Here is a 72,089-nt window from a genome sequence, read left to right as displayed (position 1 = left end):
CCCTGCCGTTGGTTTTCTGTAGAGAGCAGTCTGTAGCTTCCCGTCACCGACAAATACCCTCAGATCCAAGTAATGTACTTGCTCCCTATCGATATCTGCTGTGAACTTTAGATGTAAATTGTTCTTATTAAGGTCCACAATGAAATCATTGGCTTCAGCGCAGGAGCCTCTCCACACCAGGAACAAGTCGTCAATATAACGACGCCACACCACAATATGCCCTGCCCATTTTAAGTTGTCCCCGACAAGGGCCACCTGCTCCTCCCACCAGCCCACGAAAAGATTCGCGTAGCTGGGGGCGAAGCAGGTTCCCATCGCCGTCCCTGAGGTCTGTTTATATAGTGTGTCCTGAAACAAAAAGATATTATTCTGTAAACAGAACTCTAACATTTCAGTCAACATTATACCATGCTCAAAATATTTGGCCGATCTCTTATCTAAGAAATATTTCACAGCCTCCACCCCCTTATCGTGCTGTATGCATGTATAAAGACTGGTGATGTCTAGGGTGATGAGCAGAAAGGAAGGATCCCATGTGGTGTGTTCGATCTGTTCAATGATATGCTTGGTGTCCCTCACGTACGACTTAAGCTCAACCACAAATTTCGCTAAGAATGAGTCAATATAAATTGATAAATTCTCTGTCAATCCCCCCTTAGACGAGACAATAGGTCTCCCTGGAGGATTGACCAGGTCCTTGTGAACTTTCGGGAGTTGATAGAAAGTTGGTATGGTCGGTTCAGGATTACGCAAGAACAGGAACTCGTTCATATCCAGCATTGACTTGTTTCTCCATTTAGTTAAAAGATCATGATACATTTGTCTGCTGTGTTCATATTCTTCTTTATCAGTGACGGTATAATTGCATGGATCTTCCAATTGTCGAAGAGATTCCTGGCAATATTGGTCTCTAATTAGCAGAACAATGTTCCCCCCTTTATCAGAAGGTTCCACAATGATCTTGTCGTTCTTCTGTATATTCGAAAGAGCCACTGCTTGTTCTTTAGTCAAGTTCTTATTGCTCTTCCAGTTCTTATTTTTATGTTTGTCAGTGTTGGCTCTAAATTTGATCAAGTCCTTTGTGACAGCATCTGAGAAAGTGTCTATCGCGTCATAGGACATATGGGGGTTGAATTGCGAAGGCGCTCGGAAATTCGTTAAGGGTGATTGTTGTTCGATGACATCAGAATTCCCCTGTGTTTGTGTTTGTTCAGCCCTCAGTTCTTTCAATGTCTGAACAGCATTTAAGTCCTTCACTGTCAACACATCAGTGAGTTGCGCAGACACTTTTTTCTTTGTTTTTCGAGAGTCCATAATGCTAGGTTTTGTTTTATGAAATTTGTGTAACTTCATTTTTCTCGTAAGTTTGAAAAGATCAATCCTCGTTTGTGTAAATTCCAACTTGTCCCTAGGGCAAAAGGTGAGGCCCAGTTGCAAGGTCTTCTCTTCGACTTCTGTTAGATTCTGGTCAGTTAGATTGATAATAGTCAGATTTTCACCCGAATCTACCACCTGTTGCCCTTTTTCCGGGTATTGTAACTCAACCCCTTGCCTCTTCCTCTTCCTCTGCCAGCCCCCTCTTCGGGTTTTCCGTCGTCTTCCGGGGGTTTGGTTTTTCCTCCCCTGAGCCAGGTTGTTCGAATAAGGTCGAACTCCGAGTAAAAAGGACTCTTCCGTGTTTCATTCTTGCTCGAGGATCCTTCATCCCTGGATGGTTCCTCATCCGTAACACTGGATTCAGATGTTGCCGGTTCGACCACTGGCCCTGCCACTTGTTTCTTTTTGAGGGCTGCTCTAGGACCATCGAACTTCTTAGAGAATGTCAATATTCTACCCAGAGCATAGTCACGCTCATCGCGTTCGAATTTCTCCTGTTTCCTGGACCTGATTTTTAACTCATATTTTGTCAGTCTCTTCATCATTTCTTCTCTCAACTGTTGCACTTTAGTTAAATCTGTCTCCTTCAGGAGCTCCTTTTCCAGGGAGGCGATCTCTTCTAGGGCTTTCGCCCGGTCACTCCAAGCAAACTTCACCAAAAGGTCCAGCATTGCTTTACATGATGCTGCTGTTAGCTCCGCCCATTGCTCCAGTAGCATAGGATCCGGACTTTCATATGCTGGGACGGTGTATATTCTTAGCCCCCTTGGGACTCTATCCACGTCCATGTAGTTTTGCAGCGACGTGGCCTCCCACCATTTTCGAATCTCCCTTTCACTGCACCTCTCCAACTTGTTAAATAATATCACGAGGGTAATGTTGGTTTTTCCTCCTCCACTACCTGAGTCTGGTGTAACTCGTGCAGTAGATGTTCTTTTTTTAAATATGTCCAAAGCCGCCTCTTGGCGGTCGCTTTCATCGCACATTCTGTCCGTTTTAGTTCGTGCCAATGCGGGAAATTTCACCGCAGTTTACTAACATAACCCCCTCGCCCTGCTTCACTCTCAGCCAGTTTATACATTTCGACGATATGTGAACGAAGTGAAAGAGACTTACGAACCGCCGGTCATCCTGTCTCTTTAATCACACTCCTCTGGCTGCGCGTCGCGGTGCCCCGGTACACGAAAAACTGCAGCTCCTGGGTGTACCAAAATCCCGAGGCACTCCCGGGCGGGTGTCGTTGCGCGCTGGTACTGCGCGTGACAAATGGCAGCTCCAATTGTTTTCTATTTTCCACAAACGATAACGCACTCACGGGGGTTTATGCAGCAAAATTTTAATTAGCCACGGACAGACAAAAACAGACGCGTTTCAGACCTAAAGTCCTTTGTCAGTGTTTACACTCCCGTGTCTATCTGACACATTATATGCACATCACTTCCTGTCAGTGAAATGAAAGATGGACACTTTAAACGATTAATGTGGCGGCCATTTCATAATGTTATATGCGATAAAAGACACAATTGAAACATTGTTAAATTGTGCCATTGTCGGTATAAGTGAGTTCAATCTAGCTGTGTATCAGCATATTACCGACAATTACTTGCCGCAGATTTACAATTTTACAATTTTACAATCGAATAAAAGATTTGATTGTTTCAACACCACACAGCTGCCAAAAAGTGCAGTCCTCAGTCAATCACACGGGGTTCCCCACAGATTTAAACACAAATGTGATTACGACCCATTAAATAGGAATTGGTCCCCTGTCGGTGAATAAAGATGATTATATATATATTACCTACTGGCGTTCGCCAGTAGGTAGTTATAGTTAGGACCTGGTTTCCATAGGAAATCTGCAACATTCTATTGGAAATAACTTTGCCGTTGATGGACGGAATTGGCTGAATTTCTCCAAGAAATTGGCCAGCTCCACTCGGCTCCTTCCCTGAAAGTTTGGGGGGGATTCGTGAAGCGGGGGCCGAGATAAAAGGGGGTCCCAAAACGTGTTTTCCCCATATTAATTTCCATAGGGTGGTTGGACTCACTTTTAGCCCGAACGGCTGAATGGATTTCCACCGAACTTGGCAAAATTGTAGGGACTGGTAGCCCGATGTGCCTTTGCTATATCTCAAGATATGTGCTCCAGTGGATTTTGAGTAATTTAGGTTAAAAAAAATATATATATCTATAAGCGCGCCCGGTACGCGCACCGGGGCACGTACCAGCACGCTACGCGAGTTCGCGAGCGGAAAGCTGATTGGCTCTCGGGTGTCTGTCAACATTCCAAACAGTCCGGAGCGGCCACCATCTTGTGTCTCGGCAGGATCGAGACACAAGAGGTGGCAAAAACAAAGGGGGAAATGACCAAAAGGGGGCAGGGTAGACCCCCCTGACCCCCTAGGATTGATGTGGGGACCATAAAAGGGCCCCGCAGGGCAAAAACATTTTTACAAAAATTTCAATTTTCGCGGGGGGTGCGCCCGGTACCGGGGAGCGTACCATGGGAAAAAAAGAATGAAAGAGTTTTTTTAAAATTTAGCATTTTTTTATAAATTGGAGGTAGTTCTAAAAAGAACAGTTTTTTTTATTCTTTTTGTTGTTTTATATTTTTTTTATTGTTTTTTTTAACCTTTTTTACTTTTTTTGGCTTTTATGAACAATTTTATATATTTTTGTATTTTTTATGGGGACAAACAAAAAACAGGGAATTGTAAACGGCTCAACTGGAGCAAAAAAAGCAGGAAAAAATTAAGGTTTCTTTTTGCACTTGTGGTTGTCTCCAGCACGGTTGATCAATTTGGTGCTTTGTTCTCCATAGGAAATTGTAGTCCCGCAAAATATGCAAACTATTTTAAAATCTCCAAACTGGGTTTGGATGTTTGGGACCATCTCCCTTGCCTCTGGACCCGATGGACAGGCGCGGTGCGTCCATTGGGGTGTGGGGGCGTAGCCCCCCCGCCCGCAGCTCCCTCGGCGTCTTCGAACTTAAGTAAACTGATTCAGTTTACTTAAGTTCAAAGAGGCCGAGGGAGAACTGACAATCATGTCAGTCAGCATGACGTCGGACCGCCCACCCCTTCAGAGACTGAAGGGGGTGGGCGGTCTGGCATCATGTTGACTGACATGATTGTCAGACAGTGGGGGGCAACAGGCAGCAGCACACCACAAGTGCGCATGAGTGGGGACGGAGGACGAATTTTCGCACCGTGCCCACGCATGCGCACTTGTGTTTTGACTTAATTGCGCATGCCCATTAGGAGCCCCTTGGGCTCCTAATGGGCGTGCTGCGGGCGAAGAAAAGCTGTGCCCTGAGAAAATCCTGGCACTAGCAGCGCCAGGATTGGGTGAGAGGGGCTGTAGGCGCCAACGGACTCGGGGCAGCGCGGACCTGCTCAGGACGTCCTAAGGTAGGATTTTGAAATGTATGTTAATAACCCCCGTGTGACCCTCCCCCCCCTCCCCTCCCGAGCTGCGACTGTTCTAAGAGCCCCAATCCGAGTTTGGCTGCTGAGCGCACCTGGGGCCTGGAGGTGCTACCATTACTGGAGGTGTTCCTGCCTCGAACTGCAGCGCTCTTGTCAGTTCTAAGCACTGGCAATAATCAGTGTTACTGTTACTGGATGTAAAGATAATTGAGCGAGTAGCGACCTGAGAAGGATGGTCTGCCCATGACATCTAATGCCAGCAGCGAGTGTTCAACTCTCTAAGCCACCTAGTACTGTGATTGCGTTTGTGGGCCAGTTCTGCGGTTCTGAGTGCAAGCGTTCACTAACAAAGTCATTAAAATTTCAGGTCTTGTTTGTAACACAAAGGTAATTTGAAGTGGAACCGTATGTTTCATATAGTGGCAGGGATATTCACAGGCAGGGCCATCTGAAGTTCTGTGATGGGTTTGCAAAAGAGACATTCTGTCTCCATTTCATTTCATAAAATGGCCTATGTTTATTGACACTGTTTAAAAAAAAATGGGCAGGGGGCCGGCACACATCTGCAGCTAAAGTGATTAATTTTGTATTAACATTCCTCGTTTCTTGGGAAAAAAAGTCTTGGCAGAACAGAAGTTGGCAGTGATAGGGGTGATGGACAGGTTAGGTTGCGTAGTTTGAAAACAATGCTCCGGGGTCACCAAAGTTTGATTTTGTGCAGTGGCAGAGGGATGCCACAAGAAGGCAGTGCAGATGCGGCAATATTGTTGGTTTGTCAATGGCTCATATAGGGCACTGCGATATTTACCGCTCATCTATTATCAGACATATGGCAGACCGTGAAGTTGTTTCATTATTTATTACATACTCGAATTGGCCTGAGTTATCGACAACGTTACTGTTATTACCACAGGCCTCCGAGGTTCTGTACCAATGATCGTTATATTTATGCTTTAAAAAGAAACAGGCCCCTAGAATAGTGAGTGTTTATCAAACGTGCGTGTAGAGAGAGCGATATTGCTAATTTATTACACATTTAAGCTCAGGAAACATTGTCCGTTTATTACATATGTGGACAACCCTGCAATGTTGTATGTTTGTTTTTTATACAATATACTGCTTTTTTATCACACGAACACACACAGTTATGTCTCTAAAGTACACATGCAGAAATACCCAGAAATATAGTTAATGTAATGCAATCACATGCGTGCGATCCTGGGACAATGCTCGTTTCAGTTCATCTATTAAACACACAAACATGCAGGATTGCGTAATAGTGTTCATTTATTGCACACACAGACACAAACATGAGCACACCAGCGTGGCACACACAGGCAAGACCCTGGAATATTGAGTAATTGAAGGAATTCTCTGTATATTATTGTTAAAATGGATTCATTCATTTTTTTTAAATAGTATCACAAATACCTAGACAGACTGTAATAAATTAAACCTATTGAGTGCAGTGCAGCGAAGGGTGAGTGATGTGCCTGTGTGAGTCCAGGGTGAGCGATGTGCCTGTGTGAGTCCAGGGTGAGTGATGTCTGTGTGAGGGCAGGCTGAGCAGTGGGCCTGTGTGAGTCCAGGGTGAGAGATGTGCCTGTGTGAGTCCAGGGTGAGTGATGTCTGTGTGAGTGCAGGTTGAGCAGTGTGCCTGTGCGAGTCCAGGGTGAGTGATGTGCCTGTGTGAGTCCAGGGTGAGTGATGTGCCTGTGTGAGTCCAAGGTGAGCGATGTGCCTGTGTGAGTCCAGGGTGAGTGATGTGCCTGGGTGAACGCTGGCTTAGTGATCTGTCGGAGAAGGGTGAGTAATGAGTCTATGAGTGCAGGGTGACTGTGCCTATGTCAATGCAGGGAGAGTGAAGTATCTGTGCAAGTGCAAAGAGACTTGTCTGGCTACTCCCAGAGATGTGTTCGCCAAGCCACCTATTTTATTTCTCAAATTTGTAGAGAATGCAACATTTGCCCACTCTTTTTTTCAAAATGTTCTCGGTGGAGACCCCCATAAGTGGTTCGGGCTCGTTCTCTCGCCACAGTGCAGTATTTACGCCCTACCACTTTCAAATGTCACCAGCAGCCCCTGCCGATGGAGTGGGTTGTTTGCTTCTGGAGGTGCTGGGAGAAGATTGGGGAGGGTGTCCGGTCAGTTCTCTGACCTCTGCCGCAGAATAGTTGTTGGGATGCCTGCGTTGCATGTGGCGAATCATGGTATAATTGCCAAAAGAATACTTTTTGTTAGGGTTCCCCCTGGAAAGTATAGAGCCACAGATCAGACATGTCACTTTTGGCGCATTGACTTTCTTTAAGCCCCTTGGGATTTTAAAAAACTCCCACACAATGTGCTCTCTCGGTTTATAGGGTGGATTATCTTCAGGCAGGAACTGCCTCTCCTCCTCCTCCTCCTCCTCCTCCTCCTCTTCTTCTTCACTACCAATATGGTGTTGTGGTGGTCCTTATGGTGGTGGTGGTGGTGGTGGTGCAGATGCTCCTGCTGCTGCTGCTACTGTAGCCATTTCTCAATGAATAGAAACAGATGTTCCTCACTCAAAGAACAAAGTGAGAATGAGGAAAAAAGGTGGGGGCTTTTATAATTTGGAAAACAAAACTGTTCTGAACCAATGAAAAGTGTTATTTTCAGGTCACATGACCCGGGCTTTCATCATTTGGAAAACAAAACCGTTTCTGAACCAATGAAAAGTGTTATTTTCAGGTCACATGACCCGACGCGCTTACGCTACGCGCCCGGGGACGCGCCCCGGGGCGCGCCCGGGGGTGCTTACGTTACGCGATCATATGCGCTCGGGCGTTTCCGGGTGCGCTTACGCCGTGCGTCATAAGACGCATCACGCGGCTACGCGATACGTCGCGATGATGTTTTCGTTCGCGGCAATAGCGCTAACGGGAGGTTCAACGGTACGTGCACCGTGGTGCGCCGCAACTGCGCTTACCGGTGCGCTCACCGGTACGCGCACCGGGAGCGCTCCAGGGCAAAAAAGAAAAAATACATAAACATGAACAATATACATAAAAAAATAGTATTACATACATATACAATATAGGATTCATTATAAAAAATATTATATTTCATAGCTATAGAAATTAGCTATTAAAAAACCTATGAAATTCACTGAAAAAACCATAGGTTTCACACCAGTTATAGTTAGGAATTAGCATTTAAAAAACCTATCAAATTCACTGAAAAAATCATAGGTTTGACACCAGTTATAGTTAGCTGGAAATTTCACTGACATAAAACCATTGAAATTCCCACGTTATAGTTAGTTGGACTCACTATAACTCGCGCGCCCGCAATGCACTGCTGATGATGTCACATATTACATCATTCATGAATTCATATATATATATATATATCCAAGCAAAACTCCTCCAGGGAAGAGAAGAGGCCACAGCAGGGGAAACTTTGGGGGACACCTTTATTCGCCCGACAAACAGCAATGGCGAATGCATTTCGGCATATTGAGCCTTCCTCAGCGCCAGCAGTCTTTGTGTGGTAAGCACGTCATCCTCACATTTAAATGTCCCGCCTCAAACTGATGCAATGTAATCAGCTCCGCCCCTATGCTCACCTGTAGCAGATCACTGTATGCCTGTAAACTGCAAGTCCCAGAATACTGTTGGTAAACCAGGTAGGTAATGCAAGGGAAGTCAAAGGACTATGCGATATGCAGGGCATTCCGATGTAAGTGTCACTATACTTCCTGCATGTGTGAATGTCAAATTAGGCACCCCCCCAGGTCCCCAACTGCATCAACCCCCAGTGCAGGATTCCAATTAGCGGGGGCAGAAACGGAAATCCATGTCGCCCAGCGAAGAGTCAATCACTCCTACACCGCCTCCATTCCTCCTGCCTCCGGGGGTGGGCACTGGCAATCCACAACCATGGAACAAAAATAATTAATAGAAATATCCAAGCAAAACTCCTCCAGGGAAGAGAAGATATATATATTCACAGAAAAAATATTACATCATTGATGACATGGTCAGTGACATCACTGATGACATCACTGAGGACATCTCAAATGACATCACTGATGGCATCACTGATGACATCATCCAGTGACTATGTGTTTGTTTAAAGTTTAAATATGTTTTATATATATGCCAAGGTGTATTGAAGTATGAGTGGGTATATAAGTGTCTGGATGGAGGATTTAATACGTGCGTCACTGACTGTTTAAGTGAGTGATTAAATGTGTCTTACTGAATGCATGGGTTACTAACTAAACTGTGTGAATGTCTGTATCGGTCTGCCTGTTGTTGTATAAGCTGCTGCATCGGTTGGTCAGTAGCTACATGAGTGTCTATATGGGTTACCGATTGGTTGCCTGAGTATTTGTATGGGGGCTTGAGTGTGTGTGTGTGGATGGGTGGGAGGTGTGTGACTGTGCATAGATGTTTGAGTGGTTGATTCACTGTGTGTATGGGTTCAAGAGTGCATGTGAAAGCAGCTGTATGGGTGTGTATATGGGTGTGTTGGTGAGTGAATGGATGTCTCAGTGGTACATGTCCAAGTAATTACATATCTGAAAGGCAGTGCATGTGAGAGTTGGAGCACATAAATGACTATACGTGAGAGTCAGTGATTGTGAGAGTGGCTGTATGGATGAGTGTGTACTTGTATCAGTGATTGTATAAGAGAGTACGTTTGTGTTTGTTTCTGTATGAATAATTGATGTGGTGTGTGTATAACTGTATACATGGGTAAATGGGAGTGTGATTGTTTCTTTGCATGACTGACTAGATGTGTGAGTAACTCTGGATGAGTGGTGGTGTGTGAGTGTCTATATAGGTGTATGAGTGCATATGATAGTGTTGTATTGATGAGTGACTGCATGTATGAGTGACTGTATGGGTGAATGAGTGGATGTGTATGTAGACCTAGGAATCAGTGAGTGTGTCGATGGTTTCGAAAATGGTAGTCTGTATTTTACACTGGCTGTATCAAAGGTTATATTAGGGTGTGAGGAGGGAAATCAGATTTTCACATGGATGATGTCATCAGTGATGTCATTTGAAATATCATCAGTGATGTAATCAGTGAGGTCACTGACCATGTCATGAATGATGTAATATGTGACGTTATCAGCAGTGCATTGCGGGGGCGCGAGTTATAGTTAGCTGAACTAACTATTATGGCGGAATTTCTCTGATTTTGTATAAGTGAATTATCCAACTAATTATAACGTCCCTGAAACCTATGTTTTTTTTCAGCAAATTTCAAAGGTTTTTTAAATGCTAACTTCTAATTATAATGTCCCTGAAACCTATGGATTTTTCAGTGAATTTCAAAGTTTTTTAAATGTTAATTTCTAGCTATAGCATAGCAGTCTCGTTTTCAGAGTGGTGGAGAAAGGTGAGTGTGGCCTCCAAGCACCTTTTAGCAATCCCACTATGTGGGATTTACTAGAGGTAACAGGAGGTGTAGTTATCCCACAACATCAACCTTGGGGGCCAACTACCCCTTTTATCACCTCCAGTAATTCCCACACAGCAAGATTGCTAACTTGTTATATCAGGCCCCGCCCCCTCCCTGCACCACTGTGCAAACACGCCCCCTGGCACATTGTAAGTTAAGGGGTTAAGTCCCCTTGAATCCTGAGGGTTCCAGGGGGCCAACTAGCCCACCAAGTACCTCCAGTAAGTGCCAGAGAGGTGGAATGCAGAGACGCCCCTTTTTACACCACGCTGCAAATGCAGGTTCTGGCGCACTGCTGCTCGGTGGATGAACTCCACTTGTGTCCTGAGGTCCTCAGGACAGAAGAGGACCTCATCTCCCCACCCTCAGGATTCAAGGGGACTTAATCCTCCACCTTAAACGCACCATAGGGCGCGTTTGCACACTTGTCACATCAGGCCCCGCACCCTCCCTTTACCACTGTGCAAACGCGCCCGTGGCACGTTTTAAGTTGTGGGATTAAGTCCCCTTGAAACCTGAGGGTCCCTGGGGTCCAACTAGCCACCAGGTACCTCCAGTACGCACCACAGAGCTGCATTGCAGAGAGGTGTAAAAAGGGTGTGACTTCTGGCCTCCTCTCTGCAATCCAGCTGTGTGGCACTTACTGGAGGAACTTGGTGGGCTAGTTGGCCCCCAGGGACCCTCAAAATTGAATGGGAATTAATTCCCCAACTTAAAATGTGCCACGGGCGCGTTTGCACAGTGGTGCAGGGAGGGGGCGGGGTCTCCGGCGAGGTGCCGGTTTCTTTTTTTAGATTTTTTTTTGGATGGGGGCTTCATGGCCCCCCTTTCCTGGGCCACTCTTGGCCCCGGTGACCCCATCTCCTGGGGCCGGGCAGCCTTGGTTTTTTTATTATGCAGAGGGGGACCGCGTAGCCCCCCTCCAAAGGCCAATTATGGCCCCGGGTACCCTATCTCCTGGGGTCTGGCCAGTCTTTTCATTTTTTGGGAGGGGGGCCGCGTGGCCCCCCTCCTCAGGCCAATTATGGCGCTGCGGACCCCATCACCTAGGGTCAGCCTGCCATTTTTTTTATTTTTTAATAAAGGGGAGTAGGGGGTTGCGTGGCCCTCTCCCAGGCAACTTCTAACCCCAGGACCCCATCCCACAGGACCTGGCCGCTCCATCGGGGACCGTGGGGTGAGCCCCAATGCCCCCACGGTCCCGCCGGCTCCCTGCCTCCTGCGGGAGCCGGCATTGCTTTTGAGCAGGGGGAGCTGCTGGCGTGAGCTCCCCTTGCACAAAAGCAATTCTGCTTTGCTTCATTGAAGCAAGAGCAGGTTTCCTGCTCTCGCTTTAATGAAGCAAAGCAGAGTTTGCTATGACAGGGCGGGAGCCGCACAGCTCCTGCCTTGCCATAGCAAACAGCAGTGTCCCACGGGTGGGCACCCTGGGACACTGCAGGACCCGTCCCTAGGGGGTGGCGGTCCCCAGGGCCATCAAGGGCTCCAGGAGGAGGGCAGCGCTGCCCCCTTCCAATGTTTTAAGCCCAGGGGAGGTGGTGGTCCCCGGGGCCCGGGGGTTCGTAACGGACTCCCTCATTTCATACAAAGTGCCCGGGGAGGTATTGGTCCCCGGGGCAGTGTGGGGGGGCTGAAGACCTCCCCCACTAAATATTGATTTCAGCCGCTGGGGTGGTGGCGGTCCCTGGGGCTTGGGGGTCCCGCAAGGCCTCCCGCTCTTATTTAATTTAGCCCCAGGGAGGTGGCGGTCCCTGGGGCAGCATGGGGGGTTGGGACACCCATGCCTTTATTTTCAAAGCCCCGGGAAGGTGGTGGTTCCCGGGGATGCGGGCAGCCGCGACCGGCAGTGGGAGTACCTGCAGGGCGGTGACGTGGGGAAGGGGAGGGGCAGGGTGGGGGGTAGTAATGTATGGATTACTGAGCTTCCCAGGTAAGTAAACATTTAAATAAATAAAATGAATTTCGTTGAGTGCACTGCATCCCCAAATGCGATACTGTGCGCGCATGAAGGCAGGGAGGCAAGATGGCCGCTGTTGGGGTGTAGTGGACAGTCACACTTAACTGCCTCTCCTAAACCATGATGCTAATGGACGATTAAGCTCGGCATGCTGTGGATCTATGGGTGAATGCAGGATCAGAGAACGCCGGTCATAAGCTCAGAGGTGTGGATACACTGGGCGATAACAGCAACGTTAAAGGCTATTAAAAATCGGCTGAGGAAACTATATAACGGCGTGAGCACCTACAAGGTTTCTTGGAATATGTCTCAACGCACGAGGCAAGAGAAGGAGAAGCCGCCGCTGGCTTCATCCAGCACGACAAAGGTGCTTGGACATAAGGATGGCTCAAACTCCGGGGGCAATACGAAACTGCCTCCCCTAAGTAAGCGATCAGCCTCTTTTGCCAGCACGGCAGCAAAGACACAACAGAAGAAGGCTGATAAGGAAAAGAAGCTGGAATCGAGACCTAAGCCCCCTGAGCCAAACATGGGTGAAGAAACGAGCGCTGCCACCGAACTAAGAGCGCAGCAAAGTACTAATTTAATCACCAAAAATGGAACGCTAAGGCAGCCTACCTTATCAGAGGTCTTCAGCGCAAAGCCCCCCGGGCCCTCCGGAATAACAGCAGCAGCGGTGGCAGGTACGACACCGGTAAAACATCCAGCTCTAGAGGACGCCGAGCAGGGGAAAGCCGTCCTCGAGGACGCAAGCGACGCGGTTACTAGGCAACTTTAAGGAGTAAAGCTGATCTCTGAACGCGTGGCACCCGCGGAAACCATGCAGACCTTGGATGGAACAAAGAGTGTGCAGCAGGAGAGCGAGGGCGGCCCGGTAGAGGAGGAGGCTGCGGTGGGGGGCACAGGCAGGCCAATTAATGATCAAATTATGGACGCACTGTTGCAGGTCGAGGCAGGGCTGGGCAACAATCAGATCCCTAAAACAAAGTGGGGCAGTTTGGTAAGCTTGGACTCGCAAAAAGAACCTGGAGAGACTAGTGCCCAGGATAAAGGGGCCAAAGGAGGGGGCTCCCCCGAGGGGGATAAATTCTACTCAGTCAATGAAGAAACAGATTCTATCTCGTCAAGTGAAGGGGAAAGCTTCCCGGGGGACAGCTCAGACTCTGAATTAAGCCCCACTGACTCAGAGGGTAAAAACACACAAAAGAATGAAGGAAACCAAGCGCCAGACGATTAGGTGGTGGCACTCCCGCTAGCGTGAATATAAAACTACTATGGGATTACTCTGATACCTCCAGAATATATCAAGAATGCAACCCTACGCCAGTGGCAGTGGCAGGAAATAAGAGTGAACCCCCCCGCAGCATGCCATGGTGGATCTACTGTTTAACACGCTAAAACAAAAGCAGGGGGAAGCCAGAACGGAAAGCCGGAGAGCTAGACAGGCAACTAAGAAGATCCAAGCATCACTCAGGAAAATGAATAGGAAGTATGAAGAAGTGGAGGACAGGGTGACCCAGGTGGAGGAAAGAACTGGCAGACTTGAAGATGATTTGGGGGAATGGCAGTCTTTTAAGGCGGATCAAGAAAAAGTGGTGGAAGATCTTCAATGGAAGATTGAGGACTTTGAAAATCGCCAGAGACGTAATACGTTAGACTTCTTGGTTTGGCAGAGGGGGTGGAAGGGCAGGATACAAGGGGGTACGTTATCAAGCTATTGAAGGGAGCTTTCCCTGAGTCACAGTGGCAGTGGGAGACAGAGATTCAAGGGGCGCACAGGTTCCCACTTACACTTAAAAAGAGAAGGGATGGCAACCAGGATAGCCTGTTGGTTTTTGTTGGGAATTTTTTGGCAAGACAAGAAATTATGGATAGAGCCAGACCAGACTCAAAAAAAACATACAACGGGGTCAAATTTTTTGCAAGGCCTGATTTTTGCCATGTGACAGTGGAGAGAAGGTGGAAACTCAGGCAGCTAATTGCACCCTTCCAAGGGCAAGGCTCAGAAGCATATCTACTGTTTCCAGCTAGGCTAAAGGTCATTACTAGAGGGCATGCTAGGATGTTCTACTCAGAAATAAAGGCAAGGCAGTTTTAGAGGAATTAGGGGAACAGGGAAGGGGACAAACGAACAGAGGAAAAGGTCCACCTGGAAGCAAGGGGGGCTCATAGGGAGAGCCCAGCAACTACTGGACTGGTAAGGGAAGGAGAGGGAAGCGACACTACAACCTACGGCAGTCACACATAGGTCATGCCTGACCTATTTGCCTGTAGAAGGGGGGAGGGGAGTCAGTGGGAGGGGGGGCTCAGGGGGGGCAGGGAGGGAGGAGGGGGGATGGCGGAGGCAGTATGGTAGGCACAGCACAAATCAATAGGACACAGCGACACACTTTTTTGTTATCAATTGCACTAGGGAAGAGGAGAGGGAAGACCGGTGCTAGAAAGGAAACACCTAGCAAATATAGATGGCGTTAAGGGTTGCTTCTATGAATATTTGCGGCTTCAATGATGGAGGTAAAAGACAGAAGGTGGCTGCTATGTTAAGAATGTTAAAATTAGATGTAATATGTCTCCAGGAGACTCACATTGAGGGGGACAATAAATACATCTTAGAGCAATTAGGCTTTGAGGTACTTGCCCATACAAGACAGGGTACTAAAACAAGAGGGGTAGCCATATTAGCCAAGAAGGGAGGGGTTAAGGTTAAAAGGAAAAAAGAAGATCAGTGGGGGAGGGGGGTAATGGTGGAGGAGGAAACGGGGGCTGGAATTTGCACAATTTTTTCTATCTATGGCTCCACAGATGATGAACAAGAGGTCTTTGAATTTCTAGATACGGAGCTACCTCTTTGGCCAGAACCAGTAATATGCTGCGGGGGTTTTAATATTAATGGGCTGGTTGGGCTAGGCACAATGGGGGGGAAGATCTTATGATGGACGAAAAAAGAGGACATGTCAGGCTATTTGCAACTTAGCACGGCACAATGCATTAGTGGATATGTGGGCCCAGAATAACCCGCCTGGGGCGGGGAGCACATATTATTCTGCCCCACATAGGATTGTGGTTCGGTTAGATTACCTTTTTATTTCCAGCTCTTTGGTAGGTAGCAGTCAGTTGGAAAGGCTGCCAAGGCTCCTATCAGACCACAATCCCCTTGTTTTAACACTATCACTCTGCAATAGAAGGAAGAAGGAGCACACATGGACTTTTGAGAGAGGGCTCCTAAGGGAAGAAGAATATATTAAGTACATGCATGAGTGGATCGCATTCTTCTGGGAGACTAATAGGAGGACAGCCCCCCCGGGCATTGCTTGGGATGCATTTAAGGCTGGAATTAGGGGGGAAACCCTGAGCTATACTCTGCATAGGAATAGACAGGAGAGGATTAAGATGGAGAGAAGGCTTAAAGATCTGGCAGATCTAGAAGATCTTCTTATAGGGGCCATAGCCAAACAAGATCCAATAGATGACATATTATTATAAATTGAAACAACTGAAAGTATAGCAAGGAAAGCGGCAAGCAACTATCTCTCCAAAAAAGAAAAATGTTATGAGTATAGTGAGCGGGTAGGTCACCTGTTAGCAATTCGTACGAGACAAAATCTGGCAGCAGGGGAAATATAAGAAATCAATGACGGGATAGGAGGGGTGGTAAATAAGATAGAAGACATGAGGGAGGTCTTTAGGAAATTTTATTCAACCTTGTATGATCAGAGCCTTCTTAACACAGGTCCGGAAATTATGGAATACTTGGCAGAAATACCACACTTGGCACTAGAAGAAGAGGAGAGAGAAGCGCTAGACTCTTCGCTTACCCTACTGGAAATACAATCGGCCATGAACAACCTCCCCTCTGGGAAAACCACAGGCCCGGATCAAATTCCGGCAGAATTCTATAAAACTTTTTGGGATACGCTGGGTAAAGATCTGCACAAGATTTTTAGACACGCATAATTAGGGCTCTCAGTTCCGCAGTCATGGGCAGGCACAGACATTATAGTTATACTAAAAAAAGATAAATCTCCACTAGAACCAGGGTCCTATAGGCCAATTACGCTGATGAACGCGGATGCTAAAATCTTTTCCAAAACATTGGCACAAAGATTAGGCAAGGTTATTGAGAGCCTGGTTAGCAGTACACAGCACAGGTTTATCCCAGGTAAAGGGACCACTCAACATACGAGGCAAATGATAACCCTCCTGGATGCAGCAGAGGTTGCAGGAGATCCTGTCACGGCAATATTCCTAGATGCGGAGAAGGCCTTTGACAGGGTCTCCTGGAACTATCTTTGGAAGGTTATGCAATGGTTCGGCATTGGTAGGGTTTATATTAAAGCAATACAGGCCCTATATATGGAACGAACTGCAAGGGTTAGGGTTAACAAAGGCTATACAAAGGCAGTACAGCTAAAGTGTGAGACAAGACAAAGGTGTCCGGCCTCACCTTTATTGTTTGCATTGTATTTAGATCCTATATTACGAAGGTTAGCTGGTAACAATAATATCCGCCCAGTTAAGCTGCATGGTAAGGAATACAAAGTATTCGCCTACGCGGATGACGTGGCTATTATTACACCGGATCCAGGGAGAGCCATTGTGGAAATGGAGCAGGAGGCAACGGAGTTTGGCGCACTCTCAGGCTATTCGATTAATAAGGGGAAGACGCAGATTGTACAAAATAGTCTCTCACCATATCAGGATGCTAGGGTGGTTCCTGTGGCAGTCTACCTAGGGATAATAGTGACAGCTGATTTAGATAGACTGGTAGAGATAAACATCGAGCCTTTGTTAGCAAAAGTTAAAAAGAACACAGAAAGAATACACAATTTACACCTAACTCTGATGGGCCGCACAAACGTTATTAAAATGATTACATTTCCAAAATTCCTATATATTTTCAGAGCTATTCCGCTATTTTTTGACCATTCATGGTTTAATAAACTAGAACTGATACTTAATAGGCTTATCTGGGTGCAGGGGAAAACTAGGAGAGCATATCGCCACATTACTCTCCCTAGGGAAAAAGGTTGCTGGGGGGCCCCAGACTTTAGGCTTTATTATTGGGCAGCGGCCATGCAATACTTTCAGGGATTGATAGGGGGGTGGAGGAATTGAGCAACTGGGCAGCAGACCTGCCGTCACGAATGTATATAATGCACTGCTGGGTGGGGAAGCTGAAAATGGGTTTTTAACTACAATTGACTTTAGTTATTTTAAGCACACAAGGTTTAAGGCTTTAAAAGCAGCATACAATATCTGGAAAGTAGTCTCAAAAAAGCTAGGGCTAGGAAGATACAATAGATTCACGCGATTGTTCACAAACCTCTCACTGCCAGAGGATATCTTTAGGGATTCAGCTATGAGGGAGTGGGAGAATAAAGGCATTAAGAAAGTAGGGGATTTGTGTGACCAGGAGGGTATCCTTCAGTTTAAACAATTGCAAACAAATTTAATTTATGTGGCAGGAGGTTTTGAAGTATTTGCAGGTGAGAAGTTTCTTTGCAAATAAACAGGGAGGGCCACTGGGATTTGGACAATGTCGGATAATGGATTACGTAGAGAGAAGTGGACACTGCACAATTCGACGGCTATATGCAGAATTATATGTACTCAAGATTGATGACAGGGAAAAATATGCCAAAAAGTGGGTAGAGAAAGTAGGCTCCCATTCACAAGGGATTTCAGGTTTCTTTAGATTTGGGATGTACCGTTTTATGTTCAGCAGCGTTACAAGCGCAGCATTATAAGACACTGTACTCTCTATACCATACTACTGCTAGAATAGCACAATGGGACGGCACTTCGGGAACAACTTGCCCGCTCTGTGACTCAAATAATACGGATATTATTCACATGTTTGCGGAATGCCCACTATTATACTCCCTTATAGTAGCAATTAAGAAATTTATTGAGGTATCATTGGGAGTGAGGGTGGCAATCTCATCTGAATTGATAATGTTGGGGGTGCGGGGAGGGGCAGTGGGCCATCCTGCAGAGTTCCTGTTTATGGCTATGGCAGTTTACCAAATCTGCATAGCAAAGGCATGGCTGGATAGAGCTCCGCAAACATTTCAAACTTGGATTGCTAGGTTACCCTCTACCTATAATCTAGAGAAAGCAATATATGATAGGAAAGGTCATAGAGCCAGAGCATCAGGGGGGGAAGATCTGGGGACCTATAGAACAATGGAAAAAAGGAATGGACGCTGGTTTTGCGGCTAGAGCTGTATCCATACATGGTTAATGGAGGGATAGCAATATTTGGGCTTTACGAAGTAGAAAGTGCATATGTAAAATTATTAGTATGTGATGGAAAGTGTGAACATTTGATATGTAATGGTTTGATTAAGTGTGCTGTAACACTGGTTGGATTATCTGTAAAATATAAAAACTTTTAATTAAATAACATTTTGCCGTGGCTAGATGTGGGTGCCTCCATGGACCCCCGCAAATTTAAGCCACATTGCCCCCGGGACCTGGCCCACCCGGTGGCCTCATTAAAATAAAGCGCACTTCATTTTTTTTTTCTTCGCCGGGATTAACAACCCCAACGTAAATTCCAATGAAATAATTAAAATAAAATGCTTTTTTTGGCCCTGGTGGTCCTTGTGGGACCCCTTGAACAGGCCTAGGGGGTCAGGGTGTTTCTCCCCTGCCCCCTTTTCTTGTTTTTTATCTTTGTTTTACTGTTTTTTTGTGACTTGGTTCTACCGAGTCAAAAAGATGGCTGCCAACACTTCCTGGTTTGGAGTGTTGGCAGCCAATCAGAGTGAAGCTCGTGCCCGGAAGGGTTCGCGAACCCACCGCGCCATCAGATATCAAAACGTTTTCTTTTTCTAATTTCTCAGGAACTACTGAACGGATTTACACCATTTAAAAAAAAGGTCACTTTTTGAACCCAGGGCTACCTTTTGGCCAAAGTTGGTGCAATTCCGTTCAGCAGTTCGGGTTGTCTAAAGTTTCCTATGGAAATTTACATGGGGAAAACATGGGACCCCCTTTTTTCTCGGCCCCCTCTTGACGGATCACCTCAAAACTTTAAAGACAGGAGCTGACCGGAGCCCCCCACTAGTTTTGAAAACTTTGCGAAGATTCGTCAACCAACACCAAAGTTATTGGGAAAAGAAAAAACACTTTTTGAATAGAAACAATAACTACCTACTGATGACCGCCAGTAGGTAATATATATATATATATATATATATATATATATATATATATATATATATATATATATATATATATATATATCAGTAGAAACACTCCATTCGAACGAAAAGAGCAGGAACCTGTAGCGTTCTAGTTTATGCACGTCACGCAGACGTGACGTGCGGCGGCCATGTTGGCGGCGATGCGCGCGCATCGCATTGCGCGCCGGGGAATTGTGATGAGAGAAGCGCCGGCTGGCGCTCCTCGGACAAGTTGATATTTACATCCGAAATAAACATAGTTGTACCTTACCCACTGGTTGCCTGTGGTCATTGACCTACATTACAGTGGCGACGAGGTCGGGAGGCACTTCCAGACGACCACAACAGAAGAGAGGAAAAAAACGGACCCTCCACGTGGGCAACCTCAAGGACAAAATACATATCCAGACCTGGGCAAGGAACCCTGCACTGCCCTGCTGACAAGATCGATTACCAGGCCACGGCAGGACACGCACGAGGTACGGCTAATCCGAGGAGCGTGGCAGTGCCACAGCTAACCATAGAGGCGGCGAATAGGCCAGAGCAGTGGCGCGAACACCCCACAGCTGCAAGGACACGCACGACACCCCTGAGTAACCACGCTAGGGAGGAATAGCACTGGCTACCAAAGGAGAGGAGGTGGGGACCGACACCAAGAGTCCCCAGAGAGAAACGAGCACAGGGTCCAAGGACAGCACCCCGGGTAGCCCCTCCGGCAAAGACGCCAACACAAAAGTCGCCAGGGAGGTGAAGATGAGCGCACCGGCGGGGTATGCAATAGCACCGGTGCAATTTCTACCGAAACCCGGTGAACCACTGATGAAGTGGGAAGATTGGAAAGAATATATTGATAATTTCATAGGGGTCCTGGAGGACGAAAATGAAGAAAAATTCACCCCCCAAAGAAAGAAACGTATCCTGTTGCTGAACCTGGGACCGGAAGGACTCAGGATTTACAAGAGTCTGGTGCCCAAAAAAGAGAGAAGACACCGATGACGACGTGTATGCCCATGCAGTGGAAGACCTAGATGAACGTTATCGTCCCACTATCTATGTGTCAGTGGACAGATTTAATTTCCAGCAGAGAAAACAACGGGCTGGAGAGACCATAGAAGAATACGTAGCGGCCTTGAGGAAGCTGGCGGCCACGTGTAAATACGCACTGTGGGAAGACGAATTCATCAAGGATCAGATCGTGATGCACACTACGAGCACAAATGTTCAAGACAAGTTATGGGCATGCGGCGACACCACACTCAAAGACGTATTGGTCATCGTAAAGAGGGCGGAACTCGCACGGAGGTGCGCTGACGCAACCAAGAGAGACATAGCCACCCCAACCATGGTGAACAGGATACAAGAGGGAGACCACCGCAAAGACCAGAGAGGCAAGGACCCAGTGCCCAAAGGTACCAACCGATGGCAAGGGAAGCAGACAAGCAATGATGGCAAGAAAACGTGCTACAGATGCGGAAGTTGGTCCCACGACGCACGTGATAGAAGATGTCCAGCGTTCCGAGCCAAGTGCCTGCACTGTGGCATCTTAGGCCACTATGAGAAAGTGTGTAGGAAGAAACAACCCAAGGGCATGGTGAAATGTGTCGACCAAGATGAAGAAGATCAGGAGGAGGTTGCAGAGGAAGAGGTGGTCACCGTCTTATGCATATATGACCAGGTATTGAGTGTGGAAGGGAAGAGGTCAACAAAACCCGTCCTGGACATGTCAATGGGCGGGATAACCATCACGGTGTTGGCAGACACCGGATCTCCATTTACCATTGTACAACGGGCAGTGTGGGAAGAAGTGTTCAGACCCAAGTTGGGCCCAGAGTTGGAGAAACTAGACATTCGACCGGTCACCTACAATGGCGACCGCATTCCAATGGTGGGGTTCCGACGCCTGTTGTTCGAATTTAGGGGCCGATCAGCATGGTGCAAGCTGTACATTGCAGAGAGAGGACCCTCTGTCCTAGGATGGCTAGACCAGGGCGACCTAGGAATAAAGCTGGATCCAGGAGGAAAGGAGCAAATACTACTCACAGAGCAAGAGGAATGGCCTGACCTGAACAAATGGAAGGAGAACTACCCAAAAGTGTTTGGAGGCACGGTGGGAAGGATGGAGAAATTTCAACACAAGATTGTGCTCAAGGAAGGAGCCATCCCGGTAGCTCACAAAGTGAGGAACGTACCAATTGCGGTAAGAGAGGCAGTCCAGATGGAACTCCAAGAATTGGAAAAGAAGGGTATAATAGAACCGATCACCTGCGCAGAATGGCTGGCGCCCTTAGTGGTTGTAATGAAGCCCAATGGTAAGGTCCGGCTCTGTGTGGACCTGAGAGAACTGAATAAAAATATTGTGGTGGAGAAATTTCCCCTCCCCAGAATCGAGGAGATGTTGGCCAAGACCAGAGGAGTAAGGTGGTACTCCACTATCGACTTGACCTCGGCCTACCACCAAATAGCACTTCATCCGGACAGCAAATGCCTTACATCCTTCATCACTCCGTTTGGGTGCTACCAGTTCTGTCGCATGCCGTTTGGGCCGGCCTCGGCGGCTGCAGTCTTTCAGAAAATGATGCACCAACTATTCAGAGACTGTAAGGGCGTCCAGTATTTCCAGGACGACATCCTGGTGATGGGGTGTGACAGGCTGGATCACGATCAGAAGCTGGGAAAAGTACTACAAACGTTGGAGAACAAAGGCCTTACAGCGGAGTGGACAAAGTGCCGATTGGGCCTGCAATCGGTAACGTACCTGGGCCACGAAATCGGACAACAGGGCGTCACACCCAAGGCGGAAAACGTAAAAGCCATCGCTGAAGCACCGCCCCCCAAGAACAAGGAAGAGGTCAGGTCGTTCTTGGGGATGGCGGAGTACTACAGCAAGTTCGTGGTACACTTTGCCTCAAAGACCCACAACATGAGGCTGCTGACCAGGGAGAGCACTGCGTTCCAGTGGACACCGGAAGCTCAAGCAGAGTTCGAAACCATCAAAAGGGACGTCACAGGAGCCTTACCTCTCAAAGGTTACGATCCACAAGGCACCACTGTGCTTACGACTGACGCCAGCGACAAGGGCCTGGGCGCTGTGCTCCTGCAAGACCGAGGAAGAGGGGAAATGGAGACAATCAGCTTTGCATCCAGAGCATTGACGGATACAGAGAGCAAATACAGCGTGATTGAGAAGGAGATGCTGGCGGTGGTATGGGCCATGACGAGATTCCGGCAATTCCTTTGGGGTACCCGATTTCTACTCAAAACAGATCACAAGCCGTTGGTAAAGGTACTAACATCGAGCGGACACGCCAGTGCCACACCCATGATATCCAAAATGTCTCTAAAGTTACTCGAGTTCAGGTATGATGTGGAGTACATTCCTGGGAACCGGAACCGAGTAGCGGATTACCTAAGTAGAGCAGCCGCCATGGAACCTGGAGAGGAAGACCCTGCAGGCCGTGGGGAGTTGGTAGCTCTCATAGAAGACCAGGAGAAGTTAATCAGTCTACAAGAATGGGCAGAGGCATACGAGGAGGACACCGACATGAAGGAAGTAAAGATGCACATCGTACAAGGATGGCCAGACAAACGAAATGCGAGGGTGAGCCTCAGGCCATACTACGAAGTGCGGGAAGAACTGTCGGTAGGAGACAAGGGGATATTCATTTACAGAGGAGACAAGGTGATCCCCCCAAGGAACCTCACCACCAAACTCTTGGACCTGCTACACGAGGGCCACCTGGGCATAGGGAAACTCAAGGCAAGAGCTAAACAAAACTACTGGTGGCCAGGCATGGACATAAGGGCCGAAAGGCATGTCAGGGAATGTCCACAATGTCAAGGAGCAGACAAGACCCTAAAACCCTTGAGGCCAGCGCTAGGGAAGTTTGACCCCCCCTTAAATCCGTGGGAAGAACTATCTATAGACATTTTGGGACCTGTCCTAGATGACCAGGGCACACAGAAATACGTGTGTGTACTCATGGATCGATATTCCAAGTGGCAGGAGTTGAAAGTGGACGAGTCCATGGACACTGAGAACATCCTAAAGTTTCTGTCAGAGACCTTCACAAGGGAAGGAATCCCCAAATCTATCCTGAGCGACAATGGCCCCCAGTTCACGTCGGAAAGGTGGAGCAAGTTTATGCAAAGAAATGGCATCACTATTAAACATACAGCAATCTACCACCCAGCTGGAAATGGCCTAGTGGAGCGATTTAATAGGGTAGTGATGGGAGCCATACAAGCCGCCATATCCAGCGAACAAAACTGGGAGAAGGCGCTAGAGAACATGGTGTGGGCCTACAGAATAACCCCCACTGGCACGGGGTACAGCCCATTTCAAATATTGAGGGGGCGAGAACCATTCACGCATGACAACAGGATCTGGAAGGAAAAGGTCGTCACTAGCGAATGGTCCCCTGCAGTGGTACGGGCCAATCTGGAAAGAGCACAGACAATCTACACCAACCACTACAACAAACGAAGGAATGTGAAAGGGACAGGTCTGGAAAAAGGAGAGTGGGTGAGAGTAAAGCTAGCCACTCTACAGAAGAAAGGAGACAGCAAGTATAGCAAGCCTATGTAAGTCAAGGAAGTGTATGATCGAGCGGCCCTGCTGAGCGATGGAAACGTGTGGTCCCAGGACCGCATGGCCCGGTGCAACAAGGTATTGAGATGGGAACAACCTGAAATGGAATGTGAAGATGTGGACGAATTGAATATGGAAAGGGGACAAGAAGGAAGTGAGCAATGCGATGGAGCAAGTACAGAGAAGGTGAGAGAAAGTGAAGAAACGAGCGAGAGTCAAGGAGTTGAGACGGACCGGCCAGGGAGAAGTGTGAACGATGATGGAGTGGTGAGTGAAGAAATGGAAGGAACAGGTATGCAGTACCAAGGGACTCTGGGGAACCCTGTCAGGGTTACCAGGAGCGGAAGGCAGGTGGTGAGGCCTTCCAGATTTCGAGACTTTGAATTGGACAATGATGTTAAGTGACTGCTTAAAGTTCAGTAAAAGGGGGAGATATGTAGCGTTCTAGTTTATGCACGTCACGCAGACGTGACGTGCGGCGGCCATGTTGGCGGCGATGCGCGCGCATCGCATTGCGCGCCGGGGAATTGTGATGAGAGAAGCGCCGGCCTGCGCTCCTCGGACAAGTTGATATTTACATCCGAAATAAACATAGTTGTACCTTACCCACTGGTTGCCTGTGGTCATTGACCTACATTACAGAACCCAGGGGAAAGGTTGAAGAGATTTATTTCTTGTGCATATGTTCCGGTGGCGGCGAATGCATTTCGGTCAATCCCTTCCTCAGCGCCAAGCACCGGACCCATGCAGCAACGTCTGTTCCCACTGCCTTAAAGATATAAGTCACGTGGTTACCGCCCCTCCTCCGCTGATGAAAACAGTGTTCACCTGTTGTAGTCCGTCATCATTCTTGGACCACAATACCCACAATGCTATGTGGTAGACATGCAGGTTGGTGAAATTTGTGGGGGTTATTTGAAAGTTCACTGATGCGGTGGCACTGGAATTAGGCAGGGACGGTGCTGCACTTCGCCTGATGTCCAAAAAAATGCCTCTCCTCGAGTCCCCTGTATGCCACAGCCATCAGTGTTAGGAATCCCATTGGCAGGGGCAAACCGCAGATCGCAATTTCGCCCAGGAGAGGTAAGTACCTCAAACTGCTCCGTTTTTCCTTCCACCAGGGCGGGTCCAGGCTGAATTCATACCTGAATCAAACACAAACAGCCGAAGGCTTGCCAGAAAAGTCCGGACCCAGAAACGTGGCAGGGTTCCTGAAATGCGCTGCTGGCCAACGCAGTAATATCAGTAGAAACACTCCATTCGAACGAAAAGAGCAGGAACCCAGGGGAAAGGTTGAAGAGATGTATTTCTTGTGCATATGTTCCGGTGGCGGCAAATGCATTTCGGTCAATCCCTTCCTCAGCGCCCAAGCACCGGACCCATGCAGCAACGTCTGTTCCCACTGCCTTAAAGATATAAGTCACGTGGTTACCGCCCCTCCTCCGCTGATGAAAACAGTGTTCACCTGTTGTAGTCCGTCATCATTCTTGGACCACAATACCCACAATGCTATGTGGTAGACATGCAGGTTGGTGAAAGTTATTGGGAAAAGAAAAAACACTTTTTGAATAGAAACAATAACTACCTACTGATGACCGCCAGTAGGTAATACATATATATATATATATATATATATATATATATATATATATATATATATATATATATATATATATATATATATATATATATATATATATATATATATATACAAAGTCCTCCTTCCTCCAGAGAGACCGGGACACTTTTTGCGGCGGTGCCACTCGGGTTGGAGGTCCCCGACGACAATGCTGCTCCACGTACTTCCGACGTACCACGCACTCTGCACCGGGAAATAAAGATCACTACTTCGTCTGTGTAGTCATCATCAGGGTTTATTTCTAAAACCAGAAAGCCTTCACAAAACCCTACGCGTTTCGGCGGACAACCGCCTTGCTCACGGGTAGAAAGTTTCTAATAGGCCATTACTTTTAACTTGTGCACGTGACACAAAACATCAACACAAGCAAAGGGCTATATTACATAGTCACAGAGTCGGCCATCTTATAGAGGGTAATGATATGCCTTAGCCAAGGCTACATGATGCCTCAAGTAAACAATAGGGCTGCGGATAATAATAACAAACAATCCTGTGTATAGTATATTGTTTTTACTAAAACCCCACCGTTATTTCTCTTAGGTTGGTGCGCATGACTATACTGGTCCATTCAAACCAGCGTATGGAGTTTAATTAACAGTCCATTTCGCGGACATGACGCTGGAAAGTGTTGCGCAAATTACGCTATAAAGTGTTGCGCCCAGTGGCCACCCCGCCTTGCACCATATAAGTTTAATTTTAATTTTAAACGGCCGGGATATGAAACGATGCTGAATAGACAAGCATCGAGATTCCCAAGTGGGTAACTCCCTGCTGCATCCTCATAGGTCAAGCCTACGCAAAAACCCAGCCCATCATTCAAGTTTGGCAGGACCTATCCTCATTGTAACAGCGCGCCAAGTGGCGATACATTTCAGTTAAGTGGAAACAAAAATAATACACATTGCAACATAACATATGTATCTCAGCATACATGAACCCAAAATCATAACACAGATCCATATAAATTCGGAAACTTGCAAAGCCTACTGGCCTATATGTCGGACACATCTTGAAATCAATACCCAAGTGGGTCTAATTAATCCTTCACACATCCTATGGTCCGAGAATTCCCATGAGATCCAATAGGGTCATATACATTACAGTTCATGTACTTCATCTATCCAACACTTCTTAATCATATAAACGTGATCTTCTTTCCAAATCCAATTGTGTGATAATGTCCAAATCTAAACAAAAGAAAGTACCCAAAGCTAATTATTCTGCATTCGATGATTGTACCTCAAACCATGTAAGTTGGCACGACTCAGTTACTCATTACATTAAAAATAGTGCACTGAAGTGAACGTTAAAAACATTGTGGAAGACATTTCTAAGAAAGACTCAGTCTAATTCATAGTAATCTCTAAAACAGAAAAATGCGACAAAACCATGGATCACAGTTGCCTACCCACAGATATCATGACAAAGTGAGACTGCCACACAACTCCTAAGGTCTAAACTGAGACTGGTGCCCAGAGTGATGGCTAATTACTCTCCTAGGAACCATGCCATTTCTTCTTCGGAGTTCAACCCTTTAGGGATATTGGAGTCTAAGTTGAGTATATACTGTGATTCCAATTGTCGTAGCCTCCGAATTCTATCGCCTCCTCTGTTACATGGTAGTACCCTATCAATAACAAAGAACCGCAGTACATCGTGATTACTTTGGTGACATTTTTCAAAATGGCGTGCGAGAGGTACCTGTTTGTCTCTGATTTGGATAGCTCTCATGTGTTCTAACACCCGTTTCTTGGCAGCAAACATTGTGCTGCCCACGTATTTTTTAGAACACGGGCATGTTAGTACATAGACGCAGTAGTCTGAGAGGCAAGTCAAATGTTTATCAATCAGTTTCTCTATGTTCTCCACAGGGTAGAACACTTTCTTAGTATTGCAGCTAAATGTGCATGCCTTACAGGCCATACACGTAAAAAAATCCCTTAACATCCAATGATGACTCTTTCCTACGGACTGTGTCATTGCTGCACAGTTTGTCCTTAAGGGACTGGCCCTTTCTGAATGTAATACTCGGGAAATTTTGTACGGCTTCTTCAAGGGTCTCCTCTGTTCTTAGAGTTTTCCAATGCTTGGCTAAGCATTGTCTGACCCTCCTGGACCCGGAATTGTAGGTGGAGATATACCTGATGTGGCTAGTATCTTGCTTCGTACTAGATGTTTCCAGCAATTCACTCTGGGTGAATTGTCCTGCCTTTTGCCTAGAAAGTGCCACAACATCTTTGCTGTAACCTCTCTCTATAAATCTGCTAGTCATGAGATCGCATTCCCTCTCAAAATCAATCTGTGTCTTACAATTCCTTCGAGCCCGAAGGAACTCACCATAAGGGATACTTCGGATCAGCATAGGAGGATGGCTGCTTTCAGCATGCAGGAGCGTATTGCCTGCAGTTTCTTTTCTGAACAAGGTAGTCACCAGTTTGTTCCCCACTGCTGTAATCTCCAGATCCAAAAACTCTGCATTAGTTCTACTCATAGTACCTTCAAATTTCAAGTTCCAATCATTGTCATTCAAGATTTTTACAAATTGCTCTGCAAGTTCTACACTGCCATCCCAAATTATAAATAAATCATCAATGTATCTCAGCCACAAAATCACGTGGCTGTGATACAGATGATGCCTCATGGGCACTGCCTGCTCCCACCTGCCCATGAATAAGTTGGCAAAACTGGGAGCAAAGCAAGTGCCCATGGCCGTGCCCTGTTTCTGTCTATAAAAATTGCCGTCAAACATGAAAAAGTTATTTTCTAGACCGAAATAAATCATTAGTACGATCATTACATTATGATTTTGAAATGAGATGGATCGAGACTTTAGGTAATGTTCACATGCCTTCACTCCATCTGCATGCTTGATGGAAGTGTAAAGGCTGCATACGTCCAAAGGTTTTGAAATAAACCCTGATGATGACTACACAGACGAAGTGGTGATCTTTATTTCCCTGTGCAGAGTGCGTGGTACGTGGGAAGTACGTGCAGCAGCATATATATATATATATATATATATATTACCTACTGGCGATAGCCAGTAGGTATATATAGTTAGGACCTAGCTACCATTGGAAATCTGCAACATTCTATTGGGAATAACTTTGGCGCCGGTTGAGGAATTTGCGTGTAATTTTCCGAAATTTAGGCCAGCTCCGCTCTGCTTCTTCCCTGGAAGTTTCGGGGGGATTCGTCATGCGGGGGCTGAGAAAAAAGGGGATCCCAAAACTTTTTTTCCCCATGTTAATTTTCATAGGACGAATAGACAAGGCTACAGCCCGAACCGCTGAATGGAATTACACCAAACTTTGCAAAATTGTAGGGACTGGTACGCAGAACTGCCTTTTCTATATTTGGTGCAAATTGCTCTAGTGGTTTTTATGAAAATGATCTCCAAAAACACATATATATCTATATAAGCTTACTCTAAGCTTACTGTAAGCTTACTGTACTCTGTACCTTCCCGAGTACGAGCTGCATTCTGATTGGCTGCCAATGTCTGTCAACACTCCAAAACAGAAATTGTTGGCAGCCATCTTGTACCTCGGTAGACTGAGGCACAGGAAAGCTGAAAAACAAACGTGTAGAACACAAAAAGGGGGCAGGGTAGAAGCACCCTGACCCCTTAGGCCTGCTCAGGGGGTCCACAAGGACCCCCAAGGCAAAAAAAAAATTGTTTTTCAAAATTCAAATTTTTCATCCAAGAAGTGTTGGCAGCCATCTTGGGACCAATATACATGATAGCACCTCATTAAAAAGCATTGCAGTTAATAGAAGGTTTTAGGACTTTAGTTACATTATAAATCATTTGTTGATGGTACCATACTCATTTTAGGAATTGTGGTGTGTTCTAAGGTGATTTTACCATGTGAAAAAGCCTTCTGCTGGGATATCATGAATCATGTTTGAAAGAAAACTATTATCTCATGCTTTTCCCACAGTGGTTTGGAAGGGGATCTATAAGCTAAACTGAAAGCATATTTTCTGTAAATTCTCATTATCTTTCTCAGTCATGTGAGAATGAAGTCTGACATTCTCAGTAAAACATGTACATCCAACAAGGACAGAGACTGTCAGTTGATTCCTTTGTGTTCTACTGCAGCTTCCCAGAGTGTTCTAAAGAACAACTAGAGCGCTAACAGTCCTACTTATTACAAAGGTATGGCACACGTGAAGCCATCTTGATTGGAATAAAGTGGGAACTCTTAAAACATTTAATTTAAAAAGGAACAAAATGAGGGGGTATATTTTGCCTTAGAAAGTATGATTAGTGCTGCAGAAAGAAAAATTAGGGCACATTTTGAGTGACTTCTCAAATCCTCTTCTGTTTCATTAAAAGATTCTGACATGCAGTCTCCCAAGATGGCCACCAGAGACAAAAGAGCCCACATGTAGCCCAAATATCACCCAGATGTAGCCCAAGTATAGCCCAATGACAGAATGTCCCAGAGTGTTCTAAAGAACAACTAGAGCGCTAACAGTCTTACTTATGACAAAAGTATGGCACACCAGAAGCCATCTTGATTGGAATGAAGTGGTAAGTCTGAAAATATTTAATTTAAAAAGGAACAAAATGAGGGGGTTCATGTTGCCATAGAAAGTATGATTAGAGCTTCAGAAAGAAAAATTTGCGCACATTTTGAGTGACTTCTCAAATCCTCTTCTATTTCATTAAAAAATTCTGACATGCAGTCTCCCAAGATGGCCACCAGAGACAAAAGAGCCCAAATGTAGCCCAAATATCACCCAGATGTAGCCCAAGTATAGCCCAATGACAGAATGTCCCAGAGTGTTCTAAAGAACAACTAGAGCGCTAACAGTCTTACTACCCGCCACACTGCCCCGGGGACCACCGCCCCCGGGGCAAAGCAACGCAGCACCTTGGCGCATACAGGAGGCTCCTGGTGGGCTACTTGGCCCCCAGGGACCCCCAGTATGCAAGGGGAATTAGTTCCTATTCTGCAAACACACCAGGGGTTGCGCTGCAGAGAGGTGTAAAAAAGGGTGTGGCCTCATTACACCTCTCTGCAATGCCACCCCCTGGCGCATACTGCAGGTTCCAGGTGGGCTAGTTGGCCCCCAGGGACCCGCAGTATGCAAGGGGAATTAGTTCCCCCTCTGCAAACTCGCCCGGGGGCTGCGTTGCAGAGAGGTGTAAAAAAGGGTGTGGCCTCATTATACCTCTCTGTAATGCAGCTCCCTGGCTTATACTGGAGGCTCCTGGTGGGCTAGTTGCCCCCCCAGGGACCCCACAGTATGCAAGGGTAATTAGTTCCTCCTCTGCAAACGCGCCAGGGGTTGCGCTGCAGAACGTTGTAAAAAGGGGGCGTGCCCTCTGAAACACCTGCCTGCAAAAATGTAGTAAATCAGTATAAAAAAAATAACAATTAATACATTTAAAAATTGTCATTTAAAAAACCTTCGAAATTCAATGAAAAAACCATAGGTTTCAGGCCTTATATAGTTAGGAATTAGCATTTAGAAAACCTTGCAAATTCACTTAAAAAACCATGGGTTTCAGGCCTTATATAGTTAGGAATTAGCATTTAAAAAACCTTGCAAATTCACTGAAAAAACCATAGGTTTCAGGCCTTATATAGTTAGGAATTAGCATTTAAAAAACCTTTGAAATTCACTGAAAAAACCATAGGCTTCAGGACTTATATAGTTAGGAATTAGATTTTAAAAAACCTTTGAAATTCACCCAAAAAACTATAAGTTATAGTTAGCTGGACATTTCACTCATACAAAACCATTGAAATTGCTCCTATATAGTTAGTTGTACTAACTATATTTTGCGCACCTGCAATCCACTGCTGATGATGTCACATATTAGATCATTCATGACATGGTCAGTGACATCACTGATGACATCTCAAATGACATCATTGATGACATCATTGATGACATCATCCACGTGACAATCACATACACCTTTTCATACACTATTAAAAAATGTTATCACTCTTTGTAAGATACAGAGTATAATATTTGAATCCATTGTCACAGCAATACAAGTATCTAAAAATCCACTCAGTGATTCATAGATGTATACACACATCTAATCACTTACCTGTAGATTCACTCATACATGCTGTCAATGAACAATAGAACACTATCAAAAAGACTTATACACCTATATCGACATTAAACAACAGCACACATCCTATTCACATATGAAGTCATCCTACTCACTTATGCAAACAATGGATCATACTTACATATTTACTTAGCAAAACACTTATACAAACACCACTTCATCTATTCATTTAGATAGTAAGTCATACTTAGTGAATTATAAAATCATTATTACAAGTATACAGTTATCCATACAGTCACTCACACAATCATTGAGTCTTATGTATACTTATTTATATACAACAACTGACACATACACTGCCTTTTATTTTTCTAGTTTGTTGGACATGTACCAATGAGAAATACATTTGCTCATCACCACACAGATAAAGAGATTCACTCACCCAAACTGTTAGAACATGTAGTTTTAACTTCATATATCTACTAAATCAACTATTCACACATCTTTGGACAGTCACAAACCCCCCACCGAACCACACACACTTTCACACTCCCATACAAATACTCAGTTAACTAATCAATAACTAATATAGACTTTCACATAGCTAGTAACCAACTGTAGAATCAGTTTACACAACAACTGACAAAGTGATACAGATATTCACACAGTTTAGTCACTATCCACTATATTTAGTGAGACATTATAAATTGGTCAAGTAAACAGTCAATTACACTGCTACTAAATCCTCCATCCAAATATTTATTTATATATATCCACTCATTCTTCAATGCAAATTGCTATATATATAATGCATATTTAAATAACGAAGCAAAACACATTCACTGGATGATGTCATCAGTGATGTCATTTGAGATGTCATCAGTGATGTCACTGACCATGTCATGAATGATCTAATATGTGACATCATCAGCAGTGGATTACGGGTGCGCGAAATATAGTTAGTACAACTAACTATATAGGAGCCATTTCAATGGTTTTGTATGAGTGAAATGTCCAGCTAACTATAACACCCCTAAAACTTATTGGGGCAGATTTATGATAACTGGCGCATCCCCAGGGATGCGGCAGTTATTTTGCGCCGCTGCTCCGCCACCCATGGTGCGCCGCATTTACAATGCGGCGCACCATGGGGCAAAAACGGCACAGATGCGTGACGCATCTGTGCCGTAAAGGTGGCGCATTGCTGGAGTTGCGTCGCAAGCGCGACGCAGCTCCAGCAAGGCTTGGGGGTGCCCCATCTATACAATGCTGCGTCAAGACCTAGTTTTGATGCAGCATTGGCCTGAAAGTGACTGAGTTAAATCTTATAGATTTCACTCAGCCACTTTTGCGAGGCGCACCTGCCCCGGAACGCCCACCCTGCGCCGGAACGCCCACAAATGGCGCAGGGCTTTACAACGTGACGCATCTGCCTAGATGCGTCACGTTGTAAATGGGTCGTAGGGATGCGCCACGTTTACGCCACAGTTGCGTGACGCAAACGTGGCGCATTCCCATCATAAATCTGCCCCATAGTTTTTGAATGAATTTTAAAGGTTTTTTAAATGCTAATTCCTAACTATATAAGACCTGAAACCTATGGTTTTTTCAGTGAATATATATATATATATTTATTGGAAGGGGATCTATAAGCTAAACTGAAAGCATATTTTCTGTAAATTCTCATTATCTTTCTCAGTCATGTGAGAATGAAGTCTGACATTCTCAGTAAAACATGTACATCCAACAAGGACAGAGACTGTCAGTTGATTCCTTTGTGTTCTACTGCAGCTTCCCAGAGTGTTCTAAAGAACAACTAGAGCGCTAACAGTCCTACTTATTACAAAGGTATGGCACACGTGAAGCCATCTTGATTGGAATAAAGTGGGAACTCTTTATTTTTTTAAATTAAATTAAATTAAATAAATTAATTTATTTTATAAATTTATTTATTATTTTATTTTATTAAATTTATTAAAATAAAATAAATTAAATTAAATTAAATCATTGCATCCAGATGGACTGAACATTACTGACAATATATTATATAATATATATAATATATATAATAATAATAATATAAAAAATATAAAGCCATCTTGATTGGAATAAAGTGGGAACTCTTTATTTTTTTTAAATTAAATTAAATTAAATTAAATAAATTAATTATGGACTGAACATTACTGACAACACATCCTGATTACTGCATATCTCAAGAACTCTCAGGACTGCATTGATTCCACATTCCAAATGGAATCTTCACTCATGATGCTTTTTGAAAATTCAGCTGTGTCATCTGTGCAGCCACTGAGCTTACCATCTTGAAACTACCTGAGGAAGGCGGAAGCTGAAACGTTGTAGTGGAAATATATTTTTGTTCTTTGGTGAATATATCTGTTTGAGTCACTTCTTTCTTGGATATTATTTCTTTGTGACTTATTGTATCCTTTGGGATCCAGATTTTTGCCCTGGCTGGCTGTTGTTTTCTTGTGATCCTTCATCTTCAAGTATACTATTTTTGGGATTACAAACCTGTATCCTCCCTGGATCCGACACTCAAGCCAGAAGCAACCACCATGTCAAGAACAAATCTACATCCTAGATATGCGCTGTTCATCCAGGAGAAAATCAGTAAGTGCCAATTTACAATAGCACATTTACAAATCTATAAAAAACTTAACATCTATCCTATGGGGTTGGAGATTAAGTCTAAGTCACCTTTTAAACTAACTAGTTGTGAATGGTCCGCTACATGGAATATTTTACTGCATAACTCATCAATGGCCCTACTATTGGTATCTATTAAAGTAACCATTCAAAAAATGCAGATGCTTAAAGCCAAGCTACAAAAAGAACTGGAACTTTTAAAGAACACAAAAAGTGACTCTGAAGTGGCAAACATATTACAGAGGATTGCAGTAGTAAAAAAGATGACTGCCAGGAATTCTATTAAAATTAAATCTGAAAAACTAAAAAGAGATATGTTAAGATTTCATATACCTCCTCTTCCAACTAACCACTTCGTAAATCATTCTGTTTTTGGAGATTTTCTTGTCAGTGTAAGCCCTGTGAATAAACAGCATAAAAAGAACAGAAGATTTATAAGACAAAAAAGACTGCATAGCATCAGCCAGCTTCAACCCTTCCAGACATCTGACTCAGTTATTGACCTGACTGGAGGGCTCCTATCACCAGGTGAATTGAACCTCTTGAGCAAAGGCCTCTATTTCTGTCCTGTACCAAAGGACCATAATACGGCCTGAGGTACTGGGTTTTTAAGAACCGGTACCGAACCGGTAACCCAGCGGTGCCAGGGGATCAACACACCAGAGACCTCGGGTTCTCCTGAGTCAGACCTACAGAAACTTCAGAGTCTTCCAGGTGAAGTCAAAGATTCGTTTATTGGCTGCAACCAAGGTGACAGGGTCCTAGAAGTACGATACAAGTATATTCAGGAGACTGCACACTTTCACAAGGTTAGGTTTCTCTTCTTATACACAATTTTCACCCTTGGGCAAAACATTCCTTGGATTCGCGGTATTTCATTTATGGTTACTGATTACAAAAGAAAAGCAGAGTCATGATGGCATGTACATATTTCACGTCGTGCTGCTCATAACAAATCATCCGGCAAGGCCCAACATTTCATCAGATATCGCTGGACCCCTAAAAAAAACGGTCACCTCCCCATCATAAAATAAGTGAGGAAAAGGAGTGGAGAAAGATGTGAGCGAGATATGGCAGGTGTGCGTGCTGAAATGGTTTTATGGCTGGTTGGGCTTAGATGCTATCTTGCTCGGCCACTGGGAGGGAACTGACCTAACGAGCTCGGCCTGGGGCAATGGTTCTAACTTGTACTGGGGTCAGGAAGAAGTCGATTAAGGAGTATGTGTCCTCGTGGAATCAAATTCAACTGGATTAAGGCCTATGTAGAGGGCAACATGCAGCTAAGGGTTTAGAAGGTAAATGACGATTTCGAGGTGAAATCGTCACTCGAATATGCCGAAAAATACATGTACTTGATGTACTCGTCATTCTCGGTCTTTTGATACCAAATTCGTCCTATTTCGACGAAGTTTTTATTCTCGAGTCCGGTACTATTACGGATCCATATTTTTCAGAACCACAGACCCTCCTTTTGCCCTTACATAGGCAATTAATCTATCCTCATGTTAATCTGAGTCCAGATCTATATTCCTAAAGTCATTGAGATGTTGCTGCAACATCATTCTAGTGCTGAGTTCATGTCTTGACACAGGCTTCCTTACACATGATGTAGCACAGAGGCCACATATTGCAGGAGCACACTGTATACATAGACAGAACAGGAAAAGAATGGCTAAGACCATCCCAATGACCATCAGAATTTTCCATCCCCAGGCAGATATCAGTCCCCAGAACCATCCCATTAATGACCAATCTCCTTTATCCACATGAATATATTCGGAAATCTTATATAGTTTGGAGATGGCCCCGTACACTGTTGGAGCATTATCTGGAATGAAAATGCAACAACTGGACTGGATCAATTTGCATACCCCACCCCGGTCCGCAAGTATTACATCCAAAGCGACCCGGTTCTGAAGGGTCATCAGTCGATCCGACTGGAGCTCAGCAGTCAGGTTACTAAGGGCACCAGCAGTTTCAATCACGGTGGATTCAACTACCCTTGTCAATTGCCTTATGCTTCTGCTGTTAACCATGGCTCCCCAGAACGGCAGAACACCCATTGCAAAGTCACCAAATTCTTGACCCGCAGTGTCTTCTTTACTCAAAACACCTCGAACTACCCTTGTCCGATGGTAATCCGCCGCTGCTGTGTAGGTGGGAGGTAACAGGAATGAAACAAAACATGAGCCCGAGAAGTCAGGGGGCAACCATGTATAGGCTCTATCATGGCAGATAAAATAAGTACCCTTTGCGGCTAAAAAGGCAGGGGAAGTCTGAGATCCAAAAACGTACGTTTCTGTGCAGACACTCTTCCCTAGCTGAGCTCTGGGATTCCTACCAATACCTTGCAGACACAGGTGACCTTGATGGGGTACGATCCAGATAGGGGACGATCTCTTGGCTTGCTGTTTCTCACTTACTGTAGTGCCATATCCGGTCACATTCCAACCTACATATGCAAGTATCTCATCATCCGGGGTATCTTCGTAAGAAGTTACTACCTTGATCATGTCAACTATACCCTTGACTAGGGCGCTAGTCTTGAGGTTGTCTTTTACCGAACGTAGGGGTTGGATTTCTCGTGCATATATGAACATTGTTCTATATGCCCATACTGACCCATTGCGACTAAATGGCAGGACCAAATAGGGGATACCTCTATCCGTGGTGTGGGGCATGAGACCACACACCCAACAGTTGGTTGTGTTCATTACAAGTTGGTGTTGGTGTAATAGCTGAATGAAGGAGTTATTAATGAACTCTAATCTCCTATTTGATTCGTGGTCAGGCAAAGAGTGGAAAGAATGAGAGGAAACAGTAGGGGGAGGTATGGGTGATGTAGTGGGCGTGAATGTCACATGAAAAGAGAATAGAACATAGCTTATTAAAAAACACCATTACGCTAAATAGCATAAAAATACACATTATTATAAAAATTTTCTTTCTCATTGCTTTCAAAAGTCTCTGCTTAAAGTTCATTTGTTTGGCAGTTCTCTCCACATCAGGAAACTCCATCCTCTCTAAGGTGCTGCCCGCGGCGGTAGGTTGTTTCTGCTAAGGGATGCTTCCGTCAGTCTAGGGTGGCTCCCTTCGACCAACTGGAACCAGCAACCTATTGTTGTCAGCTGCACCCGAAAGTCTTTAATCAACCGCGACCCTAGCAGCGGAACCCGGATGGCGGTTCGAAAAAACAAAAATAAGCAAGTTACCTAGATGGGAGAATCTGTACTTTCAAAAATAGCATTTTGGGAAAAAAACTTATTTTTTTATTAGTCCACAGGTTTTTCTCTCGGATCATAAAATAAATCACTGTTACTTTAGTCTGTTTTTCTCGGTCGTAAATTATAGCGTCTTTTCCCGGTTATTGTCTGGTCCGGAAATAGTAGCTCAGGTTCCACAGAGTTCAATTGTTCTGATGGCGGCGTAGTTTCTTGAAAAATGTTCTCACTGTCACAATCACGTTTAGCTTCCTTTACACGTTCATTAGTTGTGCGCTCTGAGTCAGTGCCTCCTGTCCGGTCCCATTGGTCATGTGGCAGAGGGAAGGGTATCTTCTTACAATGGATCCCGTGGACCCAATTGGCCTTCCCCTCCACTTTAACGGTCGACCTTGTAGACAGGAGGACGAGGTGAGGTCCGGTCCATCTGGGCTGGTCGTTTCTTGTCCTCTGGAAATTCTTGACCAACACCCAGGAGCCAGGGTCAATGGAGTGACCTGGTGTCTCAGAGATCGGAGGCAAGGTGTTGTGGACCTGTTGATATAAAACACGCAATTTAGCCGTCAATTCATACAGATAGTCGAGCAAAATGGGGTGTTGCAGCTCGCTAAACTTCGTGGGCCTAGGCACTCCCCATATGTTGGCTGGCCGACCAAAGATTATTTCATAGGGGCTGAGTTTCATTCGCGAATGCACAGTCATTCTGGTGGATAGGAGTGCTAAGGGTAGAGCGTCAGGCCATTTAAGACCTGTGCTCGCTTGGATTTTGGCCAATTTAAGTTTAAGCGTGCCATTGTAACATTCCACTAATCCAGCTGATTGGGGGTGATTTGCAGCGTGGAACTTCTGACCAATGCCTAGCCCTTCACACACTCGTTTCATCACACAACCCACAAATTCACTTCCGTTGTCCGACCAGACCATTCTAGGCATTCCGAATCTGGGGAAGAACTCTTTCACAAGGGCTTTCGCTGTGGACAAGGCAGTATTGTCCCTTAGGGGATAGGCTTCTACCCACCTTGAGAAGGCGCAAACAACCACGAGCACATATTTTAAGTTGTTGCACCTCTCCATGTGTATGAAATCTAGCTGCAAAACCTCGAACGGATACGTAGGAGGTGCAAAATGACCAGCTGGAGTTGGGGTTCCCCTACCAGGATTGTGCTTCAGGCATACCATGCAATTCTTGACGACATTCTCTGCACACTTGGGAATCCCTGAATTCTTCCACACTGGGGCCAACAACTCGCAAATCCCTTTCGCGCTGATATGGGCCATCCCATGAGCCATTGTAACCACTGCAGGCACATATGCATCGGGTAACAACCATCTCTGTTGCTCTGTCGATTCAATCCAACAACCATTTGCATCCATTCTCCCTGTACTTTCTCTCCACATGCTTAACTCTTTCTCCGTGGCCTCAGCTTGGATGGACTTCACACTTTCTATCGTGTCTTCACATATTCCAACATCACCAGTCCATCTTTCTGGGCTCGCAACATACATTCGGCTCATCATATTCTTTGCCGTTTCCTTAGCAGTTTCATCAGCAAATGCATTTCCACGACCAACATCATCAATCACTTTCTTGTGTGCACTACACTTCACGATCGCTACTTTCAGGGGCAACGTCAGTGATTCAAGAAGCTCATTCACCAACTGACCATGCTGAATCTTAGCTCCATGCGAAGTCAGGAACCCACGTTCTCTCCACAATCGTCCAAAACTGTGAGCCACTCCAAAAGCATACTGACTGTCGGTATAGACAGTCACTCTCATTCCTTTGGATAACACACATGCTCTCGTTAATGCCACGAGTTCAGCGGCTTGAGCTGAACCGTGTGGTATTCGCGCAGTTTCAACGATTGTGTGCAAAGTTGTGACAGCATATGCTGTAGTCACGTTACCATTTGGGAGCTTAAAGCATGAACCATCCACCCATAATGTACCATCACATTCGGCGAGAGGAGTATCGAATAGGTCAACTCTCCCTTTCGTCTCTTCCTCCGTTCTGAGGAAACAATCGTGCTGTTCTGAAGCATCCGATTCCTCAGCAATTGGTAACAAGGTGGCTATGTTCAGGGTACTGCATCTTTTGATGTGCACATGGCTTGCTAGTAGCGTCAATTCATAACTGGACAGTCGAGCACTAGTTAAGTGCTGTGTCTTGGTCCTATTTAACAATGTGTCTACTGCATGCGGGACCATCACGATTAGTGTATTATTCATTACTAGACCTGCAGACTGTCGAATAGAAACAGCTGCTGCTGCTGTGGCCTTTAGACAACTTGGCAATGCTCGTGCTACCGGATCCAAAGTTGACGAAAAATAGGCGCATGGCCGTTGTCTATCTCCGTATAACTGAGTCAGCACGGACAATGCACAACCCTCCTTCTCGTGGACATATAATGTGAAAGGTTTACTGTAGTTGGGGTTACCTAACACAGGGGCCGAACATAATGCTGTGCGTAATTCAAGAAAACTTTTCTGACACTCATCAGACCAAGGAATGGGATTGGGTGTATTTGTACACGTTAGTGCCAATAAGGGTTTGGCTAATAACGAAAAATTTGGAATCCACTGTCTACAGTACGATGTAATGCCCAAGAAAGCGCGTACTTCTCTCTGCGTTCTTGGCACATTTAATTTTGCTATTGCCTGAATTCTTTCTGGGGTCAGTTTCCTTCCCTCCTTCGATAAGAGATGACCTAAGTAGGTCACTTCTTGTCGGCAATATTGGAGCTTGGAAAGTGACACCTTGTGATGTAGATCACATAGATGACGCAGTAGTGCCAACGTGGCCATTTTACATATTTTCTCAGTATCCGCGGCTATGAGCAAATCGTCCACGTACTGTACGAGAGTGGAACCTTTGGGCAAAACCATTGCGTCAAGCTGACTTTTCAGAGCTTGACTGTATATTGAGGGGCTTTCACAGTAGCCTTGAGGAGCGCGTTTAAAGCGGAAACTGCGACCACCTAAGCTAAAGGAAAAAATATCCCTGCTTTCCTCAGCAATCGGGATACTGAAGAAAGCATTCTTCAGGTCAATCACCGAAAACCAGGATGCAGAGGCTGGAATCATAGTCAATAATGTTGTAATGTCGGGGACAACTGGGAATTGTGGCACCACTATCTTATTTACTTCCCTAAGATCAATCACGAATCTATACACAGGTGGCTGGGAAGGGTCAGTTCGTTTTAAAACAGGCAGAACAGGACTATTGCAAACATTGCCTCGTGTTTCTTCAATTACGTCTTTCTCAATTAACTCGTAAACAATCGCTAGCAAAGCTTTTTCGCCCTCATTGGATATTCTGTATTGGGGAACTCGTGGCATTTTGACATTCGACTTTAATGTTACAACATATGGTGGAATTTCTAAAAGACCTACATCATTCGGACCAGTAGCCCAAAGAATATCCGGAAGGAGTGCCAATTCTGCTGGAAGCGTATTTCTCGACAAATACATGGGAGAAACCACTTTCTTGCCTAAAGTCAGTTGTACTCCTGAGGGAGAACAGTACAAAGTCGCATACAATCTTTTTAGCAAATCTAATCCTAGCAAATTTTCACCACAACCTGTTGTCAAAACAAGGGGTGCTTCGAATTCACAAGGACCAACAGAAAGAGATAAAGGGTCAGAAATCGGATTTCTAACCGGGGCGCCAGAAAAACCTACGGAAACGTTCATTTCGCCAGACAAAGGTGCGCCAGGGAGTTTGGAGTGCATAATAGAACTCTTTGTAGCACCAGTATCCAACAGAAAAGGTTCTGACACACCCGATGTAATCACCTCAACGTAAGGTCCACTCTGATCTACTGGAACTGAAACAACTCCCTCTCCTTGTCTTAGGCTGTCCTAGCAATCATTACTCTCCCACTGCTCATTTTCTGTGTAATACTCGTCAACGTAGTATTGAGCTGTCCTGTCAGATACGTTATTTTGCTGGTCAAACCTGTTCATAGAGTTTTGTGGTGGAAGGGGACGTGCGTCCTGAGGGGCGTTTCCACGCCCTCTACCTCTAGGCGCTTGCTGACTACCACGACCTCTTACGCCAGAAATTCCATTCGCACGTTGTGGTAGGGCAGGACAGTCATATTTGTAATGACCCTCTTGTTTGCAGTATAAACACTGGTTGGGACCTACGCAGTTTTGATTGTAATCGAATCTCTGCAAGTTTCTCTGAGGCTGCTGAAAAGTGTTCTGGTAGTTATTCTGACCATTATTATTTTTATTACCACCACCTCGTGGCGGATAGGCTTGCTGTAGCAAAACCTTCGTTTTGAGTTCTCTAGTTTTCTTTTCTACTTTATCTTTCTCATCCTTGTCTCTATTCTCGTAGTACTGTGCGGTAGCTAATATCTGGGCTGAAGATGAGACTGCCCAAGAACTTTCCGAATCTTTCAATTTTCTACACAAGTCTGGAAGTAGATTGTGCATAAATTTATCGACAAACAATCTCTGACCACCTTCTGTGGTCATATCTTGACCGCTGTGGTCAATGAATGTTTCTTCAAATCTGGTGAAGAAATCTGAAACAGTTTCTTCTTTCTTTTGCTTGCATGCAGATAACTTATCCCAATTTACGCGTATTGCAGGCATTATTGTTTTCATGTAATCTACTATTCTACCAGGTAGTTCCGCTATCAGAGGCTCAGGCTTGGCACCACCAACTTGTCGTGCATCTGCAGCAGTAATATTAGCCCACGTGTCACCTAATTCCTGGTCATGATCTACATGACGAACTTTTCCCCATAAAGGCTGTGGAACAACGTTCCCGAATAACATATCGATATCGGCCAAATTCATTATACATGATCCAGCAGTTTGCGACAATTCTTTATAGTACCCTGCAGGATTTTTACGCGGATCTGGTAGTGTTTGTTTGAGTGCTAAAACTTCAGCTCGCTTCCATGGAACATGTACCCATACGCGGTGAAAGTGGGGCAGGACAGGTGGGACAGCTGTCGCGTCACCCTCTCTCCATTGTGGGGGAACTTCTCTCATAGGGTATTGTCGTGCCTTTTTCCTACTAGATGCACTGGATTCCGATGGTGACCCAGAACTACTTCCCTTACTTCGATATGATAATAGCATTTCAACTGCTTTTTCTACATCGGGACCTACAATCATACCCAGACTAAACTTAAACCTTATACGACACATTTCTTGTGGGAGGCAATCCTGATCATTGTCTTCTAAATCCTCGCAAAGAAAAACACACATCTGTTCGAACACATATCTCTGTGTCGCTGTTTCCCATTGAGGAAAAACTTCCATGACAGACTGTAAATCATATTTTGCAGTGTCCATGACCCATTTCCGAGCTAAACTATTCAGGGAATCTCTCTCTTGATAATCGGGCAGTTGACTTCGCAACTGTCTTCTTCCTATGTTAGGGGTCGTAGCAGGCGACCCGAAAAGCGGTAAAAGAAGATTAGTAACAGTGCTGGCCATTTTCTGCCGAAGGGAAGGTGAAACGGAAGAACAAACAGATGAAAGAACGGGGTGAGATGAGGCGGGTGCAGAGATGGCAGAAGAGGTATGAGGAATAATAGATGTGGTACTAGGCAAAATCATAGAAGGGGCATTAGGAGTTGTAGAAAATACAGTAGGCAAAATCGTAGAAGACATAGATGAAGCAGAAGTGGTCGGTGGGCCTGGAGGAGGCTGCACCGAAGAAGTAGGAGCCAGCTGAAGAACAGCTGGTGGGTGCTGTGGAAGAGCCAGAGGCGCAGCTTGTGCAACAAGAGGTTGCGGGGGTGCTGTAGCATTCTGCGCATAGGGGGGTGGAGAAGTTAACAATTGCGACATTAATTGGTCTTTTTCACGCTCTTTTGCTGTCCCTTGCTGAAGAGACGGCAAAACTGGATAGCACTTATCTATTGCCATTTTACGTTGCCTGTGCAATTGCTCATTTATCTGCTCTTCCTCATTATCTTTAAACTGCACGGCAGCTTGCATTACTGAAAGTCCCCCTTCTTTCTTATTTTTCTTAGCTAATTAAATTTCTTTTTGTTTGGCTTCTTTGCGCCATATGCGGAAAGAGTCAAACATCGCCGGCCGGGCTTTCTTTTTGAAGAGCTTAACTTCAAGGTTGTCTAAAATTTCAGAATCAAAGCTACCATATTGGGGCCATTTTAAAACACCATCTTTCCTAGTGTATTTAATCCATACCTCGTTGTAAACGATGGGGCCTACCCCATGTTTAACGTACAGCTCGTAAGTCGGAGTTCCAACTGGAGGAACCGGACACGAGTCCTCCAATCGGGAATCCCTATTATTACTACCAAGACAAAACCAATTCCCGAGTCTAAGACTAGGCATCCTCACTCTCTAGTCTAGTTCCAAAACTTCAAAGGATTTATCGATTACGATATTTCTCGTGAATACACGAGTCCTTCGGTTATGGTGCTTGCAAGAACCAATAAAAAACCTTTATGTATCTCCAAGATACCACAAAGTAAGTCCAACTAAGGACTGGGAGACGCTCCACTTATACTTAACTGAAAATATCGATGGCTTCACCAGAAGACTCGTCTCGGCGTTTCGCTCTACCGAAAATTTCAAGGGTCCAACATCAGGGCGATAGCCAGGGCAGCAGTCCTTGTAGCCGTCGGGAAGCGGGGAACCTCGTAGTAAAGACCTTCGGACCACGTCGACATGCAGGGGTCGATGAGGTGGTGGGCCCTCCTCCGGAATTTTCACACGAAGCTCCTCACGATCTTCAGGCTTGATTGGTACCACTGGAATCGCCCCAAACGCTGGGCGCCAAATGAGGTACTGGGTTTTTAAGAACCGGTACCGAACCGGTAACCCAGCGGTGCCAGGGGATCAACACACCAGAGACCTCGGGTTCTCCTGAGTCAGACCTACAGAAACTTCAGAGTCTTCCAGGTGAAGTCAAAGATTCGTTTATTGGCTGCAACCAAGGTGACAGGGTCCTAGAAGTACGATACAAGTATATTCAGGAGACTGCACACTTTCACAAGGTTAGGTTTCTCTTCTTATACACAATTTTCACCCTTGGGCAAAACATTCCTTGGATTCGCGGTATTTCATTTATGGTTACTGATTACAAAAGAAAAGCAGAGTCATGATGGCATGTACATATTTCACGTCGTGCTGCTCATAACAAATCATCCGGCAAGGCCCAACATTTCATCAGATATCGCTGGACCCCTAAAAAAAACGGTCACCTCCCCATCATAAAATAAGTGAGGAAAAGGAGTGGAGAAAGATGTGAGCGAGATATGGCAGGTGTGCGTGCTGAAATGGTTTTATGGCTGGTTGGGCTTAGATGCTATCTTGCTCGGCCACTGGGAGGGAACTGACCTAACGAGCTCGGCCTGGGGCAATGGTTCTAACTTGTACTGGGGTCAGGAAGAAGTCGATTAAGGAGTATGTGTCCTCGTGGAATCAAATTCAACTGGATTAAGGCCTATGTAGAGGGCAACATGCAGCTAAGGGTTTAGAAGGTAAATGACGATTTCGAGGTGAAATCGTCACTCGAATATGCCGAAAAATACATGTACTTGATGTACTCGTCATTCTCGGTCTTTTGATACCAAATTCGTCCTATTTCAACAAAGTTTTTATTCTCGAGTCCGGTACTATTACGGATCCATATTTTTCAGAACCACAGGCCAACATGATGAGAGACCTAAAAACCTTCGAGAGAAGATGCAGACTGGCAGAATATTTTTACAATAATTCTAATGTTGGTCTGCCAAGCTACCTTCCAGATCCATTTAAGAAGTTCCGCCATCCCAAATCATGGACTCCTCGATGTGGTAGAAATCCTGTTCTTGATACATACATTTTATCCATCAACAAACACATCAAGGAATCAACACCTAAAAGGATTTTTGATAACATCAGCAAAGAAGAAAGAAAAGCTCTCCACCTCCTACAACAGAGAATGGATGTCATTATAAAACCAGCAGACAAAGGTGGTGCAGTGGTTGCCATGAAAGTAAGTGATTATATTGAGGAAGGAATGAGACAACTAATGGATACCAACACTTACAAACCTTTAGAAACTGATCCCACTGAAGATTTGAACAAAGAAATTAAAAACATGGTTGTAAGGTACAGATGCTTAAACCTCATTGATGAAACAACAGCAGATATACTTGTTCATCCCCAACCAAGACCTGGGAGATTTTATATGCTTCCCAAAATTCACAAAATGAACAATCCTGGCCGTCCAATCATCTCTGGCAATGACACCGCCACTGAGAGACTATCTTTATTTGTTGACCTGCACCTCCAGCCCATTGTACAGGAACTTCCATCATTTGTTAAAGATACCAGTCACTTCCTTCAAATTATTGAAAAATTAATAAGAAAATTGACCAGCCTATAGCCAATCATTTTAACCTTGTGGATCATTCACTATCAGATTTGAAGATTTTCCCTGTGGAACATGTCTCAAAGGAAGAACTACTGGACTCCATGGAAAACTTCTGGATGTACCGTTTAAAATCATTGCATCCAGATGGACTGAACATTACTGACAACACATCCTGATTACTGCATATCTCAAGAACTCTCAGGACTGCATTGATTCCACATTCCAAATGGAATCTTCACTCATGATGCTTTTTGAAAATTCAGCTGTGTCATCTGTGCAGCCACTGAGCTTACCATCTTGAAACTACCTGAGGAAGGCGGAAGCTGAAACGTTGTAGTGGAAATATATTTTTGTTCTTTGGTGAATATATCTGTTTGAGTCACTTCTTTCTTGGATATTTTATTTCTTTGTGACTCATTGTATCCTTTGGGATCCAGATTTTTGCCCTGGCTGGCTGTTGTTTTCTTGTGATCCTTCATCTTCAAGTATATATATATATATATATATATATATATATATATATATATATATATATATATATATATATATATATATATATATATATATATATATATATATATATATATATATATATAGTGCGGGGTCCCAAAGTCTTAGTTAGCTCAACTCTCTCCTCTTTACCTCCCTTCTTGCAACAAGTCTCCCCTTTTTCCGCAGTCTCTGGTTACCGCCTAAATGTTGACAAATGCGAAGTCCTTGCTTTGAACTCTCTCTGTCAACAACATCATTTCGCTCAATCTGGTTTCTCATGGCAATCATCCAAAATTAAGTATCTAGGTGTCCTATTCGCGCCAACTCTTTCCGACACTCTTAAGTTCAATTTTACTTACCTCACTAAAAAATTAGAAACAAATATCCCCCGTTAGCATCCACTCTTTTTGTCCTGGTGGGGCCGACTTAACTCTATCAAGATGATGCTCTCCCCCCTCCTTCTGTTAGTTTTTTACCGTGCCGCGCCTGCCTAGCTGTTAAAAACTACATCTTCCATGAGCCTTTGCTGCAGGAAGTATAAGGCGGAAGGAGAATGGGGGAAGGTGCGCGTAATTCTGAGTCCTTCGTCAGTTGTGTTGGAGAGGTTCCGTCAGCTGTTAGCATTGAGCTGCTGACCGCTGTTAGAACATGCTGTTGCAGGAATTACTGTTCTACTGAAGATACTGCTTATGTTAGAGCCGCTGGGAGCCGTAGCTCGCGTGAACCCTTGTTTGTTTGTTTGCCTGTACGAACCGGAGGAAGTGCATCGGCTGATACGTGCCGGTTCTGGGAAGGCTGTATTGTAAAATGTTTCACGGAACGCTGTGGCAAGACGCTGCGCGTTGCCGTGTATAATTTCGTAAGAGGAGAAAGAGACTTTTGTCTACTATTAACAGTGGAGCGTAGTGGGTTTCTACACGTTGCCGTGTGCTCACAATACTGTGGATCTGGAGCAGAGTGGTGGTCGCAACTACCCGCTGCCGTATTGATTGATTCCATAATTCTTCGGAGAGAAGCGGAGCATAGTGGTGGTCGCAACCACATGTTACCGTTTCATTTAAGTATAACAAATCACACGAAAAAGATTTTAGAGGTGGACATAAATTAAAGTTGCCTTTCTATGTTGTGGAGTTGACTACTTTCCCACCAGGGAGTATAGTGGAAAATACCTGTTTGGAGTGCTTCCAGAGACTGATCTCTCTAACTCTATTAAGGTTGAAAATCTATTACTGGGGAAGTAACCTTTAAGGGTCTGAGTAAAGAAACGAATAGCTTACAAAAAGGGTCATTATGAAATCCATCTCCACATTATATGGTGTGTAAAACTTATGAGTCTTGATCTATGACTGTGTTATATTAACTTCTGGATATTGAGATAACCAGTGTGTTTATATTACAGGAGGCTGGACTAGATTTTTCTTATTATGGTTGGAGGAATGAGTACAGCATAATAAGGTATTATAGTTCTAGTGAGAATTTTCGAGAGTAGTGTTGGATGTAGCTCAGTACTTATATCTATTCTGTGCTTTGTCATTTCAGATCCCTTGTCCCTGCTGAGCCTTTCCCTTCCCTTCCCCGGTCCTTCTTCTTTATTTATCCCTAGCCTGATGGTTCGAACCCCCTGTGTTTATATTCAGGGGGTTGGTAACATCGGGAGGTGGACCCCTTTGTTCATCAGCCGGATCCTGCGAGGCGGGCCCTGACACCTTCTCTACACCCTCCCCATGCTCCCAATACGTATTCCTGTTTCATATTTCAGGAAAATCGATTCTATACTTTTAAAATTCCTTTGGCGCGGCAAGCGCTCCAGGATTGCCATTGCTACTCTTAGGAAAGATAAAGCGCATTCTGGTGTACACTTTCCTGACTTTATGCAATATCATCGCCCTTTTTCTATGAAACAAACAACTCGGTGGCTTTCGAAAGATCCTCCCGTCTACCCTCCCGTATGGTTGACTATGGAATCTTCCTTTATCTCTCCCTTCACTTTTCGTGAAGTTATGTCCTTTACGTCCTGCCCTGCTCGACTTCGAACCCCTATTATCTCACATTGTCGTGCTCTTCTTCTTCCCTTTTTATCTTCATCCTACCCTTCTCTACGGTCTTCTCATGATCAACCTATCTGATTTAACTCTCGGCTTCAAATTCGTAATCGCACTATTTACTGGAAGGTCTGGCATTCCCATGGATTATGCTAGATTTCTCAATTGCTTTCTGTCGACGTCCCTATGTCTTTCTTGGAATTACAGTCCTCTTTTCATTTACCCTCCAGTGCTCGTTCTCAATATAACCCTCTTTTACCTGTCCTTACCTCTTATCTCCAATCTTTGCCAATCTCCAGTGATATACCTGCTGACCGTAAAACCACTTCATCCTTGCTAGAGTCTTCCCCCTCCGCCTCTTCTCTTTATAATTCTCTCCAGTACATAGCTGACCGAGCGAAATCTAAACTTGAGGTTGCATGGGAGTCTGATCTTTCTCAGGAGTGGTCCGTTCTTCTTTGGAATAAGATTTGGACCAAACTTCATAAAGCCTCTAGAGCTGCTAATACGACCCAAACTTTAAACTTTATTTATAATAGAGTCTTGTTTACCCCTCTCTCCCTCTCACATTTCTCTCCAGACACACCCTCTACCTGTTGGTCTTGCCCTTTTCCCTCAGCTGACCTCAAACACATGCTTTTTGATTGTCCACACATTTCCAAGTTCTTGAATTCCGTATGGGCCCAAATCCAAAAGATTTTCCATTTTCAGATCCCCTTCTCCCCAGTTCTTGTTTTTCTGGGTTCCATTTCTCCTGACCTTCCTCAATCTCCTAGCCATTACCAACTTCTTGACCTCTTAATAACTGTTGCTTTCCACACTATTACATCTAACTGGAAACAGGCCACCAACGTGTCTTATCGTTCCTGGTGGAATGCAGTTTGTTTCCATCACCAGTTAGACACCAATTTTATATCTCCAGTTTCATTGGCCATTAAACGGGACCTTTTATGGCTTCCTTTGGTAACATATCTTTCCTCCACTGCTCCTGCATGCCCCTCCATGGCCCCTGGTGTTGTTGAGGTCTGCAAACCACCATGAATTTCATTTGCCTTTTGCTTAATTGTTATTCCGCTAGTATCATACAGTGCATTTATGTCTTCTTTACCTTATTTGCTCATGTTTATTTCATGCTCATTTTACCTGCCTTTTATGAATTTTTAATATAATAACTAATGTGATTTTCCCCCCTTTATGGAATTTATGAGATTTTATTCTAATACCGACTGTGATTTCCCTTAAGTTGTAATTACTATCATATCCTTCTTCCTGTTTCTTCTTTCCCTTCCCCATCCCCCTTTATCTCTTATTTTCAATAAAATCAAACTTAAAAATAAAATTTAAAAAAAACAACTAACTATATAGGAGCAATTTCAATGGTTTTGTATGAGTGAAATGTCCAGCTAACTATAACACCCCTAAAACTTATGGTTTTTTGAGTGAATTTCAAAGGTTTTTTAAAAGCTAATTCCTAACTATATAAGGCCTGAAACCTATGTTTTTTTCAGTGAATATATATATATATATATATATATATATATATATATATATATATATATATATATATATATATATATATATATATATATATTTATATATATATATATATATATATTATATATAATTAAATTAAAGTGCATAGATGTCGAGTTACGTATAGAACATATGTAATATATACATACTCACATGTTGATGTGTTGGTCCTCCACAGTCTGGTCACTCACACATTTGTGACCACTCAATAAATTATCCGTGACACATTGGCACAATTATTCTAAACTTAAACGATTATTTCTGCGCGTGAATCACCCTACATTCTTCCATTACATGTGGCAACCTCTACATGTGGCAATTTAAAACATCGTTTGCGAAGTGTTATTGTTGCTAAATAAATAAAATGAACTGTCTCTGGTGCCTAGGCTGGAAACCAGGTCTGTTAGGCCGTCTCTACATTGACTGGCTCAAATTACGTCAGCTGGCATTTGGCTGTGTGGCTCTGGGGCATGGTTTGCGCCTCTCAGTCAGGCACTGCAGTTATTTTGTCACATGCGGTAGACGTTGTTCTCCAACTGGCACTGCGGTGATGCTCTCTGCTGCTATGGTCTGGGGGCCGTGATCTGGGGTGAACCTGACTCTGGTAACTGGAGGTGGGGGCAACCCGTACTCTCGAGATAGCACTTCAGTGGTTGGCTATTGCACTACAGGATTAATACTCGCCGCTCCCCGGTTGGCACCGTGGGGGCTGGCAGAGATGCTGTCAGATGGACACCGATGCGGCTAGTCTGGCATAGTATACATTTCTCTGATGCCGAAGACTGGACACCGATGCTCTGGGGCAGGCACTACCACGGGCTCTGACGCGATGCTCTCAAGCTGGCACTGCAGTGACTGACTGATGCCATAGGTTGGACACCCGGTGCGCTCCAGCTGGCCCTGTCAGCCCCTGGACAATCCGCCTCTCTGAGCGCTCGCTGGGCGCTGTCGGATCGGGGAGGTGCTGAAATATCCCCTCGCTGCCTTGTTTGGATTGGCAAACTGTGACAGTGATTGACAGGTACCCATGGCAACCGCAGGACCAATCTGCCCGCTCCAATAGAAAGTGCGACTGGGTGTGGGCACAGACTCTTGTCTTGGCAGCAGCGCGGTGGCTGCCTTTCCTCTGCCGGCGCTAGGAGCTGCCAGTGCATCCTGTGGCCCCGAGCCTCTGCGCACCCCGCGCGTCCTCTCCTATACAGGGCCCTTCTCTGACCCCTCCAAGCTTCCTCCCCGGGGCGGCCCTCTGCCCACTCCGAGCTCCCTCCTCGGGTCAGCCCTCTTCTCCCCCACCCCTTCCCGGCCCCAGTCTTACATGTGGAGTCTCGGACCCCCGGCCAGCCTCCCCGATGTTCCAGCTGCCCATGCTGAACTTCAGCCCGCAGCAAGTGGCCGGCGTGTGTGAGACGCTGGAGGAGAGCGGGGACATCGAGCGCCTGGGCCGCTTCCTGTGGTCTCTGCCCGTGGCCCCCGCCGCCTGCGAGGCCCTCAACAAGAATGAGTCGGTGCTGCGCGCTCGGGCCATCGTGGCCTTCCACAGCGGCCACTTCCGAGAGCTCTACCAGCTGCTGGAGCAGCACAAGTTCGGCCGGGACTCGCACGCCAAGCTGCAGGCGCTGTGGCTGGAGGCGCACTATCAGGAGGCCGAGAAGCTGCGGGGCCGGCCCCTGGGGCCCGTGGACAAGTACCGGGTGCGCAAGAAGTTCCCGCTGCCGCGCACCATCTGGGACGGCGAGCAGAAGACGCACTGCTTCAAGGAGCGCACCCGGCACCTGCTGAGGGAGTGGTACCTGCAGGACCCCTACCCCAACCCCAGCAAAAAGCGCGAGCTGGCGCAGGCCACCGGACTCACCCCCACGCAGGTGGGCAACTGGTTCAAGAACCGTCGCCAGCGGGACCGGGCAGCCGCCGCCAAGAACAGGTCGGTGGCGTGGGTGGGCGAGGAGGGGTGTCTGTCACCATGCTGGAGTTTGGGGAGTGTTCTACCACCCTTGGGGTCAAGCTGATACTCAAGAGGGAGATATTGGCGCTTTTTGGGGACTTAGCTGGCGTTTTGTGGACTGTTTCTCATGCTTGGGGGTGGGGCAGGGGGGACATGCTGGCACTCCTCTGAGAAGGATACTGGAAATCCTTCTGGCACTGCCGACAGGGTGAGGAGTGAATGTACTGACATCTCTTGGGTCCCTACTGATATTCCTGGGGGAGAGGCGCTATTCTCGTTTCGAGCCGCGCAGCCTCTAGTGCGGCCAGTGTGGCACTCCTGGGGACGTGCTGGCATTCCTAGAGGCAGCTCTGAGACTTTTGAAAGATAGGTGAGGGGAACTTGAGTACAGCTGGGGTCATTTTTCCAAGTACGAGGCTCGTGTTGTCATTATTAGGGGCAGTGTAGGTACCCATGTGGGCCGCCGCAGCCCCCAGGAGAGAGGTGCATTGCTGGGGGTCCCTTTTTACAGACAGAAGAAACAGCTAAGACCGACTGACCGCGGCCAAACTCGATCGTCACGCTCGGGCGATTGCAGTGACACCGTGCTTGCCGCAATCTAGGTCTTAAAATACAATATTCGTCGCCCACCTCGTGCATTCCGACGCCTTCTAACAGTGCAATTATGTTAGAATGTATTGCACGTCTGAGATTTCAACATTTGTTTTCACCCCCAAACACTCCATGATTTATAATCCCTCTGTACCTAAATTTTAATAATCGGTGTGCCGGTCCACATTTAATACATCTGATATAAATTCCACAAGGCTGCATATTTTTCTTGCAAGATAAGCAATCTTGTAAATATATTAGCACGTGTGTTAGTATCGTGGGCCCACTTTCTTCTGTCGCAACCGGGTCTTAATAGCTACCGGAATAAGAGACATGTGGTCCTGCAAGGGACACTGCAAAATATGCATTAGCTTTCTTGAATATTTTTTGTCGATTTTTTTCTAAATGGCCAATGTCCATTTTTTATTGACCAATTGCCTAAAAGATCAGGTAAATTCCTAATTGTGCCAGGAAGTGACCTATTTTGTATAGGCTAGTGGAGAGGTGATTTATAACACGTGCAGGGCTGACACGTTTAACAAAAATAATGACAATAATCCATACGCTACAAATACCCAATTAAATGTACGCGTTGGTATATTACGCTGGCTCCTTAACAAGGGCAGTGTTTATCTTATCATGGTTAAGACCGGGTTCATTGTGGCCTCGACAAGGCTGGAATTGTTCCTATTGTACACAAGGAACAGGTCGGGCAACACTGCAATTTTCTAATCTTAAAATCGATATATCGATTGCCCACGCAGGGCCGATATATTAAATCGGCAGCGCGCAATGCTAGTGTTGAAAAATGTTACCCGCGACGTGCGTTCACAATTCTGTGTTGGACTCGTCCATTTTCTGGGGTGCCGTTTTCTTCTGCCCGCTATATTTAAGCGAGGCGGACCAAGTCTCAGCTGTGCAGAAGAACGCTTCGGTTTACTATGATTTGCCGTTTCGCTATCTGGCATGAAATGCGTATATCGCTGGCTGGAAAACTATCATGAAACGGTGGTATGTCTGTTCACACTGTTAGCAGCACAAACAGTCGTGATCGGTGACCCGCACTGTTGTGGCTAGCTCTGGGGCAGGAGTCTGTTTCCGTCCATAGCTCGGAAAATAACGAATATTGGACATCAACGGGAAAAGGGCTTTTATTCGTAAATAACACGTTGTGAAATAGGAAAACACGCACTGTACGTGAAACAACAAAAAGCAGTTCTCCACCGTCCATCCCAGGTCTGCCCCTGCAGCGTTCTGGCTTCTGCTGTCTTTTTAGGGCAGATTCAGTGAGTGTATTCAATGCCCCCCGAATCGCCTGCCAGTGTGAGCGCGGGGTTTAGAGCGGACGGTTCAGAGAAATTGTATTTCGCTGTAGTCTCTGGTGACAACAAAACAAAGATCAGGCGTGCAGGCTTCAATTCGGGCGTGGGAATCCGTCAGGTGTGTGGACAAGCGCTGGCTGGGGGTCGTCTGGGTGTGGGGGTCGGGTGTGGTGGGGCACTGGTGGCGAGGTGTGTGGGTGCTTGTATCATGTTTAGGGTCTTGTGGTTGTGGGAGTCTGGGGTGGACAACCTGCGGTGTCCTCTGGGCGTGGGGGCACTGGTAGAGATGTGTGGGTGCTCGTATCTGGCTGGATGGGCTACGACTAGCTGCGGTGCCCTCTGGGTGTGGGAGTCTGGTGTGGATGGGCACTGGTAGAGATGTGTGGGTGCTAGTATCTGGCGTGGATGGGCTCCGCTTGGGGTCCGGTGGTTCTGGGCGTCTGACACGGACTACCACTAGCTGCGGTGCCCTCTGGGTGTGGGAGTCTGGTGTGAAGGGCACTGGTGGAGAGGTGTGTGGGTGTTTGTATCTGGCGTGGATGGGCTCCGCTTGGGGTCTGGTGGTTGTGGGAGTCTGTCGTGGACGGACCCTGGTTGTGAGTGTGACAGCTGGGCTGGAAGGGCCGCAGTTGGGACTCCTGTGAATGTTTGAGCCTGGCGTGGGTGGGCAGTGACTGTGGGTGTAGGTTGGAGTTTAGCGTGGTTGAGCGCTGCTTGGGGTCCGTTGCCTCCAGGAGTTTGGAGTAGATTGTGACTGGCAGGTGAGGGTGCTGTGAGTGTTGGAGCCTGGCATGGATGGACACTGCCTGGAGAGTCTGTGGATGCCGAAGCCTGCTTCAGCCTCTTATTGTGCTGCTTTGGGTGTTTGCGTTTGTGCGGATTGGCGCTTGTTTACTTCTCAATTGTTGAACTGCGGGTGATATTAGACTGCACTGCGTGGGATCCTGCTTGTCGCGGTGGCTGTCGATAGACATTCGGCGGGGTGCACGTGGTTGTGAGTGTTTTATTGAGAGTGCTGTCAAGAAACATCAGGTGGGGGTGCTCTCTTGTGATCTGTGGGTGATGTGACGGATGAACATTTGATTGGGGGCATCGCTTGTAAGTGCTGTGGGTATAAGGTTTGGCTCCAGTGCATGTAAAGGCTGTGGTGTGGGTGCTGCTGATTGCCTTCGATGGATGGCCCGGGTCCTTGTGCTGTGGGTGCTACATATTCGTGCTGGATCGAGGTCTCTGCTTCTACAATATGGTGGTTGTGTAAGGAACTAGATGCTGGGTGGCACTTGTCAGGGGTACTGAACCATGGGCATTCGACGGAGGCACTGCTTGTTCACTTTCTGGTCAGGTTAGTCACTGCTGGGGGTTCTCCTTTGTGAATTGTGGGTGCTGTCGGGGGACGCTGGTTGGAAGCTCTGCCTGTGAACCGCAGGGATCACTGGGTTGAGATCCCTTCTATTAGCCAGAAGACAATGTCTTGTCCCTGCTTGTGACTGTAGTGACAGCTCCCACGGTTGGCGTGGAAGCAATGGCTGCAGTTCATGATCTGAGAGCGGCTTTCCTCCCTGAGGCCAGATATGTGGGGTGCAGCTTACCTAGTGGATGGACCCCCCCCCCCCAGAGTTGAAGGTGACTCCACAGTGCACAGACCCGAGACACGAGCTCAGCTTGTGGATGGACAGGTCCTGCAGGCGCGAGCGGGTTGTTCCCCGGGTATTCGGCCTGGAGCTGTGAATGTGAGTAGGGGCTCTCCCCCTATGTGGCTCCATAGAGATCAGCTCTGTTCATCATCTCACAGGTGGACTTCTGCCCTGAAGTGTGCGTGGGTGGCTCCTCTGGGGTAAATCTGAGCAGTGAAATCGGCTTGTGGATGGACAGCTCCCAGGGAAAGGGGTCCATTGGGTAGACAGATCCCGGAGCTGTGTAAGAGTGGTTCCTCGGTGGCTCAGTGTGAGTTTGTAGCTCCTGGTGTGTGTTGGCGAGGGGTGGGGGATTGGTCCCTTGTAATCAAACCTGGAACTGAAAGTGAATACATGCCTCCCTGTGGTGTGCGAGGGTGGTTCCTCTGCAAGCTAGAGTGTGGGGAGGCTATTATCTGGGGGGGAGGGGTGAAATGGTGGTTCCTCACTGACTTAGAGTATGGGTAAGTAGCGCCCTGGAGTGTGGGGGGGTGGTTCCCCTGTGACTTAGAGTGTGGGAAGGCAGGTCCTAAGGTGTGAGGGGGTGGTTCCTCTGTGACTTAGAGTGTGGGAAGGCAGGTCCTAAAGTGTGAGAGGGTGGTTCCACTGTGACTTAGTGTGTAGGTGGGCTGCTCCCTGGATGTGAAAGGGTGGTTCTACTTTGCCTTAAAGTGTGATAGGCAGCAGCTTTGGGTGTGAGGGGGCGGTTTCTCATGAGTTATAGTGTGGCTAAGCAGCTCCTGGGGTGTAAGAGGGTGGCTCCTCTGTGACAGTGTGTGGGTAGGCAGCTTCCTATGTGGGAGGGTGGTTCTTCTGTAAATTAAAGTGTGGGTAGGCAGCTCCCTGGGGTGTGAGAAGGTAGTTCTTCTGTGGCTTGTAGTGTGGGTAGGCAGCTCCATGGAGTGTGAGAGGGTGGTTCCTCCGTGACTTAGAGTGTGGGTAGGCAGCTCCCTGGGGTATGGGAGGTGTGGTTTCTCTGTGACTATGAGTGTGGGTAAGCAGCTCCCTGGGGTATGGGAGGTGTGGTTTCTCTGTGACTTAGAGTGTGGGTAAGCAGCTCCCTAGGGTGTGGGAGTGTCGTTCGCATGTGACTTAGAGCATGGGTAGGCAGTTCCCTGGGGTGTGAAAGGTTGGTTCCTCTGTGACTTAGAGTGTGGGTAAGCAGCTCCCTAGGGTGTGGGAGTGTTGTTCGCATGTGACTTAGAGCATGGGTAGGCAGTTCCCTGGGGTGTGAAAGGTTGGTTCCTCTGTGACTTAGAGTGTGGGTAAGCAGCTCCCTAGGGTGTGGGAGTGTCGTTCGCATGTGACTTAGAGCATGGGTAGGCAGTTCCCTGGGGTGTGAAAGGTTGGTTCCTCTGTGACTTAGAGTGTGGGTAGGCAGCTCACTGGGGTTTGAGGGGGTGGTTGCTCTGTGGCTTAAGTGTGGGTAGGCAGCTTCCTGGAATGTGAGAGGTTGGTTCCTCTGTGACTTAGAGAGTGGGTAGGCATCTCCCTGGGGTGTGAGAGGGTGACAGAGTGTGGGTAGGCAGCTCCTTGGATGTGAGAGGGCATTTCCTTTGTGACTTAGAGTCTGAGTAATAATTTACAACAAGGGGTGGTGATGGACAGAGTCTCTGAATTAAGCAGAGTACTCTCACCCAGTCAAGAGATCAGGGCTAGATCCAACACCGTTTTTTAGCTCATTGCACCATCCCAGTTTCAGAACCTGGCTGTATGCAAATTAGTCTGTCCCTGGCCCAGTGCATCATGGGAACAGGGCAGACCAGACTACAAAAGCCAATTCTTACACTGGGAAGGAAACAAGCTTCCGGGGACCGGTTTCTGCCATTTCAGGCGTCTTCGGCCCGGCTTGCTTGAATCCTGATGGCGCAATGAGCAAGGGACTCACATCTGAGTATACCCTTCCACGCTTAGGGTGGACAAAATAGCCAGGTTCTGAACTGGGATGGTGCAGTGAGCTAAAAAACGGTGATGGATCAAGCCCTGATCTGTTGACTGGGTAGGAGTGTTCTGATTAACTCAGATACTCTGTCCATCACCACCCCCTTTTTGTAACTATTAGAGTCTGAGTAAGCAGCTTCCTAGAGGGTGAGACTGAGAGGTTGGTTCCTCCGTGACTTAGAGTGTGGGTAGGCATCCCCCTGGGGTGTGAGAAGGTAGTTCTTCTGTGGCTTAAGTGTGGGTAGGCAGCTTCCTGGAATGTGAGAGGTTGATTCCTCTGTGACTTAGAGAGTGGGTAGGCATCTCCCTGGGGTATGGGAGGTGTGGTTTCTCTGTGACTTAGAGTGTGGGTAAGCAGCTCCCTAGGGTGTGGGAGTGTCGTTCCCATGTGGCTTAGAGCATGGGTAGGCAGCTCCCTGGATGTGAGAGGGTGGTTCCTCCGTGACTTAGAGTGTGGGTAGGCAGCTCCCTGGGGTTTGAGGGGGTGATTTAGAGTGTGGGTAGGCATCTCCCTGGGGTGTGAGAGGGTAGTTCCTCTGTGACTTAGAGTGTCGGTAGCCATTCCCTGGTGTGTAGAAGGGGGGGGGGGCGGGTCCCTTAAAATCAAACCTGGATGCTCAGATCGTGAGTACACAACGTCCTAAGGTGTGGCTCTCCAGGGACCAAGCCTGACACTGGATCCGTATGTATGTGTTTGGGCATCACCACAGAGGTGCATGGGTACCCTCTGCCCGTGTGTGTGTGTAGTCAGTTCCTTCAGGGCTCCCCGGGGGCATCCGTGGCGCTTCGCCTCCAGCAGGGCTCTCACTCGTCTCCCTTCTCTTTCTAGGCTGCAGCAGCAGGTCCTGTCCCAGGGCTCGGTGCGCTCCTTGGCCGAAGACGGGACCCTCGAACCCCTGGGCACCGCCTCCAGCCCCGCAGCCAGCCTGTCCAGCAAGGCGGCCACCTCTGCCATCTCCATCACATCCAGCGACAGTGAATGTGACATCTGAGCCGGCGGGAGGAGAGGGGCGAGCCATGAATCTCCAGTGCCTGCCCGCACTCTGTGCCCACACTGCGTGCCTGCTCACACCCCGCGCCCGGCTCCGTGCGCACCACGGACAGTGACTCACGTGCCCGGCGCGCGGCCACCCGTCCCCGGACTGCCGGGGCCAGTACCGTGTACCGCCCAGGAGCCCTTGGCCTCTCAGGGCCCAAGGATGCCTCAAAAACACGGACATGTTCGAACGCCAGCCCGTTAACTCTCGTGGGTATTTCATGTTGAAAAGACGCGTTATAATTTTGCTTTACTTTAAAGTTGTTTTTATAAATATATAATGTTTATTTACTTATTTAAAGGATTGCCATGCGTAGATTTTCTATCCGTTGTTGCTTGTTGTTTCTCTGTGCACACTTGGCTTGTAGAGCTTGTGCGCCTATAGTGGAGTCGAACTAGCGAAATTAAAATAATAAAGTCTGTGCTGAACGACATTTCATATAAAAAGAGCGATTTGTATTTTTTTTTTTTAGATATATCATCGTTTCCTTAGCACACGTTCGTAGTCGATGGTAATTTTGCCAAAGGGGTATTGGGCGTTAGTACACGAGGTGTTTGAATATTGCTCTTAACAAATAACCGTGGGTTCAAAGCACACACTTCCTTTGTTGTTTTGCTGTTTACTATAGCGCGAGCATCGCTCGAAGGCATCGGAGCGCTTTACCTGAGCACATGTTAGATTACAGAAGGATAAAATCATTTTTTTTTTTAAGCACGGGGAGATTTAATAAACCGTTTTGATCCAGTGGGTCGGGCGGACCCAACCCATGAAGCGTAAATAAAACATTCTGAGCAGTCGATGGTGTTGTTACGTGAAGTCTCCAAGGTGTACCAGTTATGCCACCACACTCCCTTAAAAAACACAAACTGTGCTTAAAAACTAGGACATTTAGAGTTAACACTTTTACCAAAACAGAAAAAAACGTCGAATTAAATGTTAATATTTTCTTACACTCTAGACAGCTAAATAGCACACTCCACAGTAGCCAACCTGAAGTCACTAAAAGGATTGTCTGATAAAAAAGGTTCATAATAATAAACTGAGTTTAACAGTGTCTCATTAAAACGTCACTGCGGGGAGTGCGGGGCTACTGCGATTCATCGCTTAATAATAGAGCCTTAATATTTGGGTGACGTTAATTAACCACTAAACCCTATATTCGTGCATTTTGTCAATAACTATTTCCAACCAATAGGAAGCTTAGACCCTTTTCCGTTGTAACATAAAAATGTATAATGCGTAACTGTTTTGGGGAGCAAAGACGCCATCTCACGGACCCTGGAGGCTGCAACCGACTAATTCTATAGCCGTGTTGTTCATTCTTGTCGTGACCATTCAGCATCGTTATAATATCATTATTCAAGCTAAGGTGCTGTTGTAGTTTTAAAAATCCTAATTCGTGAACCCTGGCCCATCTGTGAATGATTGTCTACAACACACTTCATGGAATGCCCGAATTCAATACCTTCCCCGTTGAGCAGCTTTTGAGATCAATAGCGCTGCAAAACCACTCCTGAAGACAACATACACTTTCAAAAGGGGAAGAAGAGGTGGCAAAAACACCAAACACAAATTTATGTTGTTCTATTTGTAATGTTTTACTACAAAATTGAAACACCCTCAATGCTTAATTGTGGATACAGATACAGGTACAAATAAACACCTTCCTGTTTTAGGGAGAAAAAAACCCATCGTTGATAAAACAACGTATCAGAAAATATTTAATATACATTGTATCCCAATGTAGCAATCGTTGGGTCTGGTGAATTCTCCGAAAGCCCCCCCAAATAACTATCAGGCCAGCGAAACCCGTCATTGCGTTATCGAACCCCCTCCCCCACAATCCTTCCCTCTAGTTATTGTAGCGATGTTTGGTCCATGTGCTTTATTATTAATTATTTTGTTAATAAATGTCCCCCAGTTTGAGAAATATTCATGGGACTTCCCCCCCCAAAATGATTTCGTTTTGCTTGCTGCACCTGTGACGCCTTTTGTTCGTGTGCTTTCGCATTAGCAGTGCGGCTGTTGCCTGTTTGAGCAGCAACGAACAAGCTTGCAGCTATGCTGCAAAAAACGGCCCTGTAACAAAAACGCCCCCCTGGAGCCCAAAACCGGCCCCCACCCATGCGGCCGACCGGGGGATTGCCCGGTACCTGCAACGGCCAGTCCGGGCCTGAGAGTGATTGATGGCAGCTTACTGTACATCCGGCTAGTTTGGGGGCTCGCAGATGTAAGCCTGCCAATGTGATGGTCAGGGGTCCTCCGCTGGGTCGACGGCGTCCAGAAAGAACACACCTCGCTCTGTTTGCGGAGGACCCCGCAATCCAGCCAAGATATTCTAAAGGGGTTCACACATCTTTAAGGTAACATTTTTTTTGCAGAATGAAAAAAAATATACCGTACTGGTATTATGATCTCATTTGATTAAAAAAAAAAGACCATGGGTTCTGTTTGGCTGCATGTTGGTGGTAGGCAGGTGAAGCCTTTTATTGCGGACTTTTTGCAGAATTCATAAATTCTTGTTTCAGCCGCCAAGGGCACTTTGTCAGTCATTCTAGGTTTGACTTTGTTTATTTCAAGGCCGTTCTGGTCAGTACCGATAAAAAGGCACACACGTGCATCAGATTAGGCAACACATTGCTGCTTGAGCACTACAAACGCCGACACTTAAAAAAATACACTCGTGGCCGGTAAACGCCAGCCTTCAATTCAAGCCTCCTCTTGACACATACCTAAGGCCGGGCAGCGAGGTCTGACTGAACACAAAAGCGACTGAAACCCTCAAGTCGCGGTTTTAAGGTCAAGTAATAATCCACTCATCGCTGTGACAGAAACAAAGAGTGTGTGAGCCGGGATCAAGTCTCCTGCCTGTCAGGGCGCGGCCTGTGTTCGATGAAACAACGTTGTTCTGCTTGTTGTGTGTGGAACAAGGGTTCTGTTCAGATGCCCTTCTTTGTGATGTCGAATGATACCAAAACACTGTTTGTGGGAAGCATGAACCACAAGAGGCTGGACAGTAAATCTAGTCTTCTGATAAAAGAGATACACACCGCGGGTCAACAATATCTCACGCAAAGAGCAGCGAATACTCGCTTGTTAGGCATTTTGCCATAGATGTCACGCACGCCAGATAGATGTTGAACAAATAAGGTGTGTGTGTGGTTGTGTTGGGGTAGGATTGTATCTAGGGGGCATCTGTAGTATTGTCGCCGTTTTGTTTTTGTGGTATTCGGCTATCTTCTTTCTGCGGGACTGGTTGTGGGGGTTCTGTTTCATGTTTTTAGTCGTAGGTAGCGAGGGTTTTGTTTCATCCTTGTTGGGAGATGGGGGATTTGTTGCTGTGGTTGGTAGTGGATTCATCTTTTTCTTTGGTGGTGAGGTTGCTAGTGAATTAGTTTCTGAAGCAAGTGGAAGTGGGCGTCTCGTTTAGTGCTGCTGGTTGGTATGTCGTGGGACTCTGTTCGTGGTGGGTAGTGGCGCTGTGTTTCTATTGGGAGGTGGCAGTGCGGTGTTCCCTTTCTGGTAGGTTTGCAGTGGGGCTTTTTTAGTAATGGCGGTGAGAAGTATGTGCTGTACCATAACTGTGACACTTGTGGTGGCGATAGAGAGAGACTCTTTCTTTGGCAATGTGGGTAAATAGGTGGCGGTTTCTGTGGCCTTGGCAGTGGGGGCACGGTATAGGTAGTGGTATGATTTATTTCTGGTGGTGGGGAGTTGGTGGTCCATTTAACTATTCCTGGTGGAGTGGGTCGGTAGCAGGCCTCTGTTTTTTGTGGCACAGAATGGTAAATTGCGCAGATTCGTGGTTATTTTGGGGGGTAGTAGCGGCTCAGTTTCTGTGGTGAGGGCTCGTTAAAGGGCATCACTTGTTTGTGGTAGTCGGGATGTGAGAACTTCTGAAGTGAGTGGGACTTCGTCTCTGTGCTCGAAGCAATAAATGAGTAGTACTGTCTCGTGGCACATATACCAAGACTGGCTTCCAGGTTGCTTACATAATATTATAGAAACTTTGGTGCAGTTAACTGGTGCGTTTATGTTAAAAAAATCGCAAAAAAGGTCAACCAGATCTTTCCAATGCCTGCGATCTGAAAGCAATACCCGGACACTCTACACACAGAAAAAAAAACATACAGGCAATGCTGTGATCGCAGTAAAATAATATAACACTAATTTATCCGGTCTGAGGTACCAAAAAACGCAAAAGGGACTACATAAATAAATACACATAGAAAGAGACAGAGAGCGGAAAAGATAAACTCGCACCAAGGTTACCCTGCGTTTGGTGAAAAAATGTAAAAGCACTCACTCACATTGACTGTCGAAATATAGCGCACATCATTCTGCCTAAAAAAAAGGAATACAGCAATGTGAGTGCAGACAAATAATAAAGCACGTGTTTAGCCTGGGTAAAACAACAACACACAGCACGTGCCCTGTTCCTGGCGAAAATAACACACATTCCCAATGTCCGGAGAACAGAAGTGCGTTACTGTAATACCAAGGAAATTAAAAAAAATGAGTTTGTGGGTAGCATAAAAAATCGATAGATAGAACGCACACACGCATGGACTTTATCCGTGTGTGGTGTGTTTATGTATCCATGCATGCATTTATGTATATAGGAATGTAGATAAGTCTTTTTTTCGGAGACTGTATAATTAGGTTGTGTGTATGTGTACACACACACACACACACACACACACACACACACACACACACATATATATATATAAATGTATATATATATATATATATATATATAGATATACCCACACACACACACACACACACACATATATATATATATATATATATATATATATACATATATACAAACACATACACACAACCTAATTATGGAAAATGCAACCATTATCCTTCGCTGGTCGTGGGAATAATTAAAGTGGGTAAAAATACAACGCATGCACTGTGCCTAAGGTTAAAAATTCCCACGCACACATCCTTTTATAGGGGTAAAAGTAATAGGACAGAAATGCACTGGTTCTGTGACAAAAACAAATAATACAAATATACGATCTGCCAATGCTCAAAATACTATAACATGCATGGAGTAATAATGCCACAAACTCTATCTATGGTAAAAACAAAACAAAAAACACATGATCTACCCGAGGCAGAAATGAAGCAACACGCATGCGCTGTGAAAAGTGTGCCTGCGCGTAGTAACACAAATAGAGAAATGAAAGTTGATTTCTAGATAGGACAAAGCAGCTTCCGCTGACAGAGAAATTAATTTGCATACCCACAAACACCCTGGTCCACTCTACTAAGCCACATTGTCGCCTGACAAAACCCTGCTCATATGACCCATAATTGTAGTTTTAATGGATTTAAACACCGCTGCATTTGATTCCCATCTCCCGTGGCCCGCCATGTCCCTGTCTTCACCTTGGAGATAGTATTACTGTATTACCATCATTGTGCCCCTGGGAGCGCCTGATTTTTGGAGGTGAGGAGAGGACGCTCGCGCGGTGGAATCGCGCGCTAAGCTCCCTCGCCCGGCGCGCGGATTTCATGTTACACTATTTGACACTGATCTTTAAATCGCTTGAGCTGGCTGCTTTTGTCAGCTCGCTGCCATTTCATTTGACTCCCTGTCCGCAGAGATCTCGCCCTTTTGTTTTAAGTGGATTGTTTGATTTATTCTGGGAGAAGGGAGGGAGGCGGAGGAAGGGGGGCGGGCGGGAGGAATGGAAAAGGGTGGGGAGAGGAAAAGAGGAAAGGAAGATGGGAGGAAAGAAGCAGGACGAATGGAAAAATGGCAGGGAAGTGGAACAGCAATAGCAAGAAAAAACGAAGGGCTCAGAAAGAGACAGAAACGGGAAAAGAAAGGACGATAGGACGACATAGGCGACAAAGAGACATTTCCAAATGGCGAGGGGCAGCCGACACCAATATGCCCCAGAGAACTGCAAATGAAAAGAAACATGAATGGAAAGGCAGCGTGATGACTTCTGAATTTACCAATGCATGTTGCCTATAAGCCTTTCTTACACCGATGCCTTGATCGCACTGCACTGCTTCTATGATAGAGCAGCCCGCAGACATTTTATCTCTCCGTACATTAGCACTTAGCCACATTGAACCGCGGGAACAAAGAGGCAGGCATGTCTTTTGCCTGTGCATGGTCACAAAAAATCCATATTGAACGTTGTCTGCTTTCCCGAAGGCTGTGTCTGAGCAGCTCTTATGGCGAACTAATGGGAAATCTGCTCAGCTTTTACAAAGCGGGGCCATGGCGCCCTCTCTGAGCAGGCTTTGCTGTATTGCATCCTTGTTTAATGCCTGCTCAGATGGAAACACAAAGAGACCCAGCTCACGTGCTTTCGCTGGCTGGCCCCGCATTCTGCGGGGTCGCTCTCCCCTCACAAGCGCTCCCCGAAGCATCCATAGCGGTCACCGGAACAAATAATGAGCTTTTAGCCGCACTTTCGACCTTAAGTCTCACTCAACGGGTTACAAAAATCTGAAAGTGGTCACCGAACGCTTGGTATGTAGGATCGCAGACTGCAAGGACACAGCGACCTGCCAGCCTATAGGTTTTGTATGGATATGTTTACATTGATATGTCCAATGTATTTTAAATGGCTGACAGCAAATAAGCTTACCACCACGTTTTGCGCAGTCTTGGCAATGCAGGTCAACGATCTGCCAAAAAACAGAAAGGCCCTGCAATTATTTGATGTATAAAAACCCTAGACATTCACTGAAAAAACACAAAGGTTAAACTGGGGTCAAGGGTAGACCTTCTAATAAAAAAACAGACAGTATTAAACCACGGAAATTGACCAGTTATAGGTGACTGATAAATGCATATTGACCTGCCAAAGATTTCAGAACACATCAGTGTTGCAATATGTTATGTTATGTTAATTTGTAGAGCGCCGCTAATCACCCATCAGGGTATCCAGGCACTAAGGGTATGTGCAGTCAGAAGCAGTCAGAAGCAGTGCATCCGCGGGGTAAGTTATACTTATGCCAGTCAGGTAGTATTGGTGAATTTCAGTGATTTTGGGGTTTAAATTGTATGTTTTGTATTACTACATTAACCTTTGTTTTTTTCAGGGAATTTCTAAGTTTTTTTCAAACAAGTTAATATCTTACTGCCTTTCTTACATAGAACTCTACTTTAATCTTTGGTCTTTATTTCAGTGAGTGTATGTTTTTTAAATGTGAAGGAAACTCTTATCACAATGTCTGCAGCTAACACCCCTCCCCAGATGTGAACAATGAGGGTTTAGCTACAGGTCTTCAGGCCAGGCTCTGCACCCAACCTCACCTGGGCAGCCTTCCGTTGTGCACACCGTGGGAGGGGGGGGGGGTTGGATGCAGAGCATGGACTGTGACAAAGCCATACAGCCAAACCCCCACAAACATTTAACCCCCTTTCACGTGCACCCTTTCGAAGTGCACGGCGGGGCTGACCACAGCGTTGGATTTAGGGGTTGGCCAAATGACAGGACAATCCCCCACTGTGCCAAAGGTCATGCCCATGGTTGGGGGTTGTAATTTCAAAGGTAAATATATACCTGTCAATCTCTTGGCTTAAAATTATGGGTCATATGATGTCCATTATTGTGAACAGAAAATTGGCCACAAGTTTAAGATGTTGAATTATCTTATATGACGATGTCATAATGATTGTATGATGTCATAAGTGGTCCCTTCAATGATGTTATTTGAGATGTCATCAATGATGCCATTTGAGATGACATCAATGATGCCATCAGTGATGCCATTTAAAATGTCATGAGTGATGTAGTATGTGCGGTCATAAGCAGTCCGTGGCTAGGGCACACATTATAGTTAGCTTAGTAAACTATAACTTGTGAATTTCACTGTTGTTTTATTTTTAACCACATCGCTGCGGCGGCTATTCTGCCGCAGCGCTAAGGGGGCGGGGGCAGCGCGGCGGGCGCATGCTGGTGACGGAACTGCTCCATCACCAGCCGCGGTTGAGCTGTGCTCATGAAGGTGCGGTTCCGTCATGGCCCCGCCCGCTTAATAGAACACGCCGCGCAGTCGCGAAATCAGCGCCGCGCAGGCGCGGCAGCCGGGCCATGACGGAACCGCTCCGTCATCAGCACAGCGCCACGGAGCGGAGCGGTTCCGTCATCAGCATGGATAGGGTTAAAAGAGTAGGGTCTATGCGGAGCCTGCACATAGTGGAAGCTTGCCCACCTAATTGGGCATGTGTCTTGGAGTGAGTAAGCTCTGCACACAGTCTGCGCACTAAGGGGCCGATTAGGATGGCGGTTTTTCCGCATCCTCCGGGCCGGCGGAAGTGTCCGCCGGCCTGGAGGATGCGGAAAAACCGCGGCGGAGACTCCAAAGACCCACCGCCAAATTAGGATGGCTGGTGGGTCTGATAATCTGTCCGCCGCTTTTCCGCCGCGGTCGGAAGGCGACCGCGGCGGAAAAGCACTAACATGTCTGGCGGTGTCTATCAGACACCGCCAGGCATATTAGGATGTCTGAAAATATATGCTTTTCCGCGGCGGCTTTACCGCCGTGGAAAAGCATACGGACCTTCACTTCGGGGGCCCGTTGCGGGCCCCCTGGGTGAAGGTGGGGTGGGGGGTGCACATGGGGGGTACCTATGGTACCCCCCTGCATTTGCGTGCACAATGCAGCAGGCACCGCGCGGTGCCTGCCGCTTTGTGCACGCAAATGCTGTGCATGGATTTTTTACATTGCGGCGGGTGCAGCTTGAAGCTGCACCGGCCGCAATGTTAGAGATAGAGGATGTGACCGCCACCCTGGCGGTCACATCCTGATTTGATCGGAGGGAACGCCGCAGCCCATGCGGACGTTCCCTCCTCCTCAGGGGTCGCGGACGGACTCAAGTCCGTCCGCGATCCTAATCGACCCCTAAGTGTTGACAATGGTAGGAGGGGCTTGCCCTCTTAATGGGGCCGGGATCTCTGGCAAGAGTGGGCTCTACGTATAGTCTGTGTACTAAGCAATGACTTTTCACTGTATGGGTTTCCTACCTAACTGCACTGACCCATGGCTAGGCCCTGAAGCCAACTCCACATGGACTGCCACTCCCTCACCCCTTACCGCTCACAGACTTAGGCCCAACCCTCAAATTCTTTTTTAAAAACAATTTTTTTGGCCCCACACCGGTGAGCCCTGCGGGAGTCCCACATGAGCACATGGGGGTCTAGAGGTTGGTCACGTTAGCACCTGTGGGACTCCTTTGGGACCATGACGAATCAGCATTTAAAAAAAAAGTTATGTCTCTGCGAGGGACCCTGTAGGAAAGGGCTAGGGGGTCAGGGTATCCCTACCATGCCCCCTTCTGTTTGCTTCGGCCACAACATTTTTCTTCATGTTGCGGCCACCAATTACATTGCTTGGTCCTGCGGGACTCCCACGGACCCAACCAATAAGAATCCACTTTTTGTCATTATTGCTCGCAGGAATACCATTACAATAGATATCTTTACATTTTGAATATTAATTTCTCTAAAAAGGCTGATCACATTACACCAAATCACAAAAAGCTGGCTTGCTGTGTAAAGATCTAGCTTTCTCACAAATTTGGTGTAATTCAGTTCTGCTGTTTTTGCTGTATTGTGTAATTTTTCCTATGGGTGTTCCTTGGGGGGAAAATCGCTTTGGGACCCCCTTTTTCTCAGCTCTCACTTGATTGATCGCCCTGAATCTCTACAGGGAGGAGCTGAGGTAGGTGAACTTTTTTTGTGGAAAGTTTCTTAAAAATTCATCAAATAGCGCCAAAGTTATTAGCTAGCTAATTAACACAACAAGAAACATACTTGCTACGGAAACTCTGACCTAAGAATACCTAGACAGTGGTCACCCTCACTGTGTAATAAATATAGATCAGTCAAAAGATGACAAGGCTTTAGACTGGCTGCAAGGTTTGGCCAAGCCTCCGTTTTATCTGTATACACTTTAAAGAAAATCTGGACAGTCAACAAGAAATTGATGACATACAATCACTAAATTAATTACAAATCCGCCCTCTAGGTTTTTCTTCCACGAGAAAATTATTTGGGTATTATCTGCAGACCAGCGCGAGCCCCTGAATTCCAACCTTGGCCATTCGAGTGATCAATCAGGCATGGGAGATGATGTCGAAGGTCGAGGAGAGATACAATCAGACCAGGACAAAAAAGCTTACCTTGGTCTCTGATTAGGAGTATATCATCTAAAAATGAAGTAAGTGCTCCAGGTGCTGTGGGAAGAGCGAAACCCTGACTGAGTTGCTTCAAGTACATTATTGTGGTCGATAAAATCAGTTAAATGTTGATTGATTCCCTTTTCCAGAATCTTTATAGGATAAGACAACAATGACATTGGTCCGTCCCAGATACTGTTTCCCTGTGTATGTCCAAATGTATTCAAAAATTGACAGATCTCACGTCCAAATGGCATCCTCTTTACCTCTCCTGGTGGGGCCGCCTAGACACTGTAAAAATGATGCTATCTCCCATTGTTTTATACACGCTCTCTAATATTCCGGTCCCTATCCCATCCAAATTTTTCAAACAGATCAACTCCATTCTGATCTCCTTTCTCTGGAGTAAAAAGACACCACGGATGTCCTTGGCGCGCTTGATTCGTCCTAAATCAGAGGGTGGGGTTAACTTCCCTGATTTTCCTGCCTATCACAGGGCGTTTCAATTAAGACAAGCCTCTTTTTGGCTCCAAGATCCTGATACCCCATGTCCACTATGGGCCAAACTTGAACGCCTCCTCCTATCTCCCTTCTCTTTTTCCGAATACCTCTCCTTCTCTCGCAAGCCTGCATCTGTTTCTACCCCGATTCATAAGTTTACCACAGAAATACTCCTCTCCTCCTCTCATTCACCCCCTACCACCATTGCTGATTTCCTATCCTCCCCCATATGGCATAACACCTCCTTACTCATCCGGGACAGACCCTTTTTCTGGAAATCTTGGCACGCTCGAGGTCTGCAGTGGATTTCCCAACTTTTTTCCAACTCCTCTTTTTTATCTTTTCATGAGCTTCGCATCCTTTATGACTTACCCACTTCCTTCGCACGCAAATATCATTCGCTTAAAAACGCAGTTTTACTGAAATATGATCTCCTCACTCAACCCAACCCTCCTTCTCCCTCATCCACATCCACTTCCTCACTCCACTCCCTCTTACGCACTACACCAAAAGCGTCTGCCATCTATAAATATCTTCACGCCAGTGCGACTCCAAGACCTAAATCCAAAATCGAGGAGTCCTGGGAGCATGACTTGTCTGTCTCTTGGTCAGTTCCCTTCTGGGACAAGATTTGGACCAAACTCCGCAAATCTTCAAGAGCAGCAACACTCACTCAGACTTTATTTTTTATCTATAATAGACTCCTCTTCACACCCTCTGACCTACACAAACGCTTTCCTAACACTCCTCACACATGCTGGTCTTGCTCATTTCCACAAGCTGACTTATTCCACATGTTATTTTTATGTACTCATGCTCGTAGTTTTTGGTTACAGGTTTGGGATCAACTTAATGTGATTTTCCACACTTCTATCCCTTTCTCCCACACTCATATTTTTTTGGGTAGCCTTTCCCCTTGCTGGGATGCTGTTGACTTAAAGCCCCAGATTGTTGACCTTTTACTTGCTGCTGCTTTCCAACAATTAACAGTTAACTGGAAGGATTTCTCCAAAATCTCTTTCAAAGCATGGTGGTTTAATGTCTGCCACAACCACAGGCTCGATACCACTCATGTTTTCCCGGCATGTTTGGCTGTCAAACGCATGGACTTATGGACTCCAGTTACACTTTATTTGGACTCTTGCAGTAAACGTTTGTTTCATCCTCTGCCTTCGCAACAAGAAGTTCCCAAACCCCCTTAATCGCTCGATACATTCCATTTATCTTTCACTGTATCACTTTCTTAACTTTTCCCAATGTTTTTATGATTGCCATATTTTACGCTCATGCATTTTTCCTATTTCTTTTCCTTATTTGTCACTCTGTACCCCAATTATTCTTATTGCAAATGCATTTATATACTTATGTTCTTTTTTTCTTTTTTGCTTCAGACTCTTTAACTTTGTATTACATTGTATTCTGTTTTGACACCTGTTTTCCCTTCTTTATTGCTATCAAATAAAATTCTCTTGAACTTAAAAAACAATGACATTGGTCTAAATCTACTAAATACTGAGGTATCAGCTGAGGAGACCAAGGACCAATACCTTTTATGGAACAAAGAGGGACCTTAGCTGCTGAAATGGACTCATGACAGAGATAAAGAAGTGCATTTGACAGGCTGGGAAGATCTGACTTAAAGATCTTGGGGAGACAAGAAAGGACTAAAGGTGATCATGATGAAAAAGAGGCTTGAAGAAGGAACAGGTACTCAAATGAGATAAGGTTAAAGCTGAAAATACTTTTTTCCCTGGGGAGGTTGGAGCTAAGTGTCATAGATGAAGCAAAGTGATTTCCCTCAATTAAGACTAATTGAGAAGGAAAAAAGTGGTAAATTGCCTTCATCACATTGGAGAATAAGTCAGCGAGGCGATCACAGAGTGATTGTAAAGGGGCTGAAGATGTGGCTACACACTGAAAGATGTGAACATTTCAAAAAGTTGTGATGAAGGCCATGTGAATCCAGGTTTGGGTGCCCATGATCGGATGGGTCTAGGGCCTAAAGCCCTCTGCACATGACCAAAGGAAGTGTGAAGCTGGGGTCGAATGCCTGCAGCAGATTGGGTAGAACTGAACCTGTGCCTAACACCCACTGAGCATAGCCATATGCCATGGGTAGCATGGTTTACATACCCACAACAGGATGGGGTCATATTTATGTCTGTGTGGGTCTTTCAGTGGGTGCATTAGTGTATCAGTGGGTTTGTGAGTGGGTGTGCCACTTTCAGTATACATCTCTGATTGGGAGCATAACTGTCTGAATGGGTCTGTGACTGGGTGCATCACTGTATCAATGGGTCTGTGACTGAGTGCATGAGTGTCTGAGTGGGTCTGTGAGTGGGTGATTGAGTATCTGAGTGTGTTTGTGAGTGGGTGGATACGTCTTTGAATGGGTCTGTGAGTGACTGTAAATCTCTAAGAGGGTCTGTGAGTGTGTGCATGTGGACAAATGGTGGAGGGACCCCCATCCACAGGGCCTGACCATATACAAATGAGGAAGAGTGCTGCGTGGCCCCCTCCTCAGGATGATTTCAAACCTGGGGCCCGACCTTTACATTTTTTTTAATACAGGAGGGGGCAGTGCGGCACCCCTCCCCAGGCCGATTTCGGTCTTTAGGACCCCCATCCCCTGGCCATTAACAAATGGATGAGGGGGTCACACGACCCCCTCCCAGGGCAAATTTCACCCCATGGGCCCGTCTCCTGGCGTGTGGCCATTATACTAGGGGACTACGGGCTATCCTCCTCGGGCTGATTTAAGCCCTGGGGTTCCCATCTCCTAGGGCCTGGCCATCTTTCCTGGGTGACCCCAGTGCACCCAGTGTGCAGTGGGGCCATGGAGTGAGTCTGAATGCCCCTGCAGGCTCTGCCAGCTCCCCGCCTCCTGCGGGAACCGGCATTCCTCTGACAGACAGGGGGCTGCTGAAATGTAGCTCCCT

At 46.1% G+C, this 72,089-nt stretch overlaps 1 protein-coding gene across 1 annotated transcript; it reads left to right on the top strand.

The window, feature by feature from the left end:
* The first annotated feature begins 51,324 nt into the window (after positions 1–51,324).
* SIX6 (SIX homeobox 6) lies at positions 51,325–58,436 on the top strand. The gene is made up of 2 exons (XM_078662089.1): positions 51,325–51,896; positions 58,274–58,436. The coding sequence occupies exons 1-2, from the start codon at positions 51,325–51,327 to the stop codon at positions 58,434–58,436; spliced, it is 735 nt and encodes a 244-aa protein (XP_078518215.1).
* Positions 58,437–72,089: the final 13,653 nt, after the last annotated feature.

This window comes from Lissotriton helveticus, chromosome 9 (genome assembly GCF_964261635.1).
Source record: "Lissotriton helveticus chromosome 9, aLisHel1.1, whole genome shotgun sequence".
Classification (NCBI taxonomy): Eukaryota; Metazoa; Chordata; class Amphibia; order Caudata; family Salamandridae; genus Lissotriton; species Lissotriton helveticus.
The sequence above is the reverse complement of the archived record's forward strand: the minus strand, read 5'-3'. Positions and strand labels throughout refer to the sequence as shown.

What these genes read in the sequence shown, in the direction of transcription:
- SIX6 (XM_078662089.1), top strand. Translation starts at nt 51,325, where the DNA reads ATGTTCCAGCTGCCCATGCTGAACTTCAGCCCGCAGCAAGTGGCCGGC. An exon ending in GCAGCCGCCGCCAAGAACAG is followed by an intron (nt 51,897 to 58,273) that starts GTCGGTGGCGTG and finishes TTCTCTTTCTAG; the next exon opens with GCTGCAGCAGCAGGTCCTGT.